Here is a 72,089-nt window from a genome sequence, read left to right on the forward strand (position 1 = left end):
ATATATTTAATATAGTTTTCACTTTAATTATCCACCAGGCATAATTTAAACTAGTTTCATATCCCCTATGCCTTCTTTTTTCTAACATTAAAAACCCAACTCCATATCTTGCATTCTTTCACACAGAAAAATTATTCCAGGTCTGTATCATTTTCATTGGTCTTTTCTGATTTTCCAATTCTGCAGTATTTTTATGAAGTGCAGTAACCTAGACTATACATAACAGTCTGCTTGTAGATTTATAGAAAATGATTTTGTATTGGCAGTTTTATTTCTGACTCTTTCTCAAGGATGCATCCTTGATTAATGATTTCATTAACATATCTATCACAACTTTAACTTTGATTTAGAATCCATAAACCATTAGATTACAAGTTATGGATTAAGTCCAGACAAGTAGTAGCAGAGGGATATAGAAATATCTAGCTCTCTGTTGCCCTCCAGTGATCATCCTGATTTTTACAGCTCAGATCCTAAAAAACATCTTAAAAAACATTATAAGATAATTCAACAATAATTACTATACATTGATGGGTGATGCGTTCCAAGACCACTTGTGAAAAATGAATTTCCATGAAGTAGAGGAAAGATTTCTTTTTAATGTATTTAATGAGTATTTGAACTTTTAAAACCCACCCTTTGCATTAAACAGTCATTCTATAAGGTTTCTCAGCTGGAACTACATGTGATATCCTACCAGTTTCTTTAATAGAGTACAGTAGTACTGTAGAAGAATTTTATGATTTTTTAATGGATTTTAATTTTTGTATGGATTTAATGCATTTAAGCCCCCTTTGAAACCCCGTGAAATAGCGAATCCGCGAAAGATGAGCCGTGAAGTAGCGAGGGATTACTGTATATGAGGGAGGGGGGAGAGAGAGAGGGAGGGAGGGAGGGGGGAGAGAAAGAGAGAGATAATTTTTACCATTGACAAAAAGTTCCACCAATCTTTAATGATGATGTTCATCCATTGTGTTCAAAGAGGACTTTGACATTTAATGGTTTGTGGGCTGTGTTTAGATCCTTACAAGAATCAAACTGCAGACTCTCTGAGTAAGTAACGGTTCTTTTTATTAGAGCAGAAGGTAACGGTTCACAGAATGGAAACAAGACAACAACAACATGGCCGTGCCTGGCAGCTATATATACCCCGGGCTGCCAGGCTCAGCCAACCAATCACCTTGTAGTATTTTCCGGCCCAAGGAATATGGGACGGGTACAAGGCCTAACTGTCCTCTGGACACAACAGGCTGTATGTAATGTGTCTGGAGATGGCTGGAAAGGCCTATATGGGCATGAAATGTTGCCACATGTTGGGCAGACATGTGTGGACACCATTATCGCAGCATTTGCAGCTCTGGCTTTGCAGAGTACTCGTTTCTTTTCTGCTATGAATGTTCTTCTGGCCTTAGATGTCTGGCAGCCTTGGTGGATCAGCATGCGCCATGTTGGTCGATCTTGTGCCAGGGATTCCCAGGAGGTGGTGTTGATATCGAGGGACTTGGAGGAGGCTTTCAACATGTCTTTGAATTGCTTCCTTTGTCCCCCATGCAATCGCTTTCCTTTAGACAGCTCACCATAGAGGAGCTGTTTAGGGATGCAATGGTCTGGCATCCTAGCAACATGGCCTGCCCAATGTGTCTGGGCTTTCATTCGCAGGGTGGTAATTGATGGCAGGCCTGTTCTGGAGAGGACCTCAATATCAGGCACCTTATCCAGCCACCGGCTTCTCAGAATTCTATGGAGGCAGGTCATGTGGAAGTGGTTCAATTGCCTAGCATGTCTCCTGTATACAACAGGGTAGTTAGCACTACTGCTCGGTAGACTTTGAGCTTTGTAGCAGGGCTTATCCCACATCGGTTCCACACATTAGTCATTGGTCTTCCCAAATGCAGAGCTTGCCTTGGCAATTCTGCAGTTGACGTCAATGTCGATGGTCACTGCATGGGAGAAGGTGCTGCCAAGGTATGTAAATTGGTCCACCAGTTGTAGCTTTTGTTCCTTTACTGTGGTGGTGGGCTCTTGTCATTTGGTTTTCGGAGCTCGCTGATGCATCACTTCGCTCTCCTTTATGTTGATAAGGAGACCAACGTTGTCGCATGCTGCCGCAAAATTAACCACACTGGCTTAATAAGCAGCAATTGTCACCATAATATCATCTTATATCTGTGACTGTGTTTGGGCTGAATAGTAAATGTGCAATTCAAGATAATTTTGCATTAAACATGTGGTGGGGACTTTTAAAGCAAGATGCTGCTGTGCATTGTAGTTAAAACTTTCTCAAATGTTTAGCAATTTCATTGCACTAAGCAATGAATGAAAACAGATGGGTAGAACAAAACGTAAAATTAAAGCAGGCATTTTTACAGATGTTAGCATTACTGAGAAGTGAGACTATGATTAGTTCATTACAGTGAGCAGTGGGAAATTGCAATAGGCTGTCAGAGATACTCTCCTCTAAAAGAGGAACCTTATTATCATGGATATGTGAGTGGAGTGACATAAAATAGTGTGATATAGCAACACAAACTTTAATCATCGGCAGAAGCAATGCTTTATAATACAATTGTGGGCCTTCTGTTTCAAAAGTTTTATAAGTGAGCTTTAAATTTAGACTTCTTTATTTCTCTTTCATTCATGCTCTTATGTTCCTCCTATTGTCCTCGTGTTCCTTAAGATCAGTTTCTGTCCCCACAGGCCAGAGGAATTATTGGTTTCTTTTCATATTTATCCTTAAATTCTGTACACACACACACACAGAGCGCTTTGTCTTCTTATATGAAAAATGGGAAAAATGGAAAAAAACAGTAATCACATTCTTTCCCTGAAGGCACAGAAACAGACAATAAAGCAATTAACAGAGTCTATTCAAGGAGCAATTAAAAGGCTGCTCATCACTGGTTGAACTGGCAAGTAGGAAATTTTAATTAACCCTGGAAATGACCTTTGTTGAATGGGACTTACTTCTGAGTGAGCCTTAGAGAAGACCCTTGGTCAATGGGAAGGTCATTGCTGTATAATAACGTCAAATGCTGGCTGAATATGCCTTCTACTGTAAGACCAATTCTTTAGCAACCCTAAAGCATTCTAGACTGGAGGAAATAAGCTTAGAAGCCAGCTCTATTTAACAAAAAAAAAAATCTAAATCACCAATGCCTACATTAAATTGTATCTATAAAGACAGAAACACTGGCTGAATGAGAAAATTGCCAATTTTAAAATACAGTGGTACCTCTTCTTACGAACTTAATTTGTTCCGTGACCAGGTTCGTAAGTAGAAAAGTTTGTAAGAAGAGACAATTTTTCCCGTAGGAATCAATGTAAAAGCAAACAATGCATGCAAACGCATCCCAAAATTCACCCCTTTTGCCTTATTACTGCCGGCATTCAGATTCTTGTTCGGGGGCGGGTGGAGGAGGCGCGGGGGGGGGGGGGAGAGACAGCGGAGGCTGCCAGGAAGGAGCCTCATAGATGGATTAACTCGTGCGTCTCCCTCCCGTCCCAAATGGCAGCCCTCCCATGGCGGCAGCGGCATTCGGTGGGCTACCCAGTGTTTTTACCCAGACTGTACAGGGACGGGGCTGGAGAGGAGAGGAGTCATGGGAGGCTGTGGTTTGAGTTGGGGCCCCTTCAGGTTTCCGAATTAGACTGTTGAATCATTGTCCTCATCCTTAAAAGCCAGGTAGCCTGTCCAGGTCTGGCTGGGCCACCCAGATGTTTAAAAGAGGAGTGATTTGAAATGCCAGGGTGGGAAGAGGGCTGCTGTTTAGGACAGGGAGGGAGAGAAGAAGAGAAAGATCCAAGGACCTTTACTCGGGAGCAAGCGGACGGAGGCATTGTCCACTGGAGAAATGTGCAGAAGGTGCCTCTGTTCTGCTCGCAACTAGAAGTGTCCTGAAGGGAAACTACTGGCAGCGGTGCGAGTGGGCAGCCCAGAATCCAGGCCCATTTTGGGGGGGGGGGCTCTGACATGGGAGACACTGCAATGGGACGCTCTGCACCACACCGACTGTGAGGGACTTCCATTCCCTCCCCAAGACTTTCTCCTGTGACTGTCCTGGGGGAACTTTCAGCTGCTCTTGGGGCTTTTTTTGACAGCAGCTGGATATTTGAGGAGGGGGCTCAGGACGCTAAGTGGGAAGACAAACCCTCATTCTTTCTGTCTCCTCCTCCTTCTTCTCCCCTCTTGCTCACGCGCGCCCTCTTCGGAGAGGGGCGGCATACAAATCTAAATAATAATAATAATAATAATAATAATAATAATAATAATAATAATAATAATATATTGACAAAATTGAACGGGTCCAAAGACGGGCTACAAGAATGGTGAAAGATCTTAAGCATAAACCGTATCAGGAAAGACTTAATGAACTCAATCTGTATAGTCTGGAAGACAGAAGGAAAAGGGGGGACATGATCGAAACATTTAAATATGTTAAAGGGTTAAATAGGGTTCAGGAGGGAAGTGTTTTTAACAGGAAAGTGAACACAAGAACAAGGGGACACAATCTGAAGTTAGTTGGGGGAAAGATCAAAGGCAACATGAGAAAATATTATTTTACTGAAAGAGTAGTAGATCCTTGGAACAAACTTCCAGCAGACGTGGTTGGTAAATCCACAGTAACCGAATTTAAACATGCCTGGGATAAGCATATATCCATCCTAAGATAAAACACAGAAAATAGTATAAGAGCAGACTAGATGGACCATGAGGTCTTTTTCTGCCGTCAGTCTTCTATGTTTCTATGTTTCTAATAATAATAATAATCATCATCATCATCATCATCATCATCATCATCATCATCATCATCCCCGGCAGCTGCGCTCCCTGATCAAGAAGCCTTTTCACCTTTTTTGGCCTCTAGTTTGTTCCATATAGAGCAGGATCAATAGGAGGAGGAGGGCACACATCTCTCCTCCTCACTTCTGCTTCTCCTTCTACCGCTCCTTCCAATTAAGACAGTTCTCGAGCCTGTGGGGGGAGGGGGGAGTTAAAGCCCACTGCTTTGGGCACCTGGAAGGGACTCCCCCAGAGGAAGTGGGTGCCAGGCACAGAGTGCGATCCAGGGAGCCTTGTCTGAGGCCAAATCTCCGGTCCTTGTCACGGCTGGGATTCCTCTCTGCCTGCCGCCACCACCGAAAACACTTTCAAGGAGGGTAGAAGCCCTGCCGGCTGACAAGCCGCCAGGCAGCTTCCCGCGCATGTTAATCTACCTATGAGGCTCCTTCCTGGCAGCCTCCGCTGTCTCTCCCCACCCCATGCCTCCTCCACCCGCCCCTGAACAAGGATCCGAATGCCAGCAGTAATGAGTCAAAAGGGGGTGAGTTTTGGGATGCGTTTGCATGCATTATTCACTTTTAAATTGATTCCTATGGGAAAAATTGTCTCTTCTTACAAACTTTTCTACTCACGAACCTGGTCACGGAACGAATTAAGTCCATAAGAAGAGCTACCAATGTACTTTGGAAAGGAACAGCCGAAAGGAATTCAGATAATAAAAACATATTTCTAAGTGGTCTCAGAGAAGAAAATCAAAAAGAATAGAAAAAAATAATGCAAGAACACAAAAATCAGAGAGAACGCAAGAAAAACCAGAAAAAAACTGGGAGAAAAATCACTCAGCACAATATTACTCAACCTTGACAACAATTTTAAATAATTTCTCCATTACATCAGTGCAGGATCTCTTCAAAAACATCGAGTGAATAAACGGTAGGCTTTTTAAAATTATTTTTTAAATTTTCTGCTACTGCATATGTGTGCATGCATCAATGAAGCATGGCCACATGGCAGCTGAGGAAGCAAATCCGCGGCAAGGCAAGTTAGAACCCACCCCTGCTGTGCTAGAATATGTATTCTATTGGCTACTGTCAAATTGCCGTGGGGCTAGGCAGGGGTCATAGCTGAGGTTGTCTGAGATAAGTTTGGTTGAACTTTACTGGGTGATGCAATGTCCTTAGGAAACTTTCAAATGCAGTGAGCCCTGCTGCTAGATGGGTTGAGAGATAATCCTTTTATGTCCTGGAGGGTCATGTCTTAATCCCATCACCCTGGAGCTGAAGGTATAATTGTCTTGTAGATAGACTGGCCCAGTCTTGCTCAATGGGCACCAAATATCTGAAGGGAGGGCGGAGAGCTGCAGGGAGCTGCTCTTTGTCTTAAAAATATGTTTCTCCTTTTCTCATCCAGGGAAATACAATATTCCACCTTTTTAATATTTCCTAGAATATTTCATTCTTCTAGGAGGGGGGTGGCTGCTAACTTTCTATACTGTATAAATAAAAATACATTCTTTTTTAAAAATAAACCATACCAGTTTATTGATATTAACAAACAAACAAACGTCTTTTTCCCAGTTCAGAACTGAACCAGATGGATTTTTCTCTCAACACTTATAAATAAAAGGTTGCTGGTGAAAATCCCAATAGGAAATTGTTGTTTTAAAAAATTGTTTTTAGCTTCTTCCTCTTCTATTTGCTTTATTTCCCCCCTATTCCCACTAATTTTCCAGTCGACTGAAGTACAAGGCTGTCAAGCAGCCTAAAATTTATATGGTCTAATTTAAAAGCAGGGCATGAAAATCTTCCATTTTTGGTGCTTTAAGCCTGTAAATATAAATTTAATTCAACGTTGATTGTTTTTCTGTGACATATTTCTCTGTGTAAATGTGAGAAAGAGATAGAGAGAGATATATCTGCCTGAATCAACCCAGTGCAGGATAAAGGGTATGGAACTCATTGAAGGCTATGGAGCATAAGCTACCATGCTCATCCCAAGCAGGTTGGTAAACAGATGTTTTCCCATTTCTTAGTCTATATAGCTGAAAGAAAGTGACTGACTCAAAGTTGGCTTGATTTCACTACACAGATGGGAAGGACAGAAAACAGGGGAATGAGCGGTCAGGTGTTGTATTTGAACAAGACTGTGCACTGCTGCAGCCCAGAGATTGGGAAAGATATCTCTGGGACCGCCTTCTGCTGCACGAATCCCAGCGACCAGTTAGGTCCCACAGAGTGGGCCTTCTCCGAGTCCCGTCAACTAAACAGTGTCATTTGGCGGGACCCCGGGGAAGAGCCTTCTCTGTGGCGGCCCTGGCCCTCTGGAACCAACTCCCCCTGGAGATTAGAATTGACTCCACCCTCCTCGCCTTTTGTAAGCTTCTTAAAACCCACCTTTGCCATCAGGCATGGGGGAACTGAGATACTCTTTCCCCCTAGGCCTTTACAATTTATGCATGGTATGTTTGTATGTATGTTTGGTTTTTATAATAATGGGTTTTTTTTAGTTGTTTTAATATTGGATTGTTGCATGCTGTTTTTTATCACTGTTGGGCATACAAATCTAATAAACAAATAAACAAATAAACAAATAAACAAATAAACAAATAAACAAATAAACAAATAAACAAATAAACAAATAAACAAATAAACAAATAAACAAATAAACAAATAAACAAATAAACAAATAAACAAACAAACAAACAAACAAACAAACAAACAAATAAACAAATAAATAAACAAATAAACAAATAAACCTAAACTTAGATTAAAAAATGTAAGAGAATGAGCCAGTTCAAATCACTGCAAGCAAAACAAACTCTGAGGATCCAGATTGCTGGGGTAATATGCTGATTTTGTAAATCATTTAGAGAGGGCTGTAAATCAACTGTAAAGCTGTATATAAGTCTAAGTCTTAGTGCTATTGCTATTATAAAATAAAACAGAGTTCTATATGAAAAGAAATGACAAATGAAAAGACACGTTTTTAAAAATGTTGCATATCTTTTTTCTTTTTTTTACATAATGTGCTCAACACTTTAATCACCTTTTCAGATTCAAAGAGGCATTTCTTCTAGGCCTGATGCTTTCTAATTTGGCAACTAACTTATTGCCTGTTGTGCTTTACTTTTTGCAGGTCTAAGCTGCATTGTCTGAGGCTATAACTTTATAAGGCTAGAAACTGATAGTTGGGGAATCAGCTGACATTTCTAGATGGACAGGAACAACCACCTGATAGCCAGATTCTAAACTCCTGTTAGAGTTATCAGACATTTTTGAGATATATACAAGGGATAAATATTAGATATAGAACTCTTCATGAGATTCTTACCCAATTACTTTACCTTATAAATTGGGGGCAATATGCTGATTCTGTAAACCACTTAGAGAGGGCCGTAAAGGGGTACATAAGTCTAAATGCTATTGCTATTATAAACATATATTTGAATTTTGAGAAAGTATAATCAAAATCAAGATGAACAACTGAAACAAAGCAGCTGCAAATAATCTAGCTGGGAATTCTTTGTAAGTTTCAGAAAAAGGACTGGATAGATGCTTGGAAAGAAATTAAGAGTAAATTTGAGTCATAATTTTTCCCATTTTGTTTCCATTATTAATTTTATTAATTGTGTAAACCATGATATTCCCTATCATCCTCCATGGAAGTGAAAATTGCACTTTGAAGAAGCAGAATAAAAAGGCTATTGATGTTTTTTAATCACTTAAATATGAGTCAGCAGTGTGCAGCAGCAGGCAAAAAAGCCAATGCAGTCCTAGGTTGCGTGAACATACGGATAGAATTAAGATGACATGAAACATTGATGCCACTTTATAAAGCCAGAATACTGCATCAGGTTTTGGTCACCATAATATAAAAAAGACAGAGACTGTACAAAGAGTGCAGAAAAGAGGAACAAAGAAGATTGAGGGACTGGAGACTAAATCATATGAAGAATTGTTGTAGTTTAGTGAAAAGAAGGACTAGGGATATCATAGCAGTGTTCCAATATTTGAGGGGCTACCACAAAGAAGAAGAGGTGAACCTATTTTCCGAAGCACCAGAAGGTAAAACAGGAAAAAAATGGATGAAAACTAATCAAAGAGAGAAACAACTTAGAATTAATAATACATTTCATAACAGTGAGAACAATCAACCAATAGAATGGCTTGCTTTCAGAAGTTTGTTTAACTATCTATAGTATTCTCAGGAGAGTCTTCTTCAACACCAAAGTTCAGAATAAGAGTTGGAAGAGATCTTAGAGGTCTTCTAGTCCAACCCCCTGCTTAAATAGGAGAATACCATTTCAGACAAATGGCTGTCCAATCTCTTTTTGAAAAACCGTCAGTGATGGAGCACTCACAACTTCTGAAGGCAAACCATTCCATATATTAATTGTTCTGTCAGGAAATTTCTTCTTAGTTCTAGGTTAGTTCTCTCCTTAGTTTCCATCCATTGATTCTTGTCCTATGTTCAGGTGCTTGGCAGAATAGGTTGACCTCTTCTTTGTGGCAGCTCTTTAGATATTGGAACATTGCTATCATGTCAGTTACCCCTAGTCCTTTTCACTAGACTAGAGTCAGTTCCTGCAAAAGTTTTCATGTGTTTTAGCCTCCAGCCTTCTCATTAGCCTGCTACCGCACAAATCCCAGCGACCGATAAGGTCCCACAGAGTTGGCCTTCTCCGGGTCCCGTCGACTAAACAATGTCGTTTGGCGGGCCCCAGGGGAAGAGCCTTCTCTGGGGCGGCCCCGGCCCTCTGGAACCAACTCCCCCTGGAGATTAGAACTGCCCCCACCCTCCCTGTCTTTCGTAAACTACTCAAGACTCATTTATACTGCCAGGCATGGGGGAGTTGAGATAGCTCTTCCCCCTAGGCCATTACAAGTTATGCAAGGTATGTTTGTGTGTATGTTTGGTTTTATAATAGGGGTTTGTAGTTGTTTTTTATTATTGGATTGTACATGTTGTGTTTATTATTGTTGTTAGCTGCCCCGAGTCTACGGAGAGGGGCGGCATACAAATCCAATAAATTATTATTATTATTATTATTATTATTATTATTATTATTATTATTATTATTATTATTATTATATCTGCTTCTAACTGTGAATGCAGCATATATTGCAGAAACTTACATTCAGACCTAAGATGTGGATTTTCTAATCTCAAAATGAAACCATTTTTTCTTCTTCTGTCCACCAGGTTTTATTTATTACAGCCTGGTGGTACCTCTCTAGAAACCTTGCCTGCTGTTTCATTACTTTTGATTTATTCTAATATAGTAAAACTCTCTTGTGGCTTTTAAAACTTGTGCCAGAAATATGTACAGTCTTCCTTTCAAGAGTTTAATTTATGCATTTATGTTATTATAGAGATCCGAGTCACGACAAAGGTTTTTTTTTTAACCTTTAAAGAAAATGTTCTAGCAACTATGCAAGTTATAAAAAGAATGCGATTTCTTCCACGCGTTTAAAAGTTCCCTGTTGTTCCAGTTCACACCCGCCCTCTTCTCCTTTAAAAAGAAAGGGGGCAACTTCCCAACCTCCCCCCCTCCCCCCCCCCCCGCCGATCCTGGGTAAAACTTTTCTCAGAGGAACACCCTCTATTAGGTACCGATACTGTACTGGGGTGGGGGGAGGGGGACAAGTATGGGCAATCGTGCCCTTAAGAAAGAAGGCGCCCTAAGGCTTCTTAATCGCGATTGGCCAAGCAAGCTTCCTTAAAAAGACAAATGTCGCGGTGACGTCACATTTGCCTTCGGCTACGCCGGCACTGCTCAGCCAATCACGATTAAGGAGAGGCAAACGGTGGTTGCGATTCAAATTGAACGGCGGGTGGGTGGCGAAGCCGTTTCTTGCTGGAGTGGATGCAGCGCCCTAATCCGGTGGGATCCCAAACGGCCTTTTCCCCCTCACGCGCCTCCTGGTAAGTTAAAAGGGGGGGGGTGGGGCAGTTGAAAGCGGCGCGGAAGACCGGCTGGATTTCAGGCAGCGTTTGGGAATAAGTGTCTAGAAAACTTTTCGTTTTTTTCAACGGGCTGCCTTTGTTAACGGGCGCTGCAATTTCCCGGGAGTTCCCCGGCTCCATGAAGGGCAAGAAGGCTGGGGTTGCTTTTATGACCGTCCTGAATCTTGACGAGTGACGACCTTTATTTTTTAAAAAAATAAATTGCACGGGCTTCCCTCATCCAAACAGGGTATGGCGGTTTTACCGACATCGAAACCGTCAGTCTTGCACAAGTTTTCTTGTTCAGAAGGGGAGAGATTTACGAAACGGCGTAACGGACGACGAACCAAATACAAATCCAAAATTGGCAGAAATTTTATTTTTTTATTGTTTTTTTATTGCTTTTCATTTTTAAGCATCACAAAAATTTAACCCAGTTCTACACCCGTTGAGGTCGTTACTACTTATTATGCCTTGTACAATATTGTTTATTATTATTATTATTATTATTTTATTATTATTATTATATTTTATTATTATTATTATTATTATTATTATTAATTAGATTTGTATGCTGCCCCTCTCCGAAGACTCATATACATTTGTTTCATATGTTTACAAAGTTCCATATTTTTGTCACTTCACATTGTTTCACAATTCTTTTTCTTCCTCTTAGTCCAATTATGCCATCTATTCTATATTTACCATTGACAGAAATTTTAATCTATTGCAATAATCCTTTTTTTTTGCAAGATTCCTTGGAATATGCGGATTGCAATCTGTTTGAGGTGGGAGAGCAGGGGAGTATAGAAATTGTTCCAGTGAGGTTTATTCTCAGGAATACGATCTGAGAGAGAAGAATACAGAAATAATAGGTTTGGGAAGAGATGGAGGGAGTTGAAGGCGAAGGAGGCACGAGGGAGTGAGTCATTTTAAAATAAAAAGCAGGGGCCATTTAGGTATGCAAAGGCAGCAGCACTGAAAGAGCAAAGGACCAAAGCAAGCTTTCAGAGGACTTCAAAGGTAGGAGTAATGACCTTAGATTAAGGAGTAAACAAAAACCCAGGAAGGAATTTAATCTGGTCTGCTCAGGATGGGAGGTGATTATTTATTTATTTCTTCAATTTCTATGCCACCCAACTCCCCAGGGAGTCTAGGCGGCTCACAGGAAAAATATAAAACATCAATAACGTTACAAAACCTCTAAAAACAGTTTAAAAACACTTTACAATATACAAGCAGTTGAACCTCTGTATACTATTCATGGCAGGATCTCGCTGGTTACCATCATAGGATCAATGGCCCAAGTCTGTCAGAAAAGCCAGGTCTTTACCACTTTCTGGAAGGCCAGTAGGCTGGGGTAGGCTGGATCTCAGGATGCAACTGGTTCCAACATGTCCATATAGAACATGTTGCAATAATCTAACCATGAGGTGACAAGGACATGAGTGACTGAGAAGAGCCTCCTGATCCAAGTAGGGTTGCAATTCCCCCTAGTTATAGCTGTCAAATATTGGTCTAATCTTAGCTGTGAATCTAGGAGGACACCCAAATTGCAAATCTGTTCTAAGGAGGGCAGTTTCTCTCCCCCCCCCCCCCCCCGAACCAAGGATGGACAGTCAATATAGTCTTTCAGAGGCAATACTCGCAGCCACCCGGTCTTGTCAGAGTTAAGTCTGAGCCTGTTAACTCCCATCGAGACCCTCATAGCCTCCAGGCGTCAGCACATCATATCCACTGCTTCACTGAACTGACACAGTGTGGAGATAAATAACTGGGTGTCATCAGCATATTGCTGATACCTCACCCTGTGTCGTTGGATGATCTCACCCAGTGGTTTCATGTAGGAGAGAAGTCCGAACCCTGAGGCAATCTGCAAAAGAGGTGTCTAGGGTCAAACTCTGTCCTCTATCAACACCGACTGCAACTAGCCAGAGAGGTGGGAGGACAACCACCATAATACAGTACCTCCAACTCCCTTAGTAGTTGCTGAAGGGTACCATGGTCAAGAGTATTGAAAGCAGCTGAGAGGTCAAGTAGCACCTAGATGGAGGAATAACCCCCATCTCCGGCTCGCCTGAGATCATTAGAGTGACCAAAGCAGTTTCTGTGCTGTAGCCAGGTATAAAGCTAACTGAAAAGGGTCCAGTTATGTCAGTTGACTTTGGATAGGAAAATGGGAAAGAACATTGGTCATTTGGACTATCATTAAGTGTTGCACATTATGATTCTTGACAAACTTTTCTTTTATGTACACTGACAGCATATGCACCAATGACAAATTCCTTGTGTGTCCAATTACACTTGGCCAATAAAATTCTATTCTATTCATTAGCTGAAAAAACATGAAACTGATGTTGGACATGGTGAATTCCTCCTTTTTGGGGGGTATTAATGACTGATTTGGTTGATACAGTATATAGAAGGAGGGCTTAAGGAAAGGTGATTTTGTTCTTGGATTTAATGGTGAAATATTTAAACAAATATATCGGGCCGTAAAGAGATTTGGGGATGAATGGAAGCTGAATGTTCTTTCATTGGAGCTACAGGTATCTAGGTGCTGATGTAGGACCTCTAAAGTGATTAAATTAATGGATATGAGAGAGAATATACAGGATACAAAACACATCCTTAAGGAATGCCAGTGGAAGAAAAAAAAAGCAAAAGCTTCCCTCCACCCAATATTAAATAATTTGGTAGGAAAGCATTGTAGCAAGCAGTTGAATGTGTCAGCTGGTACTGAAAGTGGCAGTGCTGAAAACATTGAGGTCATTGTATTTTTGAGGATGATGTAATCATTTAGATAAGTACAGTTTCATTGGACTATAGAAGCCAGAATCAAATTTTGAAGGGGAGGTCAAAAGAGGTGCTAGGGAAACAAAACTAAGGGGTACATTTAAAGAGCTCAGAGGCAAAGGTGAAAGGGAAAATTGGGCAGTGATTTAAATGGGCTTTGTTTGTTTATTGTCCCTTCAAGTCAGATTTGACTCCTGATGAATACCTGGACAAGTCCTTGCAGGTTTTTTGGAAGTGGTTTGCCATTTCCACCTTAGCGTTGAGAGAGTGACTGACCTAAAGTTATGCACCTGGTGTTGTATTTAAGGCAAAACTAGAGCTCTAGCCTGATGCTTTAATGAGTACCCTAATCTGACTTGTACTTTAAATGTATAGTACAGTCATTCTGAAACAGTGGCATGATTAAATACATTAGAATAATTGATAGCCAATTATTATGTTGGAGGATGATAATACTGTAATTTGTTGTGAGCCACCTCAGGTCTTCAGAGAGGGGCAGCATAGAAATCCAATAAATAAATAAATAAACAAACAAACAAACAGAATAAAACCTGGGAGGTAAAATCAGTGAAATGCTAGTAATCAGTTTATCTAATGTAAGTTTTGATGCTTCTTGTTCCTATTCCTTTTCTGATCAATAACAATAATAACTCCTTCACTTCCCTCTTACACCAAATCCTGTGGCCTAAGGACAGCAATCTTGCAATTATTACTTTCAGTATCTGATAACACCTACTTTTCTGTGTTTTTAGAAAATACATTCTTTTAAGCCCTTATCTAGTATAAGTTCTTGAGGCTACGGGAATGTAGGAATTGAAAATCATGTTTTGCCTTTGTTTCTTTATAACTGTAAAACCATGGGACATTATAATTTTAAATTTGTGATTCTCTAAATAAGCATTTAATAATAATGGATATTTCAATTAATCCCAAAACCACTATTAATTTAATCTGCTAAGAGGTACAGGCACAATAGTTCTTGTCCTCTCACCAACAGCTTTATTTCTCACAAAATGGAAGACAGAACAAGGGGGTTTGCTTATCCTGAAGTGATTCTCATCAAGGTGAGGTAATTGGTAGAAGAAATGATTAGTATCTTGGGCAAAAGATTACCTTTTTAATTTTAATAGAATGTTACTTTTAAATCTGTTATATTTATGAAGGACCTAAGATGAGCCAAACCTACCGTATATAGTGGATTTCAGAAAATACGATTTTGATAAGCTCTGAATGGTTTGAAATCCTGGAGAAGAAAAGTATTCAGGAAGAAAAAGAAGAAATCTTTGAAAAAAAATATTGAATACATAGTCACGTTTTTTAAGAAGAAAAAAGTAGGAATGATCTATAAACATACAGTGGTACCTCTACTTACAAACGTCATTCGTTCTGTGACCAGTTCTTCAGGTTCTTAAGTAGAAAAGTTTGTAAGAAGCAATTTTTCCCATAGGAATCAATGTAAAAGCAAATAATGCGTGCGATTGGGGAAACCACAGGGAGGGTGCTTCCTCCCAGAGACCCCACAGAGGCTTCTCCCCATCTTTTCCAGCCCTGTTTCCTCCCAGGCGATTCCTATAGAGGCCCCACGGAGGCTTCTCCCTGCCTTTTTGGAGGCTCGGATTTGTAAGTGGAAAATGGTTCTTGAGAAGAGGCAAAAAAATATCGAACACCCGGTTGTTATCTAGAAAAATTTGTAAGTAGAGGTGTTCTTAGGTAGAGGTACCACTGTACTAAGAACCAATTTGGTGTAGTGGTTAAAGCTTCTGGCTAGAAACCATGACCCCCTGAGTTTGAATCACATCTAAGATACAAAGCCAGCTGGATGACATTGGACAATCACTATCAATCCTAAGAATGAGGCAGTGGTAAACCATTTTTGAAAAACTTTGCCAAGAAAACTGCTGGTCTGAACGAATTCCAAGTCTTCAGGACCAAGAGACAATATGTCCTTATTTTCAAGAAGGCAAAGAATGAGAATCTGGGAAACAGCAAAGTTGCTAGCTTGATATTCATATTGAGTAGGATCCTTGAACAGATAATCAACGCTACATTAGTCAGCACTTGAATAGGTGATTTACAGGAGCCAGCATGGCTTTATCACAGATTGTGCGACAGGCTAACTTTACCACTTTATAGATCAGGTGACATGTAGACATAATGTATCTGGACTTTGGCTACTTATCAGGTTGTTTGTACCTCTACTTACGAACTTAATTCGTTCTGTGACCAGGTTCTTAAGTAGGAAGGTTTGTAAGAAGTAATTTTTCCCATAGGAATCAATGTAAAAGCAAATAATGAGTGTGATTGGGGAAATCACAGGGAGGGTGGAGGCCTTGTTTCCTCCCAGGAGATTCCTAGAAAGGCCTCATGGAGGCTTCTCCTCGCCTTTCCTGGCCCTGTTTCTTCCCAGGAGATTCCTAGAGAGGCCCCATGGAGGCTTCTCCCTGCCTTTTCCGGTTACAGTTTCGGAGCCTCTTGTTCTAAGTAGAAAATTGTTCTTGACAAGAGGCAAGAAAATCTTGAACACCCGGTTCTTATCTAGAAAAGTTTGTAAGTAGAGGCGTTCTTAGGTAGAGGTACCATTGTATAGGTTAGGTAGCACAGTTGGCTAAGAAACCACACTCAAAGTGCTTGTAATGGCAATCATTCTGGGTAGGAAAAACGAAAAGCAAAAGCAAGGAATGGGACTTGGCTTGGCAGTACAGTGGTTCATGTTTCCTCATTAGAGATGTAGTAAATCCTGCAGTGAGTAGGAAATTGAATTACATTGCTCCCAGCTATGATTTGAAGACCAAGATAAAGCATGATCTTATTTATGATCTTTAGGTAATTTATATTTAGTGTATCTATTTTTTAAAAAAATCCCATGCTGATTTTATGTCCAGTAGATATAAATATTGAGGGAAAGTACTTGTTTAAAAATGTATATAAATATAATTTCAATCTGAATTCTTGGCAGCCATACTAAAAGACAATTATTGACTACCGTGGTTCTCCTTCTCCAGCAAGGAGGCTCTTTAACAAAGCACAGAAAACCTTAAGTTACATTGAGAGTTCCATCACTTCTTAAGTGGAAATGAAACAGACATATCAGGAAATGCCCTCTGTCTAATACAGGGGCCCCAACCCCCAGACCATGGACCACACATGCAGGTTGCAGGCAGCATGCAAAAACCATAGTTGAAAACCTCCACGGAACCAATCCCGGGTGCTTAAAAAGTTGCGGGCCTCTGGTCTAATATATTCAAAGAGTTCTTATTTTTTCAACATGTTTTTAAAAGGACAAAAAAGTAGGTAGAAACTTGCATGCACTATTTATTTCCCCCCCCCCCAAAAAAAATAAAGAATGGCATAATTTATCATGGATTTCTTCTTGCTGACTTACTATGGTATTGCTCTGCAATTGTGATTTAACCCCGCTGTTCTATTCGGGTCGTATGTGACCCGAAGCCAAGTTTGAGTCCCTGTAAAAAATTTTCCCTGCATATCTGAAACTAGAAATATCATGACTTTTCATCATTTCAGGGGTTCTCTCTATGAGAATTTTTTTCGGGGGTGGGTGGGGGGGTTTCTTTTTTGCTGAAAAAACCCCCCTCCCTAATCTTATGTTCCCGGGTCACCCTGACCCGGACCGAAAACTCTTCATTTGAAGTGCTTATGTTTGGTCAATTTGAAAACTTTTTTCACTTGGAAAGTAGTCTGAACATTTCTGCACACAATGATATGAAAATTGAAATGAAAAAAGTAATTCTTATTGGTTTATTTTGCTGATAGAATGCATGCCCCCCCCCCGGTTTTTGTGAAAGGTTTTTCAATTTATGGATAGTTTTGCTTGCAAAATGCATTCTATTTTACTAATGTTGGTGTGGGATTGGTAGCTTGAACATTTCTGAATATAAGAAAAATATAAAGGAACTGAAAAAAATGATTCTTACTGGTTTTTTAAAATCAGAAATAAGGCCTCCCCCTCCCCTCGGCTGCTTGCAACCATTCTCACTTTATTTTTTTATGCTCCAAATCCGAAATATTCTTTAAAATCTTAGGCATTCATTTACTCAATTTAACAATGCTGATCATCAAAAAAATATTTTTGGGGTGGTGGCTAATTGTTTTCTGGGCAAAAAAAAATCATCACTTCGAGTCTGTTTCTGTTCGTATATGACCGGACCAAAAATAATTTTTTTAGGTACTTGAATTTGATCTTTTTGAAAACCTTTTCAACTGGAAAACTAGTTTGAACATTTATGAACATAATGATATGAAAATTGAACTGGAAAAATTGAGACATATTTTTATTTTGATCAAAAAGCCCCTCCCCCCATCCTTTCTGAATTTTGTGTCAATTTATATTTTTTAAGGCTACAAATCCCTAAGGAATTTCCCCCCAAAAGGTTTGATATACTAAATTGAACAATCCTGAACATAAGAAAAATATAAATGAACTGAAAAAAATGGTTCTTATTGGTTTATCTTTGCCACAAAAGGGCCAAAGCCCCCCCCCCCCCTCGGCCTTGCTGTGTGCCACTATTGTCACTTTTTATACATATTTGGCTAGAAATATTTGGAATATCCTTTTGAAAATCAACCACATTGTAGCCAGAGAACTAATTTTATGAAAGAAATCCATTTTACTAAAAAAAAGTATGTAAGTTTGAAATTAACAGCATAATTTTTATATAAATTGAAATAATTGAACACGGGGGGAGGCATACTTTTATGTGCAAAATAAACCAATATGCATCAATTTTTCTAGTTCAATTTTCATATCATTATGTTCAGAAATGTTCAAGTTACAAATCCCATACCAACTTTAGTAAAATAGAATGCATTTTGCTAGCAAAACTATCCATAAAGTGAAGACTATTTCACAGAAACGGGGGTGGAGTGGGGGCATGCATTATATCAGCAAAATAAACCAATAAGATTTACTTTTTTCATTTCAATTTTCATATCATTGTGTGCAGGAATGTTCAAGCTACCAATCCCACACCAGCTTTAGTAAAATAGAATGCATTTTGCAAGCAAAACTATCCATAAATTGAAAAAAAATTCACAAAAACGGGGGAGGCACATTTATGTGCAAAATAAACCAATAAGGATTAATTTTTCCAGTTCAATTTTCATTCCATTGTGTGGAGAAATGTTCAAACTTGTTTCCAGGTGAAAAAAGTTTTCAAATTGACCAAACATAACCACTTCAAATGAAGGGTTTTCGGTCTGGGTCGTATGTGACCCGGGAACAGAAGATTAGGGAGTTTTTTCGAACAAAACAGTAGGGTTAAATATACTCTGTTTCCCCCCCAAAATAAGACATCCCCTGATAATAATATCAATTGAGCTTTTGAGTGCATGGCAATAAGGCCAAGTGCTTATTTCAGGGTTCATAAAAAATAAGACAGGTTCTTATTTTCAGGGAAATAAAAATCAAAGCATAATAGATATTTACCCTGGAATAGCTTTCAAAAAGTAGATAACCTGTACTGTAGTTTACTTAGATTTTATTTAAATTAAGGCATTAAAATTTAATATTCTCAACAACTGCATAATGTGTTATGGTTGTCCATTCACCTATTTCAGCAAAAATCAACTTATTTTCTACAGACTATTGGGGTACTTTTAGTTTTACTATCTATAGAATTGTTTGTATATTGTTATAAACTAAGATAATACTGATTTTGACCTACTTAAAACAAATTATTTGGCTGAAAACTTGAGTAAACGTAACTAACTACATGTCATTTTCTCTAATAGGTTATGATCGTCTTATAAGAAAGATACGTGGAGGAATAGAAGCATTTTAATAGTGTATTTGTTAGTCTAATTTTTGTTTGATTGGAATGAAAACTATTATTTAGAAAATGCTGCTATTAGTAGAATAATTGGAATTATTATGCAGCATTGGGGTTTTTTTTAATTAAATGTTTAAAGTGCTGAATTAATGTAACTAAGCCAGGTTTGTGTAGGCACTAGATTAGAAACAGGAATACCAGGAGTACTGGTTCCTTCATAGGCACAAAAGCCAGCTAGGGGGTTTTGAGCCACATTCTGAGTCCTAGAAGGAGATCATGGCAAGACACTTTAACTGTACTGTATTTCTTTTTATCTTGAGTTTTTAATCTACTTTGTTACTATTTTTTATTCTTTTTCTGCATGTTGTATACTTTTCTTTATCCCAAAGCAAATAAAATCTTGGACATGCTTCTACATATGCCTAATTAATTCTACTAATTTAGCTAAGTGTCAAGCAGTGAAAATTTGCAGAAAGATATTAGGAAGCTGCAATGCTTACTGCAGAAAGATATTAGGAAGCTGCAATACTGACTTATGGTATGTTCATGTTGCATAAAATGCGAAATCACTAGCTTAAATTCTAACAAAGGTTGTGTGCATTTTATATGACCAGATTCTAATTTGAGCTCAGAATTGTTTGTGACCTCACAAAACATCTGAATCTCAGCATTCCTAAAGATGTTTCTCATTTGGAAGATAGCGACTGAAATATTTTTTTCAGTTTGAGAGGTTAGCTTTGACTTGTAAGACAACTAGTTGTCACTGCTTTTGTGTGTTTGAATATTGTGGGGGTTTTTTCTTTAGCTCTAAGACAAATGGATACAGTATATTAATGAGAGATACAAATTTACAATGGGCATACATTTGCACTTATCATATGAAACTACCTATCATTTTTCTGTCATCTGCTTTGAAAGGTTTGAATTTGAACTATTTGAAACATATTCAGAAGATGGTTAGATTTAAGAATATTTAAAGAAGAGCTGGATTAGACGAGAGTGGATTAGAGCAGAGGTCCCCAACCTTTATGGCTTCATGACCTGGAAAGGGGGGGGGGATGGTTTTGTATGAGTGATGGGTGCATGCAAGTGCACACAGCTCCATTTGCACAAATGGGCATGCATACATGCCACTCAAGGGGGCTTTGCATGTGAGCACCTATAGCTTACTCAAGTGGACCTGCATAAACACATACACACCAGAGATGGGTTCAGACTGGTCATATAGAACTGGTAGTAACTTGGCCTAGGTTGCTGGAATCGACAGCGACCTAGACCTGCCAGGCCCCAAGCCGGTTCTCTTGGTGCTGCCATCTTGGTTTTTTCTTCTGCTCATTCCCAGATTTATTTTAGCACTGCACACCCACGTAGTGTGCTCCTGAACGAACCGGGAGTGAAGAAAACCAGAATCAAAGCTATTTATTAAACTGTATAAATTGCTAATGATTTGAGGTACCAAAAGAAATAGCTCAATTGTTTTTTTGCTTCACACTTCCCAAATTATATACTTTCATGGCCAATTTAGTTCACGTGTAAGCAGAATTTTGATTCATTGAGTTTTTTCTAATCTTGCAATATTTATATATCTTCAGATTTAATATTAATGGACATACAACCTGACTATATTGGTTATTAAAGTAGCTGTCATTCATGCAGAGTAACAGTTTTGACTCCTTGGGCTGCTACAAATATTCAAAATTCTTCATACTTTCCAGCTCTCATTATTTTTACGCAATCTCCATCAAGGTTTATAGATCATATGTAATATCTAGTAGTATATATCTTCCCATTAAAGAAATATCTATTTTTAACTACATGGGAATTTTTGAAGCAATATATTTTTTCATTTGGCAGGAAGTGTTCAGGTTTTATGTTGTCATTTAAAAGGCTGCAACTAGTTATGCAAACAGGTATGTTTTAAATTAATATTTTAGAAGGGAACGGTTAAATATACTTTTCTTTAAATTATTTGCCTTGTTTTGATATACGTAGTCTTTTCCACCCTGATACTCATTGAATATATAGCTTGCTTATTTTCTAGCAGCGGTGGGCTACAAGCCAGAATGCTAAATTGCGCTCGCCACCGCAGCTTACCATCCGCGACGGCGAGCACAATTTAGCATTCCGGCTTGTAGCCCACTGCTGTTTTCTAGCCAATATAACAAACTAATAGTTGCAGGAACTGAAGTCCAGAACTCTGAAGGGCAATAGAGTAGAATATATTTGCAGGTTGGAAAACATTAATGGTAATGATTCTGATTGGTAGCTGTGATGGAGAGAAAACATGTTTTAGTGGTGAGAAAAATAAAGGTCAAAAGAAAAAAAGTACACAGAAAATAATGGCAATGGAATGGATCAAGACAATTTGTGGCCGTTAAAGCTGGCCTATGTTTGAGGAATTATAATTATTAAATGTATGTATGTAGCCTGACTCCAAACTACTGATAACTAAGACAATACTTCTATAAAGTTTAGTGACACTGTAATTTAGTGATTAATAACGCTGAACAATATTATTTATTAATGCAGTATTTGTGTTAAGCCTCTAGGACATATTTCTGCTAAGCTCCCTCATTATGGTAGGTCAGAGGGAGGTTTTCCTAGAGGGATGAGTGAAGAATGCCAGAAATGCGCCAAGAGCATAGACTTCTCAGCAAGGTCACCCAAGGTGTGAAAATCATCCCAATTCTCCAGCTAAAATAAGAAAGTATCTCTGTTGGGATGTATGGAGATGATGGATGCAGATTATCACTTCATTGTCAGTAACAAAAGCATCATTTCATACTATGCAGGAGAATGCAATGGTATACCATTTCTTTATGTACCAATTTTATCAAGAAAATCACATGGCTGCACAATAAAAAAATCATGTCAGATATCATGTCAGATAAGCAGGAGAACATCAACCAATTTCCATGAGATGTTGAACCTGCACCTTTCAAGGAGAACCTCAGGGATTGATTTGAAATCTTGAACTTCATGGATAGGAAATAAGAGCAACTGTTAAAGGAAATATAACAGCTTGTTAAAGATAAATATGAAAAAAGATTGCTGAAGTTTAAGAAACAGAAGGAAGTACAGTAAACTAGATGTCAGAACGGATAGTAGAAATTGTCTAGAAGAAAAGCCAAAAAAGGCAAAAGATCTCAGGAAATTTCAAAAAGCTGTTAGAAACAAGTGACATTACAATGATATCTGTGAAGACATCAGAAATGAAGTTGACTCTTCCACAAGATCTCTGGGAATGCTATGTGCAGAACAGAAAGCCACAGCTCAGATAGAACATGGTCAAAAAGACTGATTCCAGTTTGGCAAAATAAAAACACAAGTCTATATATTATTCTTTTATTTATTCAACCTGTATACAGTATACAGGGTGCGTTCCAAAAGTAATGCAATTTTTTTTAAAGTAATTTATTGAACAGCCACTGCACAGAGTTTGCACAAATTACTTAAAATTCTTCAAAGTACTGTCCTTGGGTCTCTACAAATTTTTTTCCAGTGATTCTGCCATGACCGGTACGCACTCTGGAAGGCGTCTTCGGGGATCTCTCGCAAGGTCTTTGTCATGGCTGATTGGATCTCTTCTGTGGACGAAAAACGGGTTCCTTTCAGGGCTGCCTTAATCCGAGGGAACAAAAAGAAGTCTGCTGGGGTGACGTCATGGGGGGGGGAGCATTGGCACCTGGTGTTTGGTCAGGAACTCACGGACTCTAGCGCGTTGTGGCAAGGCACATTGTCGTGATGGAGTTGCCAGGTAGCAGAGATGTCTTTTCTCATTCTGATGACTCTCTTTCGGAGTCTTTCCAGCACATCCACATAGTAGGCAGTGTTTACTGTCTGTCCTTATGGACCACTCCTTTATTGTCGAAAAAGACAATGAGCATTGTTTTCATTTTTGATTTGCTCATTCTTGCCTTTTTGGACTTGGGGGACTGGTCGATGTGCCACTCAGAGCTTTGGCATTTCGTTTCTGGGTCGTGTAAAAAAACCCTGGTTTCATCACCAGTGATGACATTGTCCAAATAACCAGGTTCAATTTCTATACGTTGCAAAAGTTCACTTGACATTTCCACTTGGTTGGTCTTTTGGTCATCTGACAACATCATGGGCATGAGCTTGGCGCACACTTTCCTCATCGCTAAATCTTCAGTAACAATGCGAAACACAACAGTAGACGACAAGTTCAGTTCATTGGCAACCATCTTGATACTCAATCGACGGTCAGAGTCCAACAATTGTCGAACACAAGCCACATTGTTGTCAGTTTTGCTGGTTGACGGCTGCCCAGAGCGTTGTTCGTCGTGAACCTCTTCCCAACCCTCCTTAAAGGCGTTTAACCACCTCGAAACTTGTGAGTAGGACAGAACAGAGTCCCCGTAAGCCTCACAAATAATTTTGTTAGTCTCTTCAAGAGATTTTTTCAGTTTAGCACAAAACTTAATCGTGTAACGTTGCTCGATTGTCGATTCTATTTTCTTTTGTGACACAGTCGGCATGCAGAGGTTTACAATAACTGACGTCCTGCTGCTTCCACAGCTTGGAGAGCACTGAGACCGGTTTCGCGGCAAAGCTTAGCGTCACTCCCACCTACTCCAAGTGCTTCAGTTCCACTCCAATCAATAGGAGTGGCGCGGAAAATTCAATTGCATTACTTTTGGAACGCACCTTGTATATACAGGATCAGAAGAAGATGAGTATGATTTTAAAATTGGAGAAATATCAATCCACTTGCATTATGCTTATGACACTAATACTTGAAAATGCAAATGATAGACAGGCTCTCTGTCTCTGGTGATTCTCAGTCACCCAGGTTATGGCTGCTCCAAAGGTGCTTTTTCAAGAGGCCATTGGACTTCCTTGTTTTTCTTTGAAAATGTTTCACTTTTCACCCAAGAAGCTTCTTCATCTCTGAAGCTTTTTGGATGAGAAGCGAAACATCTTCAAGAAAAACAAAAAAGTCCAATAGCCTCTTGGAAAAGCACCTTTGGAACATTCACAAGCTCTGGTAATGAAAATCATGGAGGACAGTGAAAAAGAGATTGGTATTTGTGAGAAATATAGGTAGTTCTCAGCTAATCACAATTATTGGGGCTGAAATTGCCATTGCTAAGTGATGAGGTCATAAATTACTGTAAATTTAGTTGAGAACATCATATGCTTGCTGTTTGCAACCTTGTTCCAGCTTCCTCGTGGTCTTTGCTTGTCAGAATTTGGCAAATAATGTTGCAAATGGTGACTCCATGATTACAAGGTCACCAGAACTCCGATGAACGGTCATATCTTGCCACATACCTACCAGAGACCAATAAGAGCTCACAGAGTTGGCCTCCTCTGGGTCCCATCGACTAAGCAATGTAGGTTGGCAGGACCATGGGGGAGGGCCTTCTCTGTGGCTGCCCGGGCTCAACTACCGCCCGATGTCCGTACTGCTCCCACCCTGCTGGCCTTTTGTAAAGCCACGAAGACCTGGCTTTGCTGGCAGGCCTGAGGGCCATAAATTTACATCTTTGATGGCCAACTTTATGAATGGTGTGCATGTATATGATTGTGACTATCCTTTTTAAAATAACTTTTTAATTGGGTTTTAGTTTTAGATAATGCTTTTAGTCTTAGATAATATTTGGCTTCTTTTTATCGCTTTGTCTCTATTTATATTGTATTTTTATTGTTGTTGTAAGACACCCTGTGTCCTTCGGGATTGGGTGGCATAGAAGTCGAATAAATAAATCCCTTTTCAGCACCAGTGCAGAATCTTGTGGAATATTGTTGATGAGTGATCATTAACCAAGGACCGTTTCTATGAAGAAGACCAAACTAATGACAACAATTCAGCAAGCAATAAAGATATTGATATGATACTTTCTGAGTTTTAGGATCAACAGCCAACATCTAATGGTCTAGACTCCAGGCAGTCAAGAAATTTGATGCAGGCTAGTTTTAATATGGTAAAATATTTGTTTTTCCATTGATCAGGGTCATTTTTTCTTATAAAATAAGCACCCAAGGAATGCTTTATTCCTTCTTCAGACAGAATCCACAAGACTTTGTAATATGCGATTGTATATTTGTGCTATTTTCTCTGAGTAGAATAGATGGCAACAGTCTTTCCTAATTTGCTTTCCCCACAAAGAGGAAAACACCTTTTTTCTTTTGGCCCTCTTATACTTTAATATATTAGTATTTATGTTTTGATATGGTTAAGGTACATATATTTATTCTGTTAATAAATTACTTTGTGAAGCTGGCTGAAGTGACTAGCTCTTGAAACTCAATTGGAATCAGTTATGTGTAACATTTAGTTTTTGAAGTTTAATAGCTTTAACTAGAGCACAGACAGAAATATTTCAGTTTCCAACTGATCCATGCAAACATTGTAGACAAAATATAAGCTAATAAACATCTCTACAGGAAATTGTGTGACCTCATTACTTTATATATAATTTGATTTGGAATAATTTTGCATACCTGCATTGTAGTATATTGTATACTATTTCATTAGTAGTGGCAAATATGCAAAACAGATAACATTTAATCTCTTTTATTTTCAGCAGGTTAAACCAGATGTTCTTTGGGAAGACACAGCTTTTAATTCTGAACCTCATACACTACAGAATTTAAGAATAAGGTATTACAGGTATTAATAATATCCATGTATTTGTATACCTCTACAAACTATTCTAATCTTACACTAATGTTTATTTAAAAACAAATGCTAGCCAAAATGCCATAAAGAAATATAACTTAGTTCTTGTCAGACTCCTCAGCAAGTTCAGCTGGAATAAATAACTAGTCACAAAAGAATATAAATATTTCTGATTATGTAGGAGAGATGAAAAGCCATTACAAAAGTATTTCACTGCTGTACTCTTTGACTATAACCAGTGTTATATTCTTGAAAAACTCTCCTGCTAGCTTTATGTAAGGTTACAAGTGACTTGGTTTTGGAAGAACAGACAAAAAAAATCATTTATTATTCCTTTAAAAAGGAATCATTTATTTTAAGGGGGGGGGGGGTGATACAAAGATATACTATCCATAAGTGACAAAGAAGCTTCAAATGTTACATCATTAATGCTCAGTAAATTATTAATGAAAAAATAAACATGAAAACTGGGACTAACTACTGGGTATGGAAGAGTTGCATATCTGTAGTTGGCATCATGAGCTATTCAAAAGAGAATTGGAAAGTCCTTCAATTTGATGACAAGGCCAATAATATCTAATTTGGGAACAAGCTAATCCTGACAAATGTAAACACCTGTCCTAGAGACTTCCGTGTTTTTAAAGATCCTCCATAGTCTCTACCTTTTCATTTGATCAGTTTCAATGAATAGAGGGCTATCTTGGTGAATGCTGTATCACATTTTTGTTTGTTTGTTTACCAGACTTATCACGAATGTGACTCAATGCAGCACTGAATGATTAAAAACAAACTTTAAAAACATTAAACAATTAAAACAACCACAGGTAAGTACCTTCAAGACCTTACGTTCAATGTAGTAATTTCTTGGACTCTCTGCTTAAATGGGATCCCCAAACCTGCTGGCAAAACCACAATTTCTGGAATATCAGGGTTGCAGCCAATCTTACCTTAGAAGGATGAGGAATCATGGCGCTGCAATGGTTAGAATGCAGTACTGCAGCCTTAATTCTGTCCACAGCCAGGAGTTTGATCCTAACCACTCAAGATTGACTTAGCCTTCTATTGTTCCGAGTTCCATAACATCAAGACCAGATTGTTGGGAGCAATATGCTGATATTGTAAACCACTATAAAGTGCTATAAAGCATTATGGAGTAGTATATGAGTAGTCCATGATTCAAGACCTCAGTTTAAGAACTGAGCCCCAAATTTCTGTTGTTAACTAAGATAGTTACCGTAAGTGAATCACTGAAGTTGTTAGTAATATGGTTGTTAAGTGAATCTGGCTTCCTCGTTGACTTTGCTTCCCAGAAGGTTGCAAAAAATTGATCGGGTGACTTCAGGACACTGCACACACCGTAAATATGAGTCAGTTACCCAGCATATGAATTTTGGTCATGTGACTATGGAGATGCTGTAGTCATCATAAGTGTGAAAACTGGTCATAAATGACTTTTTTCCAGTGCCATTGTAACTTTGAACTGTCATTAAAGAGCTGTTTTAAGTCGAGGATTATCTATATAAGTCTGAGCTATTGGGTGGATACCACAATAGAGACAGCTCATCTCCTGAATGTTGTCAGATGGAATTCCTTAGCACACAGGACCCATAATATACCCTTTCTTATGGACCTGATGGGACAAGTAGATGTTTTCTGGGGAAGGCAATCCCTCAAATAACTGCCCTTTGCCATGTACGACTTTAAGAGTTAAAATTAAGGGCTTGAATTGAAATCTCCCACACAAAAAGCTTTGCGAGCAGTTTTTAAAATGGGAATGTTAAAAGTTGTTTGTTTTATGTTTTAAAACCTTTTTTGTTCAAAAAAGTAATGGGAAAAAATCAGCTAATTTTTTAATTAGCTGAAGTAGTGAGGTTTTATGCCTAGATGTTTCCAGAAGCAGGGGCAATATTTTCTCCATTACATGAAAATGAAATTATATTTTCCCTGGATTGTAGTGATAACAAATATTAATAGCAATATATGAATTTGTAAGACGTGTAATGATTCAGGTTGGTTTCAGACTTTTACATTAAAATGTTTATTAAAAGGTGATTCTTACAGTGGTATGAATTTATAGATTTTAATTTAGATTTTAAACAGGTTGATACCCAGATTCATTATAAGCAACATATAGTATTGTTAAAATATTTTGTGTCCATTCTATTTTAAACTGAATTTATTTTTCCAAGGTCTGAGCTCATTATCCAGCCTTGGAGGGGGAGAATTCAATCTCACATAACTCATTCAGATTTATGAGAGATCATTGGATTGTACCTAGATCGTAATTTCCAGCTACTGTACAGAACAATTGACATTATTTTTTGTGGGCTGGTAGCCTTTTCCATTGCCTATTTCAAACTGTAAATCCTACATTGCTTATATAATTTCATGAATCTCTTTGTGCACAGTTTTGAAATACAGTGATCCCCCGCTCGTTGCGAGGGTTCCGTTCCAGGACCCCCCGCAACGAGCGGGTTTTCGCGAAGTAGCGCTGCGGAAGTAAAAACACCATCTGCGCATGTGCAGATGGTGTTTTTAACTTCCGCAGCGCTAGCGAGGAGCCGAAGATTGGGGGCGGCGCGGCTGTTTTAAAATGTCGCCGCCGACATGGGGGCTCGCTAGCACCCCCCCGAACCCCCAACCCAGGTTTGGGGGGGTGCTAGCAAGCCCCCCGTGTCGGCGGCGACGTTTTAAAACACCCGCGCGGCTTTCCAATGAGTCCCGAAGACAAACGCGGAAGTTTGACGTTTGTCTTCGGGACTCATTGGAAAGCTCCGATCGTTTTAAAACAGGCGCGCCGTTCTCCGCTGACTCCTGGCGAACTTCCCCGCTTTAGGAGTCAGCGGAGAACGGCGCGCCTGCTTTAAAACGATCGGAGCCGGCCGGCTCCGATCGTTTTAAAACAGGCGCGCCGTTCTCCGCTGACTCCTGGTGAACTTCCCCGCTTTAGGAGTCAGCGGAGAACGGCGCGCCTGCTTTAAAACGATTGGAGCCGGCCGGCGCCGATCGTTTTAAAACAGGCGCGCCGTTCTCCGCTGACTCCTGGCGAACTTCCCGGGCGAAGGGCGGGCGAGCGGGTGCTGGGGGGGGGGGCTTCGCCCTCCCGCCAGCAAGAGGGGGAAGACCCAGGGAAGCCGCCCAGCAGCTGATCTGCCCGGCGCCATCTACGCATGCGTGCCCATAGAAAAAAAGGGCACGCATGCGCAGATGATGTTTTGACTTCCGGGTTCAAAAATCGCAAATTACCCTGTTCGCAATGGTCGGGGACGCAATAACCGGGGTACCACTGTATACTGTTCATAATTTTTGCAAGATTTTTAATATTAGTTTGAAAGAAAACATAAGTATGTAGTTTGGCATCTCAGTCATCAAAACTTTATACATGTAAAGAAGTGACTGTTCAATCACTGGCTGAGTTATTCATATTATAATTTGCTATAAACCCATAGCATGATTATACTTGACTTTGAGATCTGAAATCATTGAGAAGGATGGCTGTGTCTGACAGTAAAAGAAGATAAAAGTAAACTTATCTCCAAATTATTTCAGTTTCATGTGACAAAGATGGAAACGACAATTCTGAATTTACGGAATTTCTTTGACCAGCTCATGTGCCAAGCAGAAATTCTAAATGACAACAGTGAATACAGTAAGTCGTCACTTCTTATGGATGTTATGAAGGTGAATCATGTTAGTCACTTGCAAATGTTGCAGACATAGAAATAAATATATTTAAGGGTTCCTTCCTGCTCTGTAATTTTCTTGAAAGATAGATGAGAATTTTTCCAAATTTCTCATATCATTAGTGATGGGCTACCAAAATTTTTACTACCACACTGTGGGCATGGCTTATGTATTTTCTTTCAACATCTTTCAGTGCAAATTGAGTGCTCTGGGGTAGAGCTCCATTTTCGCTACGCCACTGTGTTCCTCCTACTTCGGGCAGTAGCCCACCCTTACATATCACCCAACAAATGTCTATAAAGTAACTCAGGAAGCATGGTTAATTTGTTGGATGTCTTATGTATAAAAACTGATCTGCATAACAACTAGTGGGTTTGTACACTGTAGTTTCTAGGCAACAGTGTGGACCATGTAGTTAAAATTTGGTTCTAGTAGTTACACTATGTTATTTTAGCTATTGTCTCAGGAAATCAGATTACCTTGCTATATATTGCTGCACAAATGTTCAATTGAAGTTTATGTGGTGTTAGACACAATACAATGTCTGTAATAATGTGTTGGAAGGGTTAAGAAGAAAATACTGCTGAATGGAAAAATTATCCAATGCTTTATGACAATCACTTACCAGGATAGAAAGTTTACATCCACATCAGGCAGTGTTGAGCAACTAAAAAATTAGAGTTCCTCCTGCTTTGCATCAATATTTATATAATTATCCATCAAGTTGAAAATCCAAATATCTATAATACTAGTCAGTATCAATGAAGCATATTCATTAAACCTTGTTGACTGTCTTCATAATATAATCATTGATTGTAATATTATCAGTTCAGTTTTGCTATAACTGCAGTTTTGTTTGTATGACAGTTATCTGTTCATATTCTATACATTGCTATAATAAGGTTATTGTTTCTTATCACATGATGTAACTGATCATGCTTAACATGGAAGTATACTGAATACCTGAACCTTGAATTGGATTACAGTGGAACCCCGACATAAGAGCTGCTCTACTTAAGAGCAACTCGAGATAAGAGCTGGGAGGGGAGAGATATTTTTGTTCTACTTACAAGCCCAAATTCGAGATACAAGCCCCAAGGAGCTGTCTCCTGAAGCCAAACGCTAACTTCCGTGTTCGGCTTCAGGAGACAGCTGCGAAGCGGCGCGCGTGTTTTAAAAGGTTGCAGCCGGCCTGGGGGGCTCGGGGGGGTGCTTGCAGCTTTCTTTATTGCTCTTTTTCTTTCTCTCTTTTACCTTCCCTTCCTCTATTTCTTCTTTTCTTTCTCCTTCCCACCTTCTTCCCTCCCTCCCTCCCTTCACTCATTCCTCTCTTACTCTCCCCTTTCATAAGTTTCCTTGCTTCCTTCCTCTGTTCCTGTCCCTTCCCTCTTTCCTTCCTTCCTTCCCACCCTCCGTCCATTCATTCACCCATTCCTCTCTTGATCGCTTAAAGCCGGTCCCTGGTGCAAAAAGGGTTGGGGACCTCTGTCCTACAGGATTGGGTGGCAGAGAAGTTGAACATATGTAAATTTAAAAGTTTAAGAAAGTTTACAAGTTAAGTGAAAGAAACTTCATTATTCATTTATATGTACATGTACATTTCTTCATTAAAAACATGTCTTTCTGCATAATTTAGACTAACTTTGTGAGTTTTTTGAGGGCTGGAACCAATTAAAATTATTTACATTAATTCCTATGGGGAAAAGTCGTTCGAGATAAGAGCTGCTCGACTTAAGAGCCCAGGTCCGGAACGAATTGAACTCGTATCTCGAGGTACCACTGTATAGGGAGAAATGTGTTGACTGTATTCATGTTTAATAAATTCTACTGTCTTCAGTTGGGTTTACTGTCAGGAAAGCTTTACTTTTAGAGATAACTCTTTCTGCATTGTGTTCTGAATAATTGGGGTTCTTGGGGTTTTTGTTTTTAGCACCTTGGCATTATCTATTTATATCAGTGGTTCTCAACTTTTCTTCCACACGGACCCCCACCCCCGGGATCTGCCGACAACAGGTTGAGAATCACTGATTTGGATGATTATCAAATTGAAAGAATATTTTAGGAAGAAATAGGAAAAAAATATTTTTTAAAAATTAAATGGATTAAAACTTCACTTTTCACAGAATTTATCCAACTGGCCAAGAATTTCGAAGAGTTTAGGAAAAAATGGCAGAAAATGGATCACGAGATGGCTAGATACAAAGATTTACTGATGAAAACAGAAACTGAGCGAAGTGCTCTTGATGTGAAACTTAAACATGCACGCAACCAAGTAGACGTGGAAATCAAAAGAAGACAGCGTGCTGAAGCAGATTGTGAAAAGTTGGTATGTGTAACATTTTTGAGCTTTTTCAAAAAGTAGCATCAGATTTAGAAGAGAAATGTAACAGCTTTGATAAATATCCTTCCCTTTATATGTAACAATAGATCTAAACCTTTTTTTTCTAGAGGGTAAAATAATACTGTAGTATGAATGTGGGCTTCTTATATGGCTGATAAACCTATAATCTCTTGGTTTGATAGACCTTAGTAGTATACTTAGTTTTATTTTTAAAAAATTCTGCAGCACATTAAAATAAGAATTATTTGTGTTGTGGTTGGCTCTGGGCCAGCTCCTGCTCCAAGGACTGGGGGTTGATGTGGGAGAATCCTCACATTATCAGAGGCCAGTTTTACTGCCAACAGCTTCCGACAGCGAAGCGACTGTGGGAAGATTCAAGTGAAGTAGGATCAACTGAGGAGGTAATTACAGGCAGCCCATTAGCTAATTACCCCATTAATGAACCATCATCATAGTTAGGTTCAGATGAGGAGGCATTAATAGATGTTCGCAGACACAGATTGATGTCAAGGAAGGAACAACTGCGCAAGTATTATAAGAAATAAGGGAGAACAGCTGTGGCTGAGGCAATTAGGCTAATGGGGCTGCTGATAAATTGGCAACGTTGTTGCCTCTTGGCGTGGGAGTTTATCTGTTTTGAAAGAAAGAGACTTGTGGTTTTGCTTCAGAAATTTACAAAGACTTTTGTGAACGGCTTCAGGATTTACAAGGACTTTGTGGAACAATTCACAGTTAAGTTTAAGCGAGAGGACTCTTGAAGGAGGGGGTGGCTGTGACGTCTTCACAGCTGCTTTTTATCTGCTTTGCTTTTGTTTTATATTGTTCACAGCATTCAAGGCTTGCTGTGTGTGGGAGAGCATTTTGGCTGCTTAAAAGTGCGTTTTGGACAGTATTTTACTTTTCATAAACCAGCTTTGTTTACTATACAAATGTGTGTGTTTGAATTTCTCCTTTGGACTTAATTGGGGGCTTGTAACGTGAAGCCCGGCATAACAATTTGTATTCTGAGGGTATGTCCCATGATCATCAAGTCTCTAATGCTCTTTTTCCTCAAAGTCCTTGCTTTACAAGGTCAGTTCCGTGTAGTGCAGCAACTTCCATGGTCTGGGCAATCTGGCAGATCTTTGTTGGGCAGCGACCTGGGCATCTCTCAGTTAATACACTACACTACAAAATCAATTTGTACGCATTGGATGGAGGGTGCTGCAGAGGGTCCACATGGTGTCACATTGAATCAGACTTGGACTATGCCCCCACCCCACCCCGGAGACTTTTCTTTTTGGTCTGTTCCATCCTGAATGTTGGCTCCACACACGATGGAGAAGGGATATTGGTCTTATTTGATACACCTCTTCTCATCAGTTGGAGCCAGCAATCAGCCCCACCCTTCAGGGCTCCATTCCTGCATGCTCCTCGTTTGTTGGACTGGCTTGGAGGTTTCTTCCGTTGGCCTGAATTTTTGCATGGCGGTCTCCACATGATTGGCGAGTTCTAGATGGGAAGCTTACCTATTGTTGACTGTCCAGTTGGTACCCACATCGAACGAATCTGCTTTGGATTTGTCAAAGCTGGGTCGTAGGAGGGCGGATCCGGCAAAAAATAATAGACTTTGTCCTCATTCTGAGAGGACGAGGGCAACCAATTCTGAATGCTGACTGCACCCGATAAGAAGAGGCATATTAGGTAAGACCAACTGTCCTTTTATGAAAGGGGACCTTTTGCTCAAGGTAAGGTAAGGAAGCTGTTTGAAAGCTTAACAATGATGAATGGATCCTCCTGCATTTATTTGTTAGATCCCTCCTATCTAATATGAATCGTAGTTTTGAAGTGGCATTTATAAGTTTATTCCACAGATAAAATAGCCGCAATTACCCATTGCAAAAGGCATCTTTTCTCTTTTGTGGGACTAAAATGGTCTATGCTGTTGTGATTAGTCAATAGAATTGGTAAGATACCAGCAAATTGCTTTATAGCTGAAAGAAATCTATTTGGAGTATATGAGCTTTTTATACTGGTTAGCAATTGGCTCCAACACAATCCCTTGGCTGTTTTAATCTCATGCTATAACTTGAGAGATCAGTTTAAGTGCCTTGCCATAGGGATTAGTATGCTAGCGGCATAGTTGTGTTTCTCAGAAGGTTTTGCATAATATGCGTTTTCTATGCTATAAGTGTAATATAAAGCTACTTTTAATGTTTCTCAATTTGTAGGAACAACAGATTCAGCTGATCAAAGAACTTCTCATGTGTGATTCAACGGGCAGCATACAACTCAGCGAAGAACAGAAATCAGCACTGGCCTTTTTAAGCAGGCCTAAGGTGTCCCTTGGTTGTAACAAAAGGTACCCTGTTCATGGTTTACTTCAGGTGGATCAGATTATAATAATATAATGGCTAACATCTTCCCAATCTGTTGAATTATTTTCTTAAATGTCAGAAGTAAAAAAAAATCAACCCTATTTTAACAGAAGATTCACTATTATACAATATACACTATTATACAAGATTCACTATTATACAATATAAGATTCACTATTTTGTCTTCCAAAAGTGGGTGAAAATGTGTGTCTTATAGTCTGAATATTGCTGAAACCCCACCTACCTACCAACCAAGCAACCGTTTTTTGGTCTCTGCACACACCTTTTTGGGGTCCATTTTTTAGGATTTTTTTGGGGGGGGGATTTTGCAATTTTCTTTGGCCCATTTTCAAGGCTTCCCACCCTTTTGGGAGGTGGGGGGGTTGAAGGGGAGGGTTGGCCTGTTTTTGAGGCTTTTTGGGGGCCATTTTTTTGAGAGAAAAAAATTAGCTAGATGAGGTAAAGAGCTTACTAATAGCAATAAAATAATAATAATAATACTAATAATAATAATAATAATAATTGGGTGAAAGCCAAATACAATCCCAGTTTTATTTAATGAATTTCATCCAAGAGATTCTCTTTATCAATATGTTAAGTTTATAAGAATTGAATAGAATAGGACCAAATTGGTTGACAAAACTCAAAAACATTTGAATTAGAAAAATGCAAGAGCTGCAGAGAAAAATATCCATTTGCTACAGAAAAGGTAGCAATAGCTCAGATGACTGTCCCATTGTTAGTTGCCTCCTGTTTCCTTCCTGTTCATAAAACACATATTTTGAAAGGATTGGAAATAATTTCAGAAGCAGTGTGCTACATTCTTAATCTTGTTTTTCCTGGAAAATAGGGTTTTCAGAATTCCAACTTGTATCTTAGGAAATATGTAATTTTATATACAGGCACGGTGAATCCATTATTCCATACCTCTGGGTATGTTTACAGTTAATCAAAATGTACTCCTATTCTATAAATATATGAATATATGGGGGTTTTATAGTTTTCCTCTAATAGGCTTTTGGTAGTATTAAGGCAAATTTAGAGAATTAGAGGGCACAAAGTATATAGTAAACACAGTAAATGTTTTATTGTGAAGAAAACTCCCATTGAGTTAGGCAGTGTCATAAAGGACATATTTAGTGTTGACTCACTGAAACCACTAAAATATAATACTTAGGATGAGCTGTTCAGGAACTTTAAAAATGAATATGTGACTTTTAGTATTTTTTAATATTTAGTATTACTATAGTAAGTTTTTACATCAATACAGTATACTAAATCCCAATCCCAATTTAGTACAAATACTAAGTTACTTTAACTGTTATTGTAAGTTTGGAATTGATGAGTCACTACGAAATGCTTGCATCTACCACCGTTCGTCTTTTAACTGCATTGTTTAAATTGTTAAAAGGGGGGATTAACTTTTTAAAATTCTGAATATGTTATAACATTCTTTTCAAACTCTGCTAACTTATCAAGTACTAAATTAATATCTATGATAAGGTGAGGTTTAAACATTTGTGTGATTTTTTTGTTTTAGGCTGTCAACAATAGATGAATCTGGTTCAAATTTATCCGACATCAGTTTTGACAAAACTGACGATTCATTGGTAATGTAACCATTATCTGAATTCATTTCTTGTACTGCTTTAACAATATATTTTTTTAAAAAAAATGATCCTTTGTGTCTATTATTATGGGTGAATATTCAAAGTTAGGCAATAAAATAATGGACAGATTGAAAATTCATGTTTGCCATCTGTTTGATACTAAAGAAGTTGTTTTTCTTATATCTAGGATTGGGATTCCACAATGGTAAAAACTGTTAGATTGAAAAAAAGACAAAAAAGGGTATGTATGGGTTTTTAAAAATGTATCTGTATCATCTGATGCAAACAGCGGATTTCATTTATTATTGAAATTTACATGTGATTGGGGGTATTTATTTATTTTATTTATTTTATTAATTGGATTTATATGCCATCCCTCTCCGAGGACTCGGGGCAGCTTACAACATATAAAGAAACAATATAGCATTCTAAATCCAATTAATTTAATTTAATAATCTAAAAAAATCTAAAACCAATTAAAACTCTCATTCCTATTCAATCAACTAGCTCACAATACATTTGTCAGCCGGGGGCAGTGTCTAGTGGCGCCAAGCCCGGCAGCATAAATGAGTCTTCAGACTCTTGTGGAAGGGGAATTGGGGGGGCAGTACGAATTTCTGGGTGGAGCTGAGTCCAGAGGGCTGGGGCAGAGAAGACTCCTCCCATAGGTCCCACCAAACGACATTTCTAGTTGACAGGACCTGGAGAAGGCCGACTGTGGGACCTAACCGGTCACGGACTCATGCAAAAGAAGGCAGTCCCACAAGTATTCTGGTCCTATGTCATGTAGGGCTTTGCAGGTCATAACCAACATGCCTATTATGCAAATGTTTTCAGCTTGGATACATTTGAATCATTTCAATGCACACAATTCTTATTTTTTCATTAGAGTTATACTCTTTAGTCTGAAACTTTTTTTTACACTCACAGAATATCCAACAGCCAAGCATTATGTTGAGAACCATTTAATTTCCATTTGCTTGTGTACTAAGTAGGAAAAGTCTGGCAAATGTATTTAAGAAAATCTGATGTAACAGAATAACAGTTGGAAAGGAACTTGGAAATCTAGTTCAACCCTAGCTCAAGCAGGAAATGATACCATTTCAGATTCTTTTTTAAAGGATCCAGCTTCTTTTTTTTTTAAAAAAACCATCCTTGTTGAACGTTGATGTGGAAATTACCATCAGTTTTACTTTCAGTTAATATACAGCTGAACTCTGGAAATACATTTAATATATACTTGAGATAATTTACCACCCTTCCCATTTAATTTGCCTTACTTTCATCTGTAGGTAAGGTAGGCAAAAAGTGTGTTGTCTTTGCATGTTCCGAGTAGGAAATGATAATTTAGATAATTAATCACTTCATTTTCTGCTTTGAATCTTTATAAATATAGAATTTAATATTTCTCTAGAATTTTCACTTCACGCAAGAATGCTGTTATGCTTTCACTCAGAGACTTACAAATGTTTCCTTTACAGCGCTCTTCTAGACAGTTTATTGAAGGCCCACCTGGTCCTTTAAAGAAAACTCGTTCCATTGGCTCTACAGTAGATCAGGTATGTGCTTTTACAAAGACTATTTGACTCATTTAAGAAGTAGGTCTCTGATCTCCAAATGGCACATATTTATGTATAGAGGGGAGTGTTCATTTATATTCATTGTTCTATAGTTTTTTACTCGCCGCAGATTCATCAGCAATTTGTATCGAGTATACAACTGTCGGGAATCTGTTGTAGAGTATGGGATTTATTGGTAGTATGTGGAAATTTCTTTTTTTCTCATTTGAAACCAGAGTTTTAAGTTTGCCGCAGATTGCACTATTAAAACATACACATATCCAGAGAGAGCGCTTCTTGCTTATGTTTCCTTTATGCTTCTTGCAAATATTTTATTTCAGGGAAATGAATCCATAGTTGCAAAAACAACTCTCACAGTTCCTAATGATGGCGGCCCAATTGAAGCAATTGCCACTATTGAGACAATACCTTACTCTGTTGGAAACCAGAGAAAGGCAGGTAAATGTATCTGTGTGAAATTTAGAGTATTATGATTTCTTCATTGTCAGAGTTTTTAATGTGTTTTCCGGTAACAATGCAGATGCTGATCGAAATGAAAATAAGGGGCTTTTGACACTGTTCATCTGAAATACTATTGAAATTGGTTACGTAGGATCGTATTTTCTTTCCACGTCTAACACTACGTACTTTAAATTTTCAATCCCTTCCTTCATTGGATTTTATATAACAGGGAAAGAAGAAACCTGCCAGAGAAAAATGTATTCATTCTGTTAAATCCACCCCACGCAATCAGTTCTTTAAGAAGGTTTAAAATATCCTTTAAGACTGAGCTCTTGTGCTGAGGAAAGGATCTAAAAGTAACCATTTGCTTCCCCCCCCCCAAAAAAATGAAGTATTACTTATTGTAATAGTGTTGAGGAAAGTGAGCAATAGCTTTATCTGGATAACAACACAGGTATTAGTTTAAACTGGGGGTACCTGCTGTCAGTTTAATCCTGTATCAAAAACTGGTTTTTCAAATTGTCTCTTTGTCCACCCAAGCCATCCTACAACCTTGGAACAGTGAGTCAAGCCTGGGAAGCAGGAGGATTGAAAACAAATCCGAAACAGATGGATCTAGCACTCCTGGAAGTACTGGGATGAGACTACACGAATTTGTATCCAAAACGGTGAGTGAAGAGACCTCTCAGTTTTGGGACCAATTCAAAGCTCAAATTATTTTGGGTCTAAGATCAAATTTTATATATATATATATATAAATAGTTGCATAGAGTTTAAATAATGATGCTGCCAAGAACACAAATGCCTAGGTCCGTGATGGTGAACCTGTGGCACGTGAAGCCATATCAGTGGGCACGCGAGACTTTGCCCTGTGTGAGCTCCAGCGCGCATGCATGCGCTGGCCAGCTGATTTTCAGGCTTCAGTAAGGCTGTGTGCATGCAGTGGGGGGCAATGCGGGGGGGTGAGCATGTGTGTGGGGAGAGAAGGGGTGTAGGCAAGTGTACATCTGCTAGCACACCAACAAACCCCCTTTTGGCATGCCAACCAAAAAGGTTCACCACCACTGGCTAGGTCATGTAATATAGCAACCTTGCTGAATAAGAAGCTGGTTAAAGAGCAGTACTGTGGCTGCTAGCATTTGCTTTTGCTACTCATAACTGGAATTTTAACAGTTCAGGATTAGTTATGATTAAATTTGTGTTTTAGAGAGTGGGTCAGGATAAACTGATACACCCCCATGCATGCACATGAACTGATACACCCCCACCCCCCCACACAGAGCCAATAATTAAACAAATTAGGGCTTGTATTTAGGATACTGTGATCTACATTAAAGAAGCAGCATAATCATATATACAAGTAAAATTATTTACAAAACCAATATGTTTTGCTAGGTTTATAAAGAATAGAACAATAATTAGACTAAAAGAAATCAAGGCTTAACTTTTTTCTCAACCTCATGTTTCTTTCTGTTCTTATATCAGTTACTGACACTGGAATGTCTGTAAGTTTTCTCCTGGATGCCTTTTCTCGCAAATGTCTGTACTCAGCATCTGAATCTCACTATACAACACAGTCCATCTTCCTGGTCTTTCCACACTCTGCTAGAAAAATTGCTTTTGTCCTAGAATTGGCATCTGTAAACTTGGCAGGCCAGGTCACTCCTCTGCTGAGCTGTCCATAAACCACTTGATGTGCTTTCCAGCAGCATGTCTTGCAGCATCTGAAATGTAACCCCACCCCCTTTTTCCACTTTCCCTTTTTACAATGCTTTATATCTAAGACATGTATACACCACTTTACAGGTGCATTATGCCATATTCCTCTTTTCTGCCTACATGTTCTTGGTCTTATGGGGGCATCTGCCTTTCCTAAAAAGAAAAATACATGATCTTTGTAGAGACTCAGTTATCTTCCTCCATTCAACTGGTACAGATAGATAATTCAAATAAAATAAACATGTATATATTGATGTCTTCACATGAATGTATCTTAGTGGCTAGTTGTATGTACTTGTCTGTGTCTATTTATTGAACTCAGTATATTTCATTGCTTATTCTCAATCAAGTTAGCTTATACATATTCTGTCTCTAGGTTATTAAACCTGAGTCATGTGTTCCCTGTGGGAAGCGGATAAAGTTTGGGAAAATGTCCCTGAAATGCAGAGACTGTCGGGTAGTCACACATGTAGAATGCCGAGATCGCTGCCCCTTGCCTTGCACCTCTACCGTAGCAGGAACCCCTCTCAAAATTGGACAGGTATGCTTCTAAATAAAATATCTTAGTGGCTGATTATTGGACCTAAAAATAATAATACTGAAGATTTGAATAGGTGAAAGAGTGTTAGTTTGCTGTGAAAATGTTTTTGACATAAACATCAGCCATGTTTCAAGTTTTCTGGTAAATAAAGCTACTGTTGATACAGCCACCAGCTCTTGTTATACTGGAATTTAAAGAAGCTCTTTAGGAACCGAGACACTGCTGCTCTTTTTCTTTTCTTTTTTTTTTCTTTCTTTCTTTTTTTTTTCCAATTTAAAAAAAACCAGCATTGTGTATGCGTGTGCATTATCTACATTGGTATCTAGAAATTAATCTGAGGAAAACAAGAAAAGAAACTAGAGCCTGATATTTTGGAAAGGAACCGTTTACTTATATCTTAGAATTTATTGCTCATGTCTAAGATTTTACATAAGCATATTATGTTCTAAATATAATCTAAGCAGGGAAGAAGTAATATGTAACATGCTTTAAAAAACCTTGTACTGTCACTGTTATTGTTGTACTACTAACATTTATACACTTTTACAGTATTGAGTTACTGAAGATTTCAATGCCGTGCTTTTTCTTTTCGTATTAGTGGTGGGCTACAAGCCGGAACGCTAAATTGCGGTCGCCGCCGTGGCTTATACGTTTTTGCAGGACCAGCATGATTTTGCTGCTGCACCTGTGAAGGTAGCAAAAATGTGCACCGAGCGGCAGGTAAAACCTCACTGAAATACGGGCGCAATTTTGGTACCTCCACAGGTGCAGCAACAAAATTGCTCTGGTCCCGCAAGAACTTACGAGCCGTGGCAGTGAGCACAATTTAGCGTTCTTGCCCATCACTGGGTATGGTACTTTCATTTACTTTATGGATAGAATCTTAACATTTAAGCTGTAGAATCTGGCACCTGGTCACACAATTTAAACGAGTTCCTTGTCTCTTGTTTTCTTCCTATGCAATTACATGATGTATTTCTTAAAAATAACAATAACTCTTGTTATTTCCCATTTCCCATACTTGTTTCTTTCTCTCTTTTTAGGGATTTCTGGGGGATTTTGTATCTGTGACGACTCCAATGATCCCCTCCATTGTAGTTCACTGTGTAAATGAGATTGAGAGACGAGGCTTGAATGAGGTAAAGTAAACTTTAAAGGTATAAATCTTATGGAATTGTTTAGAATGGAGAAAATGCATAGGCTTTCTGCTAAGACCTTCTACATAAGGGGTGTAAAACTGGCAACCCACAGGCTGGATGCATCATATGCAGGCCACACCCCAAAGAGAAATCCATTGCGATATGTCACATGACGGCAATGTGACGTCGCGAGTTTGACACCCGTGTTCTATATCCACCAAGATGTAGCTCAGCAGTCCCCAAACTACAGCCCGCGTGATCCATCTGCATCCTGTACTCCTGGCCACTGTTCCCTCTAGCCTATGCGATCGCATGGCCATGCAGGCAAAAAACAAACTCTGCGCAGGTTTTTCAAACCCCGCGCGGTAGAGACGGCGCCGTTTCTCCAGCCCGACAGCTGATCTGTCAGCCGGGAGAAACCCCTGTGGGCTCTGAGCCCCACCCGGGTTCTCCGGCTGTGTCCGGGGACCACGCCGGCCCACTCCTGCTGATATTCTTCCCGCTGCGGAGAAGAAACAGGAAGCAAACACACATACACCCCAGGAAACAAGAAGCAAAGGTTGGATGGCCTCGCCATCTACGCACAGAAGCAGCGCCCTGGGGAAAAAGCTGCAGGCGTAGACTTGTGCCTACACTGGAGCTGTCGCCTTGCCTTCTCTCCACATTTCCTGTCTCATTTTTTCAGCAGAGAGAGAGATAGAGATGCACCCCCTCAAGTTCATTCATCCTGCCTGCTTAGACTTTTTAATATTGGAATTGTTCGTTGAAACAATAAGTGATCACATTACATGGGTGTCAGCTATGTGTTAAATTGAAAAAGCTTTCTCACAGGATATTTTATGGGGATAAAAAAACCCACCTTCATAAAAAACCACCTTATTTGGAGTCCTCTCATTTTTCAAGAATTCTCTCATATTTTTTAGACATTGGCTTAAACGTTAAGTGTACTTTAAACACAGATTGATAATTTGGGCATTCGCGGCGGAGCCTCTCCCAGCCCCCACCCCTCAAGGTGCATGGCGAGGCACAGAGGTTTTTGTGAGAGAGGGAAAAGAGAGAGAGAAACAGAAAAGGGAAATAGAGGGAGGGAAAGAGAAATGGAGAGGAAGGAAGGAAGGAGAAATGGAGGGAACAAGGAAGGAAGGAAGAATGAAATGAATGGAGGGAAAGAGGAAGGAAGGGCTGTTTTTTGGGGGGTGGGTGTTTCTCTTAACATACATTCAAACAACACAGTGTACCATCTAATTTTCCACAAATAAAATGCGGTGTTTTGTTAGTAATTCCTATCAATCATCAAAAAAGTTGCAAAAGTTTTTTTCTAATTTTGTCATCCAGTTACATTCATTTTCTTTTAATTAAATTCCCTCCTTAATGTTCCTTCAATAAGTACAGCACCAATTATATTTCTCACTTATTAACCATTATGCCAAAGTGCTTCCTTCTTTCTTGATACATTTTTCTATAAGCCAAGAAAACCTTGTACAGCCAATCAGATGTTAACAAAAGAAAATTAAAAACAAAACATAAACATATATGAATTTCAGATCCCCCCCCTCTAAATAGTACATTCCCATTTTGTTTTTTACTCTAAAATAAGGTATGTGCAGTGTGCATAGGGACTTGTTCATAGGGTTTTTTTTATAGTCCGGCCCTCCAACAGTCCTGAGGTCAGTGAACTGGCCCCGTGTAAAAAGTTTAGGGGCCCCTGATGTAGCTGCTTTCAGAATTTCTGGCGTGGTGATTATGGAAGTCAAATGCTAGCATGTGTTACATTAAAGCTGGAAGGGATTTCAGAGAAACAAGTTTGGGATCTTACTTTAAAAATCTTTGTTTTAACAGACGGGCCTCTACCGAATTTCGGGCTGTGACCGCACAGTGAAAGATTTGAAGGAGAAATTCCTTAGAGGGAAAACTGTACCTCTGCTTAGCAAAGTGGAAGATATTCATGCTATATGTGGGCTTCTTAAAGATTTTCTCCGCAATCTTAAGGAGCCTCTTCTTACTTTCCGTCTCAATAAGGACTTTATGGAAGCAGCAGGTATGAGTAATATAACATGTTTGAGTATAAATGTTGAATATACTTTTCTCCATTAGGCAAGCTAAAATGCTGACTCTTATCCTTTTAATATGTTTTTATCTATGATATAAAAATATTTGTATCCTGCATTTATTATTTTTATAAATAGCTCAAGTATATCCAACATAAACCCTGTTTTCCCCACAACAACAACCCCTTGAGGTGGTTTAGATTGACAAAAGGTGACCAGATTTATAGCACAATATACCTATAGTATAGATGTATAGATTCCCCCACCCAATTTTTTTTAAAGTACTGCGACTTAGTACTGATGTGCTAAAACTTCCTTTGAATTCCTATAAATTGACTTCATTCTATTTTTTATTTTCCACCCTGTCTGTTTGAAAATAAGTTTTCTGTTTTTGTTAATGTAACAAAAGATCCCAAGATTAAGAGTATAATTATGCATTAAAACAGAGGTCTCCAACCCGCACGCTGTAGCTCACTACCAGGTCATGCCTGTTAGAAACTGCACCGCACTAGCAATGGGCAAGCACATGCGCGCAGCTCCACTTGCACAAGCAGCAGGCAAACGTACACGTAAAGCTACACTTATGCAAGGAGAGGGCACTCATGTACAAAGCTGTACACATGTGCCTTAGACACACACACACACACTGTGCACCAGGCTGGGCCACCAAAGTGTAAAGGTTGAATACCACTGCATTAAAGTCCCTTTTTTATTGTTTTCTATTACTCAACTTAATACTTTCATTTAAAAATTTTAGTACCTCAATTCTTTATTTCAACAATGTTTATTTTCAAAGAAAGCCATAGGAGTTAATAAGCCATAGAAGTTATTTGATTGGGAAACACCTTGGAAGTAAAATGCTATGTAATCTTCCAAACTAGTCTACAGACTAGTCTAGTCTTCATTAACTCCCCAACACAATTTGCAAACACAGATTAGAGGGAGACACTGTTTCCTATGAATTTTTGATCAAAAACTTTTCTTGCCCCAGAAATGATGTGGAGAGTTATATCATTCGTGTTTAACAATTTACTATTCTTCTCTCTCTCCTCCTTCCTTTCCTGCTAAACATTTTACTAAGACTTGAGCTGTGCATCACACATCACAGAGTGATTTCTTTGGGATTAATTTAATGGTTGCTTGAATCTAGCCAATTGCAGTTTATTCAGTAAATAAGAATTGAGCAAACAGTAGCTTAGTATGAGATATGAAAATACCTATAGGTTGAGAAAGGGCTAATATGTTGCCATTTTAAATGAATTCCTCTCTCTAACATGGAAACCAAAGTCTTAGAAACCTAAGCAGTTATAATTTAAATTCATTATTTTCTCCATTGTAATAAGTTGAAAGAGATAATAGAAATACCATTTTATGTTTCCATTTAAAGAAATTATAGATGAAGACAACAGTGTAGCAGCCATATATCAAACTATTGGAGACCTACCACAGGCCAATAGGGAAACTCTGGCGTTCCTCATGATTCACCTGCAGAGGTAAGTTCAGTTGTATTGCGAATTCTTGAAGAGGTGATAAAAAAAGATAGTATAATTCTGTTCATCTTGTGACATTGGGGTGACAGTGAAAGGAAGAGTTCATAAGACAAAATGTATTGCTCCTCTTTGTACAAATGCTCCTAGATGTCTATTTTTCTCTAGAGTGGCTCAAAGTCCAGATACCAAAATGGATATTTCCAACCTGGCTAGAGTCTTTGGACCTACCATTGTTGGACATGCTATACCAGAACCTGATCCTATGACACTACTCCAGGACACAAAAAAGCAACCTAGGGTAGGTCACAAGTGAGCATAACAGAATGGAAATATTAAATATTTAAAATGATTGAGAATGAAGTCTGTGTTTGTAAATGTTTAGCATTAATTTGAAAAGAATCGAAAGAAAAAATGTTCTTTGTATGTCAATATGAATTTGTAGGTTGTGGAACGGTTGCTCAGTTTGCCTATGGGTTACTGGACCCAGATTATCATGGTAGAACAGGAAAATATTGACCCAGCTCACATCATTGAAAATACCAATGCTTACTCCACACCTGATATGAAAGGTAATTATGCCTTTAAATTGTTAGCTATGATCCAACACATGTGCTAATTGAAACTTGTAATGTGAACAATAGTGCTGTTTTTTCGCACCAAAATATGAATATGGTTGTGATGATATCCAGTTGTGTCATCGGTATATCTTTAAAATTGATCCAGTGGGAGATGTTGCAAAAGTCCTGTCCAAGTGTCCAGAGACAGGCACAGTCCGGCTGGAGAAGCCAAACAGGTCGGAGTGACTGTTAATTTGAAAGCTTCTGTAATATTTGATGGGAATCTGTTCCACAGAAAGAGCAGATTCACAACACAAAGGTTCCTCCCAGACTCACCATTCCTACTGCATTAGTAGGGAGAAGCCGTGACCAGAAGACCCTTCAACTGGTACACCATTTGCAACATTGTACGGAACAGGACTGAGGAGAATCACTCATGTAATTGTCACCTCCCAATAAAATTATTGTAACTACCCACAAAGCCTATCCAGAAACTTCAGCTGGCCCAGAATGCAACAGTCCACATGTTCACAGATCAGTCGCTGTACTGCCACATTGCAATGCTGTGGGAGCTACAGTATATTGGCTGTCATTGTATTTCCAAGCACACTTCTAGGTGCCTACCTTTAAAGTTTCCCTATTTGGTTCATATTCTGATATTTAAGGGACTGTTTTTCCACATAGTGTCTACCCATTCCATCCTGATAGCTAGAGTGTGTTTGCTAAGAGGTTCCTCCTATCAGTACATAGGTGGCAAGAGGGGGCTCAACACTGCACTTCCTTAGAGGCAGTTCCTCTCCTGTGGACAACTTGTCCTTTGACACAAGAATTGCCCCACATGTGTTACAAAAATCAGTAGAAATTTGGCTTTTCTGAAAACTTATGGGGGCTGATTGGAAAGCTACAGGTACAAATGCATGCATGCGAACACAAAAGCACATAGCATGTGAATGTTGTATTTTTTCTTATTTGATGTTATAATTTTGCTGACATTTAAAAATATAGTTTTATTTCATGGTTATTTTAATCTGTAAACTGCCTAAGGTCTATGGGGATTTATGTCATAAGATAAATTGCAGAAATAAATAAATTTGACAGGATTGCCATTCTTAGTGAAAAACCTCTAATTGTTTCCTTTCACATAAATCTTATTCTCTGCTCCTGTTGTATGTAATCTTCAACATATGGAGTGTATCTACTGATTTTCTGTGTCTGCTACTTCAGTCTGCATAAATCGAGTTTCGGTATTCATATTCGGGGATTTTGCTTGCAGATTAATTGTATGTTTGCGTAATTTGCACTTAAGCTTACTTTTTGAGCAAAGGCTAAAAAGTTGGCAAGAATTAAATTCAGATTGTGATATTATTTGAGAAAGAAGATAGTAAGTCATTCTCATTGTGATTTTTCATCACTTATGATGCATTGGGCTGAAGCTATTTCAAACATTGTTGCATTGGCATCCTTCAGGCTCAAAGACTATGGTAATCTGCTCTGGATTCCCCAGAACATGAAGCCTGAAACATTGTCGCTTAAGAATATTAACTATAATTGTTCTTATCACATAGCGAGCCTGTTGGGACCACCCATTACCCCAGAACAGCAATTGGTAAAAACTCCTTCAAGCAGCTCACTGTCTCAGAAGGTCAAATCTACATTTAGTAAAACCACTCCCAAGTAAGTTTAATTATTTATTTGGTCTAATTAGCAAAATATCAAGTCATATCCTTATTGAGGTCACAGACCAGAATAAATTAGCAAAGTATGTGGTTCTCCCCCCCCCCCCCCCATCCTTTCTTAGTGTTTTGGAACTACAGTGATCCCTCGATTTTCGCGATCTCGATCTTCGCGAAACGCTATATCGCGATTTTTCCCACCCGATGACGTCACTCTCTTCCTTCCTTTCTCATCTTTCTTTCTCTCTCTCTTTCTCTATCTTGCTTCTTCCTCTCTCACACTCTCTTCCTCCCTCTCTCATCTCTTTCTTTCCTTCTCTCTCTTTCTCTATCTCTCCCGCTCTTGCTGGCGGGCGGGCGAGCGGGGGCATCAGCGAGGAGCCAGGGTTTCCCCTTTGCGTGGGCGGCGGGGAAACCCGGATCTTCGTCTGCTCGCTGCTGCTGCGGCCGCCCATCAGCTGATCTGCTCGGCGGCAGCAGCGAGGAGCCGAATCGGGCTTTCCCCTTTGCGTGGGCGGTGGGGAAACCCCGATGTTCGTCTGCTTGCTGCTGCTGCAGCAGCAGCGAGCAGACGAAGATCTGGGTTTCCCCGCCGCCCACGCAAAGGGGAAAGCCCGATTCGGCTCCTCGCTGCTGCCGCCGAGCAGATCAGCTGCTGGGCGGCCGCAGCAGCAGCGAGCAGACGAAGATCCGGGTTTCCCCGCCGCCCACGCAAAGGGGAAAGCCCGATTCGGCTCCTCGCTGCTGCCGCCGAGCAGATCAGCTGCTGGGCGGCCGCAGCAGCAGCGAGCAGACGAAGATCCGGGTTTCCCCGCCGCCCACGCAAAGGGGAAAGCCCGATTCGGCTCCTCGCTGCTGCCGCCGAGCAGATCAGCTGCTGGGCGGCCGCAGCAGCAGCGAGCAGACGAAGATCTGGGTTTCCCCGCCGCCCACGCAAAGGGGAAAGCCCGATTCGGCTCCTCGCTGCTGCCGCCGAGCAGATCAGCTGCTGGGCGGCCGCAGCAGCAGCGAGCAGACGAAGATCCGGGTTTCCCCACCGCCCACGCAAAGGGGGAAGCCCGATTCGGCTCCTCGCTGCTGCCGCCGAGCAGATCAGCTGCTGTGCGGCCGCAGCAGCAGCGAGCAGATGAAGATCCGGGTTTCCCCGCCGCCCACGCAAACTCCACCATCTGCGCATGCACGGCCATGGAAAAAGGGCGCGCATGCGCAGATGGTGTTTTTACTTCCGCAACCCTGCATCGCGAAAAATCGATTATCGCGAGGGGTCTTGGAACGGAACCCTCGCGATAATCGAGGGATCACTGTATACATAGTTTGTATAGCTGATCACCAATTTGTGAGTAATATCTGAATTTTTTTGTGGGGGGAGGATTCTGATTCTAAATATATGGTTTGGAGAACTGGGGAATGAAAATTGGTGAGAATATTTAGGATATAAGAGAATATGAGGAATAATTGATACATATCCAGATGGAAAAATACTCCAAATGAGCAATGCACTAGTTGTGAATACTTCCCCAAAAATCAGCTCAAATGGTTGCAGTTTTTAATTTGAAATATAAGTCTGTCTTATCAGTTTACCTGTGAATTGCAGGCTCCTTACGTGGACTTTTATGGGGTTGTGGTTTTTCTTGAATGTGTTATATAAATACAACACAGAATAGCCCAATTGCCTCCGCTGTACAACTGCTTCTGGACTATATGTGGAAGCCAGAGGGAAGGTTATTTGCATTAGTTTCAGGGAATTTGAGTTGTATGTTTTTTGTATGTCGAGGAAAGTGGAAATAAGGATCAGTGTTCAATAGATATTATTGAAATACATAGAGAATTTCATTTCAAGAGTAAAATATTATTTTCCTATCAACAAATGCTAAAACATACAGGTATTGGTCATTATTGCATACTGAAAACTCACGATGAATGTTTCCACTTATTTCCTAGATTTTCAAGCAAAAGCAAATCTGCGACAACTCTTGGAAGGCAAGGGAGGTTTTTTGCTTCTCCAATGCTGAAATGAAATAACCTGCTGTTCTGATTATCTGCTTGGAGTGCAATTATAAAGACCAGCAATAAAATCTCACGTTGTTGCTTCACTTTCTAACAATATGTAATAACTTCAGTAATATATATCTGCTTTTTATCTTTTCTTAAATTTTTATTGAATTTTATTCAGTCTAAGATGTCTAGTCATATCACATTTATGGTAGGGCGGGTATAACTGGTATAATCCATTCATTGTGTAAGTAGGGAAATTGCAAATTTGCTTGTTTTTGAAACTAAGTCTCTATCTGAGAAGCTGCCACCATCATTGGAAAGGAATGTAGTTTGAAAAGCAAATGGCTTTCTTTATTTCACAAGCTTTGGATAAAATAAGTGCTGATCCTTTACAAAGGTATCTAGTTGAAACTATGAATTCAAAATGTGGTCATGTGAAAAACCGAAACCCAGTGATCTATTAGTGCATGTACACATTGTATACGATATTTCTTTTATATCAAAGGAGGACATAATAAATATGATAACTAATTGAGTAAATCAGATAATAGTATGTTGTCACTTTAACTCCACTCTCACCTACTTAGATTATTTGAATTATATATATTTGTTAAAATCATGTCCTTAGCATTGGGAAGACTGTTAAAGTTACAGTCATAGGAATGTGAACTTATTTTTGAATATACATCTACAAAGCTTTCTGATAAAAGAAATTCTTATAAGGGCTGTCATTAAATAGATGTTGAATGTAATATCTATTGATAGATGTATAGGATAAATCTGTCCATTTGACTTTTCAATTATTCTCTATTGTATGTTAAAATCCACACTCTTTTTAAGAGCATGTTACTTTGCAGCATCAAAAAACAGCATAAATAAAGTGACATAGATTTGAACCAGGAAATTGGTAAATTTGGATAATCTTCCCAAACAAGTAAAGAGTGGGTACAAGAAAATTTATTGCACAACTTCTCTTCTCTGTGACTCCATTCTATACATATTTCAGATTGAGGCATTTTTTGCCATAGTAAATGCTGTTGCTATCAGGAGTCTCTACAATTGGAATGTGGACACGGGTTTCAAAATTTTCCCAAGTATCTGGAAAGGGGAGGGCTTTTTAAAAAAACATTACTTGCAAAAACACTTTTTGTTGCCAAATTTATTTAGGGATAGTTGGGAATTTCCAGTACTTGGTTCCAGATAACTTTGGACAGGCAAGGGGGAAATGACCAAGGACCATTCTCTCAAAACTGTGTAAAAATTATGAGGAAAGATTATTATAGGGTTTTATCTTTGAGGATAATCTCAGTATATTGGGTATCCAGAAAATTCTATTGACTCTAATGGGTTACCTGTGTCTACTACCTTACTTAAATGAGATTTTGATATAATGTTAAGACAATTTAGTTCCTAGGCAATGTACATAAAACCTTAATTCCTTTGAAAGAGCACAGCTTGGTAGTGAATCTGGAAAAGAATATGTTAAGAACTGCATTTGGATATAGTTCTGGACATTAGCCAAGTCAAGATTTTTCTGAATATGAAGATTGTGCAGGTTGGTGTCTTCCATTTTTGACATAGAGCTGATGTGTATAAAGGATTTTGCATGCCTTCAATATATAATGAGATAACAAGGTTATGAGGATCAAGTAAAGAAACCAAAGAGTTTTGAAAGGAATGGCAGTGATTTGTTATAAGGCTCATCCATTCATTACTTAGAAAGTTAATTGGATTTCATTTTTGGGGTTTCCCCTTTGAACTCTCCTTGCACTTAATCTATTTTTTTGTGGCTGGGAGAGTATGATGAAAACATGCAAGTTGGGAATGCAACCACCACAGGGGCATCAAAGCATATTCAGAGGTTGCAGCTTCAGCAACTTTTGAGAGGAATTATTTTAATAGAAAAGATTTGTAGAAATGTGATTTGGAACTCAGTGCCATATCTTTACTAAACATTATAAAACCAATAAAAGTACAAATGAGTTTTCCAGGGGTAATGTAGTCAGCAATTTTAGAAGTCTTCCTGAGGGAATATTGCTGTGTTATATCCTTAGGTAAATAATTGTACTACTCCATTTGTAATCCAACTACTACTATCCAAGAATGTTTTCTTACATCTTATTTCCAGGGCAGCATCCCACCTGAACTGGTAGATTTGATTTCTGCTTCTTAAGTAAAGTTTGTATTTACGTTAACTTTTATTCTATAATATTTGATCCATTTTAACTGAACAATAGTATTTTAATTTTTATTTTTAGCTGATTTTGTGTTAACAAAACTCAATAAACATTATATTTTTGCATTTAAGCTACTAATATACATTTTGAAGAGTAGGTCGGAATGTTCACATGTATTCAATACCTCACTCCATGCATGAAATTTTTGAGCTATCAACATATCTATTAGTTATTGGCACTCATCCAGCATTCAGTTAGCTTTCTAATTAGAATGCTGTATTTTATGGTAATCTGATCAGGTGTGTACTAACATCAAAATAAATTGTTATGTACAGCACTCCCATTATGTGTTAGTAAGATTATCTAGTTCTTTAAAAATTAATCAAGTTAAGTATGGTGACATGTGTCTTTCTCCATTATGTGAGGGTAAAAACACAGGAATTCTTGTTAAGATCTTATTTGCAGAACTTTTCTCCCTTCAGAATCAGGGCAGTGAAGATCACCCCACCCCCAAACTTTTTATTCATACTTGTTTTGCTTTTGGAAAGCGTGTCTGATACTCACATCTGAAGACGTTCTGGTATCTAGTATACATAAAAGACTATATAAGAACCTGGCATGATCCTATCAAAGTTGGGTGCACAAACAAGACTAGCTAGAATCTTCTGCAATTTGCAAGGGTATCCAGAAATACCCTGGATTCAGTCATGATTGGTAAAGCAACTCTTAATTAATAAGACTATGGCTTTATCAAAAAATGAAAAAGGCAGGATTTACAAGCTTGACTTAAACAAAAGAGAATAAAGACTTATATGAAATGAGAAGAAACTGAATTGTTCCATAGTAACTAAGGTGTTATCTGCTAATAACCTCATTCTAGCAAGGAACAGTCCTTGTTTCTTTCTACAAAAGCTCAATATACTGGCTATGATCTTTTTGTAAATGCACTGGATTATTGGGATTAACACTTTAGGCAACCAGAAAGTGACCAAAGCCTTCCAGCTACTTTATGTAATTGAACCTAAAAGGCCAGCACAGCCTTCTAATCTCAGATTAGTGTTTTATACCAAACATATGTCTATTTCAGGCAGTGAGAGAAATCCTGATTGTAGTGCTGATTGGCAACCAGTCTGCATGCAGAAACATTTTTGAAAAGCTATGCATTGGAAGTAGATGCCTCAAGGAGGTTTTGTCGTTCCTTGTACATGGCCGCTCCGAGTCTTAGGAGATGGGCAGCATACAAATCTAATTAATAATAATAATAATGGCAATCCATTTTTCCTATATAATACTGCAGGTTGTAGATTTTTCAATGTATATTTGGGTCAGAATGAACCACTGCATACCAAATAATTTACAGAATTAGCTGTTTTGTGTCCAGTATTTCATCCCCTAATACCATTATTTGTTTTAATTCTTTTGAAAATGTGGGTGCGCTATGTAGCATTTTTTGGCAAACATAGATATAGAAATGTAATTCAGCTCTCTATTTTTCTGGACTTGCTCAATTCTCTTGTCATTTAATTGTTCAGTCTTTTCCCTAGCGGGTTACTGCCCTCTGTTCTATTATATATGCTTGTATGCTGATTATAATGTTATTGCTGATATTGTTCCTTAAAATCATTTTTATAATTCCTGTTCTGCTCCATTTCTTTAATGGAAATGTGGATTCCTTTTTTTCTAACTTATTTTCTTTTCATTTTTTTGTGACATAATTTTGTTACTGAGGGAGGTGGCTTCCTGGACTACTACTTTACCCCTAACATATTATATGCATTCTGTTACAGCTTCTATTGGCAGCTTTCGGACATCCTAAAACAAATTCTGGAAAATTTTTATCCTTTCTGTTTTTTCTTTAATCTCTTCCACTATGCCCTTGCAAGTATTCTTTTTGTTTACTATATAGTGTTTATAACTGAAAAGTCATCTTAGGAGACTGGAACTTCGGAAAGTCCTAAGTATTTTTCCACTTTCAAGATTATTTTCATCCATAAAACTGTTTAGATTATCTTGGATAAAATATCAATAATATACTGTATTGATCTACATGGCAAACCATATTCTAGGATCCATTTGATTTATTGCTGATTCAATGGAATTGTTTTCCTACTTTTATGAGATATTTTCTCATCATTGTTAAGTGAACTAGCTACTTTACCCATCTTTGTGGTACAGAAGCCAGGAAAAATAAGCTGTTAACTTCTCACTAAGGTTTGTTGAATTTTCAGCTGTGCAATGAAATAATTTACTTTCTTCCTAGATTCTGATTCTCTTGGTATTTTTTCATGCTCATGGTCAAGTTTATAATTTGTTAAATGTTTTTAATAATAATCAAGATAATGGTTTTAATAATTTATTGTTTTTAGCTTTGTTCCATATTGGCCAGAGCCACTGGCAATATAAATTAGATAGGTAGGCAAGTACATAAATAAATAAATGTGTAATAGGTATGGTTGCTTCCTAAAGATTATAAAATATTATTGAATGAAGTTCTATCCAGAAGGCCAAATGGCAACTAGAAAAAACAGTTAAAAGTCAACAATAGTTCATCCCATTTCCTAAAAGCCATAAACCCAAATTCTAATTGCTGCTTTCACTAGAATATATTTTTATAATCATCTTACATTTGGTTTTTATTATTTAACCTGGTTTTTATATTGTTGGTTTCCAAAGTCTTTACAACTTCAATATTATCAATATAGAGAAAATGTTTGAATTGTGTTCATCTTTTGATTTCTTTGCCCTGCTGCTGTCTGTACCTCTATGTATTTTCAAAGAGATGCAAGAGACACTAAATGAACTTTGGGAATATCACAGATAATATGAAAAGGTGGTTAATTATTTTATACTCTGAAATATGTCAACTTTATATTTCTTTAAAAGGGGAAAAGTGATAACTCTTTATAGAGGAAAATAGCAATTTTAAGGATTTATTTCTTTGAGAATCAATCCTTCCCCTGAGTTTATTCATTGCTTTATGTTATCCAAAAGATACCTGTGATGCCTCTGATGCCTAATCTCTTAAATATAACATCACACCAAAAGAAAATGAGTTGTCATATCTGTTAACACCTCTGTTGCACTATTATGGTGTTTTAGATTAATTACTGTTTAAAGCTGTAAATACAGACTTGTTATATATAAACACAATTCCCAAAAGTTCAGCTTTAAACATCTGCTAATACAACACAAGGATTTCACACAATATGTCAAGCCAGTCAGTTAATTTCTAAAGAGAACGAAAGAACACAGAAAAAGACCCTGATAAGGTTTTTATTTCAGGGTTATGATACTGATAATGGGAACAGCATGGTGGAGAATAAGGTTGCTTGATCCTCTGCTGTGCATTGACTTTCTAGCTAAATCCAGCACTTTGATGTGAGTCCATGCAATATATACACAATCCAAGTAAACTGTTCAGTACCCACAATCTACTTCACCAAGCTGTTTCCAAATTGCTTCTTACTATTGTATTTTGCATTGTCTAGGAAAGGAAGGTACAGCATAGAAACATTTATTATACCCGTCTTTAATGATCTATAGGAAGATGGAGACTCAGAACAGCAGAGAAAACTGGGCATCCTTTTTCAAATAGCTTAACTGTTTTATTTAAAAAATGGTTCCTTTTGGAAACTGCCATTATGATTTCTTTCAGTAATAATAATAATAATAATTTATTGGATTTGTATGCCGCCCCTCTCCGTAGACTTGGGGCGGCTACCAACAATGATAAAAACAGCATGTGACAATCCAATAATAAAACAACTAAAAACCCTTATTATGAAACCAAACATACACACAGACATACCATGCATAACTTGTAATGGCCTAGGGGGAAGGAATATCTCAACTCCCCCATGCCTGGCGGCAGTATAAATGAGTCTAGAGTAGTTTACGAAAGACAGGGAGGGTGGGGGCAATTCTAATCTCCGGGGGGAGTTGGTTCCTTTTCTATTGTTGAGCAAACAATAGAAAAGATATTTTCTGATGTAGATATTAGCCATGAAAAAATATGTCTGTTTAAAAAATCAACATCTATCAAATGCAAACTAATAAGACAGTTATTTTATTAGGCATAATTTATTCTGTACCCTTCTAATAAAAATGTGGTTTTATTGATGAGAAGAAAGCATCTGCACAAAGTATTCAAACTGCCAATACTGGATTTCTTAAACAGACAATTTGATTTTACACTAACATCTTTCTTGCAAATGTAACTGAACTCCTATCTCAAAAAATGAAATGTGTTTCATTTTGGCTTAGGGTTTTGTGTGATGAATCCAACCAGTTGTGATTTATTCAACAACAAATCAGGACATAGGCATGATGTGTGAATACAATCAATAACAAAATATAACTGGAAAGCTTATTATTGTACTACTACTATATTTTAATGGAATCATGTCATAAATTAAACAGCATGGGGGAACCATAGCAGGAGCTACAGTTGTAGTTCTGAAGAGAAAATATTAGTTACAAGTAACTGAAATGTGAGAAACATTAATTACCTCATTTCAAAGGCAATATTTTGAATTCATACTGAAGCATCCAAATAGCAAACAACATTGTTCAGTGGTCATTCCAAATAGATCCCTCGGCAACAATCTTGTCAGGTGCCAAAAACGGATCATCCCTTTAGTAATCACCAAAGGCATCAATACATGCTACATGGGAGAAAGCAATGGGACAACTGTGCTTTACCAAGAAACCACATAGGAAGAATTAATGACATGTGCAAACTATTGCACAATAGTGTTCATTTTGCATAGCAAAACAATGCTTAGGATCATCCAACAAAGCTCTGTGGAAAAGTAAATGCCAAATGTTTAAGCTGCCCGAGGAGAAAGAATTACTGTGTTACAGCCTAGATAACTCAAAGCAGAGGTTGGTGTGTTTTTCATTAATGATAGAAAGTTAGGTCAAGCTATGGACCTATCTTAGGAAAATGGGAATCCCAGAGCATGTTAACTGTTCACACTTGAAACCTAATACACTGGACAGAAATCCATAGGCCAGACAATAATAGACTGGCTCCAGGTTGGCAAAATAGTAAGACAACTATGGAGACAGGTAGTCCTCGACTTACAACACTTCATTTAGTGACACTTGGAAGTTACAACAACACTGGAAAAAGTGACAGGACATTTTTTCACACGTATGCCCTTTGTAGCATTTCTATGGTCACATGATCAGATTTTGGGCGCTTGGCAACTGGCTCATACTTTGGATTGTTGCAATGTCCCAAAGTCATGTGAGCCCCTTTTCCGACCTTTTGGCAAGCAAACTCAATGGAGAAGCCAGATTCACTTAACAACTGCATTGCTAACTTAACAACTGCGTTGCTAACTTAACAACTGCGTTGCTAACTTAACAACTGCAGTGATTTACTTCATTGTGGCAACAAAGGTGGTAAAATGGGGCAAAACTCACTAAAATGTTTAACAGAAATTTGGGGCTCAATTGTGGTTGAAAGTCAAGCATACTACAGTATCATTATTTACATTACCTATATATTGAATATGCACATGTTGGATCAGAAGATAAATGTGGTGTTAAAATAGGAGGAAGATGGTCTAATAACCTGTGCTGTACTGAGAATACTGCTCTGGTAACTGAAAATGCAAATAATCTAAAAGTTCTAGTGAAAATGAAGGACCACAGTAAAAATTGAAACTCGGTTTAAGTATGGAGAAGACCAAACTAATTAGAACAGTTTCATCAACCAGTTCAAAATTGATAATAAAGATACTGAAATGGTGGATCGTTTCCACCTGGCCCAACTGTAAAGAAACAGCAATTAAGAAATAGGCCACCAACTGATGGTAGAGTAGCAACGAAACCCCTAGAAAAAAATGGATGCTATGATATGTCTGCTTACATAGATCAAAATGGTGAAGATAACAAGTTTTCTTTGACAATCAATGGGCAGAAAATTACTTTGAAGAAGCAGAATAGAAAGTATTCTAAGTATGATAAATGGACCCTGATCATTTATGAAGTCTGGATTTGTTCAATGATCCATTTGTTTCCTGGCTGAATCATGGTCTTCTCAAGAGTCTTCTCTAACACCAAGTGCCAATACCTGTACACTTTATACTGGTATTGACACTGGGTGTTAGAGAAGACTTGAGAAGACCAAGGTTCAGCCAGCAAACAAATGGATCATTTAACAAATCCAGACTTCATAAATAACCAGGGTTCGTTTATCATACTGTGAACACATTATGCAAAGCTTTAACTCTCTGAAAAATTATAATGTTGGGAGAGTTGGGCGGGGGGAATGTCCAGTAACAAGGAGGATGGACTCAAGTACAGTAGTGAAGGATGCAACATTGGAAGATATGAAGGACCAAATTGGAAACAACATCCTGAAAAAAAAAATATCTGGTTGCTAAGAATCACTGCCAAGATGAAGGTACACATAATCATCAATATTTAAGTGGAGAAAACTCCTTTCCTCATTAGTAATCTTATCAGTTGCAAGGGAAGAAAAATAGGGAATCTCTTCGTCTCCTGCTTGCAAGTATCCCAGAGACATCTGGTTGGCCTCTGCTGAGCATTTAGGTCTTAGCCTGTTCAAAACAAAGCTGTGCTTATCAATGCTGTACTTCATTATTCTTCAGTTTGTTTTGCAGCATCTGGCCTGGAAATGCTCAAAAAAATAAAGGGAACACTTAAACAGCACAATATAACTCCAATAAATCAAACTTCTGTGAAATCAAACTCCACTTAGGAAGCAACACCGATTGACAATTTCATTTTGTTGTCAGCACATTCAACTTTGTACAGAACAAAGTATTCAGTGAGACTATTTTATTCAGATCTAGGATGTGTTATTTGAGTGTTCCCTTTATTTTTTTGAGCAGAATATATTACCCAATCTGCCTCAAAAGCAATTCTGCCTTCTTTTTTTTGGCAACTCTTTCCTACTTTTTTATTGCCCTGCCCCAATACCATACATAAAATTGCACTTGCAGAACCTTAAATCTGTACATCAGATGTAATAGACATGATCTCCAAAACCTATTTCTTAAAACTGTTAGCCTTTAAGGTGTTAAAAACTTTTAACAGTGGGAAGGGATCTTTCAGGTCATTTAGTCCAACCCCTACCCAAGCGGGAGACCCTACATCTGCTTCTACCTAGGATCACTCACAACCTCCTGATTGTAAGGCAACAGCTCCACCTCTTAAGCCACAGCAGCTGACTTAGGTCAACAAGACCACTGCTCTGGGGATTCTTTTAACTTTGGTTGTGTTAAGAACTAGACCCAATTAGATCTGTCAATACTTTTAAAGCATTTATGCACCATTGCAGTATATGCATGCATGTTTGCTGTGATCGGTACATGAAATGCAGGAAAAGAGCAATCAAAAGGTAGAGCCAGAAGATAAGGAAAGGAAACAATCTGATTCAAGCTGAATCATTTGCTTTTTTAAAAAAAATCAAAACTAAACCAAACTCTCTTTACTTCTTTTACTCAAAAGTAAAATAAAAACTGTTGGAGGTTAGTTTGGGTGGGCGTTGGGAAGGTGTTTGACAAGATGTTTTGAAAATATACAAGAGATGATCACAAAATCTGAGCAGTAGAGGATGGCTTCATGGCCTACAGGGGATGTTCTGATGCTGCTCTTCATCACGTCACTAAAAATGTACAAATGTGAGAAAGTTTATGGCATGCTTATGGATATTCAGAACTGATCTAAGGAAGAAGAGTAGCCAATCTTGTCCAACTGTCAATGTAAGTCATGGTCTTAAGCAGCAGGCCTGGAGAATGTCACACAATCAGAATTGGATACATAAGTTCCATTAGATCCTTTTCAAGGGTATAAAAGATCCAGCCCAATGAGATTCCTGATTTTGGAAGAAGAACGCTGGAAAGACTGCAAATTGTATTCCTCTCACCATGTTATCCATTTTTGTGGGTATTCAGAGATGAATAAGCCAGTTGGATAAAGATTCTGTTAAAATTAAACAAATCTGCTCAGAACATCTTTAGCAAAAATGCTTTGCCTAGGTTTTCATTTTGTTATTTCTTGCTTTGTGTTTAATAAAAGGCTGTAGTTTCTTATTCTTATAAGTCACTACACCAGGCAGAGACGTATGTGCTGAAAACACCTCTGAAATTCAAAGCAGCTGATAAAAATGGAAGTATTTAGTGAGAGTGTCTTCCTAAAATACAATTGACTCTAGATCACATTTTCTCTAAGCCCCTCAAAGGAGCCAAAATCCCAGCTCTGCTGACAATGTATTCTGCGAATAGTCTTCAACTGGGAATAAAGCTCTCCTATGCTCTGGTCTGATTCCCATAGATTCTTCCACTACTTACTTTCAATACAGTATATTTCTGGCCATAAATATGTTACTTTACATGGATATCTGGGCTTGTGGACTGAAACATACTTAAAGCAGTCAATGGGTTAGTAATCCTAGCTGTGGCTAAAAGCACAACAGAAACCACCATGTGCTGAGCTGAAGTAAATAGGCAAAAAGAGAACTTCCCTTTGGTGTGTAATAAAATCAAGAATGAAAGAGCAGAATTTGCGTGACTGAATGCTGAAGTGTTATAGAGCTGTAGTACATGAGGTTGTTTTGTCATAGAAAGAATAGAGGTGGACTGAATCACAGATCAACTATATGGAGAAAGAATGACGGGTTGAAAGAAAGATGAAAGTCATGGCTGAATGGAGTTAATAATAATCACCAAAAGAGGGAAGTTTGAAGGAAAAAAAGCATTAAAAAGGAGAAAACATTCACAAGAAGTATCTTATACGACAGAGTAAGTCCTGTGAATCTGTGAAGTCATTGTGACTTCTAATTATGTTGTATTTACTAATACAGATTGAAGTGAACTGTTTTGTGAAAGTTTAGACCAAGTCAATTTTAGTCTTTCAAGATAACAGTTCTTAAGTTTGAGATGATTGGCAGTTATGGATACCAATGTTTATTAAATATACTGGGCTTTTTAAGTACACAAAAATACAAATCCCAATAATTACTATATACATATTCCACATAAGAAAACTACATATAAAAATTAAAAACATACAATTAATAATTAATTTGTGACCCTTAACAACTTGCTAAATTATAACTCCCAGAATCCTTCATTGTTAGCCATATTGCTGAATGCTGGAAGCTGACCAATAGCTTTCAGAATCCTGCATATTTCCTGTTTCTGTCCATTTGGGGGTAAGAAAATATCAAATACTACATACAACAAATAAGGGATGTTAGTTTGGTGTATGGCCTAAGGAATGCCAAACAGAGCTGGATTTCAGTCCTTGCTCTGTCTTGATCTTTATGTATGCAATATCATGTCAAGTGAGAGCGTGCAATTTGCCCTATATTTCTTAACTTGCAGACAGTTATTGCTAAGTAAACACTTTGTGTTCATTACAACAGGTCATGCTAATTGAGTTAATGGATGTTGGACTCCAAGGATATTGATCTGGAAGATGGCAAGCTCACTGTTGCTACCATAAAGAACAGTAAATAAGAGCCTAATCCAGTGTTGGCAAAACCTATCAGCATCAAGTGCTGAAACGGGAGCACGCACATTTTAAATTTCAAATTTATAATAATAATGTTTTATAAAATTTATGAAAACTTTATAACCTGCCAGAGACCACTCTTTCTGGGAGGGGAGGGATGCCACTTTCTGGAGTGCTTGCAGATTATTCCATATCCTCTCCTTGCTTAGAGAGGAATTCTGATCCACTTACTGATCATGAAGTGTTGTACCACATGATTCTTGACAAATGTATCTTTTTCTTTTACGTACGCTGAGAGCATATGCACCAAAGACAAATTCCTTGTGTGTCCAATCACACTTGGCCAATAAAATTCTATTCTATTCTATCTCTTTCTGCCGCAGTTGTTGGCTCCACTGTCAGCAGAACTGTTTTACAATTGCTTCCCAGGTGTGGGAAACACTTTGTGTTCTATATGGTCTTTTAAAATATTGAGACGTCACTTCCCCACCCTAGAACATGAATCGGCAACCTTAAACACTCAAAGAGCCACAAAAGTTCTAACCAGAAGCCCCCCATTCAATTCCGGAGCCAGCTGGAAATCTAGTCCCCCCCCCCCAACATAGAATTTCCTCGTAGGGCAGCATCTTTTTTCGTCTACATGTCCTAACCGAAAGCCCTATCAATTGTGAAGCTGACCGGCGAACAGGGAGCTGCAGCAGAGTGATGAAAGAGCCACATGTGGCTCCAGAGCCGCAGGTTGCTGACCCCTGCTCTAGAATACCCTGACATGCCCTAGTGATTTAGTATTTTGGTTGCCTTTTACATTACCTGTCCATTTAGAGATAATGGAGAAAGATCTTTACTTGTCTCAGCATAATTGGTTTGGCAGCCTGAGCTAGGCTTTCATCTTAATAAAGGGCTTGTCTCATCACCTGTTAGGCTGCCACTCTTACATACAAATGTTTCATTTGTGATTTCCCCTGTGTTCCTCACCTTCTCTTTTGCTCAGATCCAAGGGAACTTCTTTTCCTGTCTACTGTAGAGGTTAGGGAATTTCCCGTGACTTGAATGGGGCCAAAGGATCTGGCTGGATTCATTGGACAATTGGGTAATAGACCTAAGGAAATGCAAAGAGGCAAATGAGGCAAGTCATGTAATTTTCACAATATGAAACTCATTTTATTTGGCAGTAAACTTTTCTGCTCCAGCTGTGAAGGAGGATCGTATCGAACACATTTCTATTAGTCCATGGCAGCATGAAATATACATCTGCCGTGATCTAATAAACCATGTAATCTGGAACAGAAAGGTAACCTTTATGCTCGTATATCAAGTGCCTACCATATTCCATATTTTTCTCCCAAGGCTTACATAGTTAGGTTTCCTTCTTTTCACTAAAATGTTTCCAGATATGTTATTTAATATAGCCATTTTTCTTTATGAAATGTTTTTTCTCTCTGCCCATGTACCTACTTTTAGGAATAGTAATTGGACATGCTTTTTCAAAACTACTCAAGAAGTAATCGATGATATATGACTACAGTACATTTTAACATAACATCAGAATTGGTACGATACAATGATAACATAATAACACAGATGGAACGAACCTTGGAGGTCTTCTAATCCAACCCCGACTCAAGCAGGAGACCTTATACCATTACAGACAAATGGCCATCCACTCTTTTCTTAAAAGTCTCCAGTGATGGTGTACCCACATAGAAACATAGAAACATAGAAGACTGACGGCAGAAAAAGACCTCATGATCCATCTAGTCTGCCCTTATACTATTTCCTGTATTTTATCTTAGGATGGATATATGTTTATCCCAGGCATGTTTAAATTCAGTTACTGTGGATTTACCAACCACGACTGCTGGAAGTTTGTTCCAAGGATCTACTACTCTTTCAGTGAAATAATATTTCCTCACGTTGCTTTTGATCTTTCCCCCAACTAACTTCAGATTGTGTCCCCTTGTTCTTGTGTTCACTTTCCTATTAAAAACACTTCCCTCCTGAACCTTATTTAACCCTTTAACATATTTAAATGTTTCGATCATGTCCCCCCTTTTCCTTCTGTCCTCCAGACTATACAGATTGAGTTTATTAAGTCTTTCCTGATACGTTTTATGCTTAAGACCTTCCACCATTCTTGTAGCCCGTCTTTGGACCCGTTCAATTTTGTCAATATCTTTTTGTAGGTGAGGTCTCCAGAACTGAACAGAGTACTGTATTCCAAATGTGGTCTCACCAGCGCTCTATATAAGGGGATCACAATCTCCCTCTTCCTGCTTGTTATACCTCTAGCTATGCAGCCAAGCATCCTACTTGCTTTTCCTACTGCCTGACCACACTGCTCACCCATTTTGAGACTGTCAGAAATCACTACCCCTAAATTCTTCTCTTCTGAAGTTTTTGCTAACACAGAACTGCCAATGCAATACTCAGATTGAGGATTCCTTTTCCCCAAGTGCATTATTTTACATTTGGAAACATTAAACTGCAGTTTCCATTGCTTTGACAATTTATCTAGTAAAGCTAAATCATTTACCATATTACAGACCCCTCCAGGAATATCAACCCACAATTTCTGAAGGCAAGCCTTATACTAATTCTTCTTAAGGAAGAAGAAATATTATTCCAAAAAGAATCATCAAATGCTAAATATAAAGAGGCAAGAGATTATGGAATTATGGAATCAAAATTATTAAATGACAATGGCCTTATCATATAGGGAGAATATTTATAAAATGTTTTACAGACGGCACTTACCTCTGGCAAGATTGGCAAAAATGTTTCCCAATACATCGCCTAAATGTTAGAAATGCAAACAAGTACATACATCATGTGGTGGACGTGCTCAGAAATAAGTAAGTATTGGAAAACAATACAAAAGTGGGTTGAGGAAATAACCAAACAGACTATAGAAATCAAACCAGAAACCTTTCTATCAGGAATAGTTAGAATAAAAATAAATAAAAGCCTCCACTATCTCATACTATATATCATAAGAGCTGCTTGAATCTTGTATGCACATTTCTGGAAAATTGACAAAATCCCTACAAACGCTATGTTAATTACCAAAATACTGGAATCTGCAGAGATGTGTAAAATGACAGTGCAATTACAGCATAGCCGCCCCGTTTTCGGAGAAGGGTGGCATACAAATCTAATAAATAATAAAGAGGTCACAGAATTTTATAGAATTTGGGAGAACTGATATAAATGGTTGAAACACAAAAAAAATCGAAACAATAAATAATATTATTTGTTTATTTATTTATTTATTTATTTATTTATTTATTTATTTATTATTTAGATTTGTATGCCGCCCCTGCTTTCAGGTGCTTTGGAGAATAGATTGACTCTCTTTTATTTCTGGCAGCCCCTCAAATATTGGAACATTGCTATCATATCACCCCAGTCCTTCTTTTCACTAGACTAGACAAACTCAATTTCATTGTAAGAAATTTTCAAATCAAGATTGGAATCAAATCATGCTTGGAACAAACTTCCAGCAGACGTGGTTGGTAAATCCACAATAACTGAATTTAAACATGCCTGGGATAAACATACAGTGGTACCTCAAGATACGAACCCCTCGTCTTACGAACAACTCGTGATACAAACCCGGGGTTCAGAAAAATTTTGCCTCTTCTTACGAACTTTTTTCGAGTTACGAACTGGCTTTCGGAGACAGCTGGGAAGCCGCGCGGCTGTTTTAAAAGGTGACAGCCGGGCGGTGGGGCTTCCCAGCAGCCTCCCGAATGCTGGTTCGTAACTCGAAAAAAGTTCGTAAGAAGAGACAAAATTTTTCTGAACCCTGGGTTCGGTTCGGAAGGTTGCTGGGAAGCCCCCCAGCCCAGCTGTGACCTTTTAAAACAGCCGCGCGGCTTCCCAGCTGTCTCCGAATGCCGAACGCGGAAGTTCGACTTTGGCGTTCGGCTTCGGGAGACAGCTGGGAAGCCGCGCGGCTGTTTTAAAAGGTCACAGCCGCGCTGGGGGGCTTCCCACCACCACCCCGAACCCCGAACCCGGAAGTTCGGCAAAAGTTTGGGGTTCGGGGGGGTGCTGGGAAGCCCCCCAGTGCGGCTGTGACCTTTTAAAACAGCCGCACGGCTTCCCAGCTGTCTCCCGAAGCCGAACGCCAAAGCCGAACTTCCGCGTTCAGCGTTCAGAGACAGCTGGGAAGCCACGCGGCTGTTTTAAAAGGTCACAGCCGCACTGGGGGGCTTCCCAGCACCCCCCAACCCTGAACCCGGAAGTTCGGCAAAAGTTCGGGGTTCGGGGGGGTGCTGGGAAGCCCCCCAGCGCGGCTGTGACATTTTAAAACAGCCGCGCGGCTTCCCAGCCATCTCCCGAAGCCAAACGCCAAACCCAAACTTCCGCATTTGGCGTTTGGAGGCTGCTGGAAAGCCGCGTGGCTGTTTTAAAAGGTGACAGCCGGGCGGCAGCGGTTTTTTTGCAGGGTTTTTTTTTTGGTTGCACAGATTAATTGACTTTACATTGTTTCCTATGGGAAACAATGTTTCGTCTTACGAACCTTTCGTGTTACGAACCTCCCCCTGGAACCAATTAGGTTCGTATCTTGAGGTTCCACTATATATCCATCCTAAGATAAAATACAGGAAATAGTCTGAGGGCAGACTAGCTGGACTATGAGATCTTTTTCTGCCGTCAATCTTCTATGTTTCTATGTTTAAGGAGCAAACCTTTTAGAATAAGAGCAAGGACATTCCTCGTCTTCCTAAATGAAGGTTTCTTGTTTAATTCTTCTTTTATTCTTTCTGGGCCTTTTCACTCTGTAAAATATTATCTACCACTCCTTAATATACAAGCATTCAGTTTGCTGTCTCCACCACTAATCCATTTAGGTATACTAAGTACAGTGATACCTTGTCTTACAAACTTAATTGGTTCCAGGACAAGGTTTGTAAGGTGAAAAGTTTGTAAGACGAAACAATGTTTCCCATAGGAATCAATGTAAAAGCAAATAATGCGTGCAAATCCTTCAGGAAAATCCCAAACTTTAGAAGGGAGGCGAACAGAGGGCAGGGAGGAGCAGCTAAAGGGGGCGGGTGGAAGAAGCAAGGCTAGGCTAAAGGGTGAGTGGGAAGGAAGAAAGGCAAGGGGGGCGCCCCTCCCTTTTCTTTCTTCAAAAGACACCCTTTCAGTGCCTCTGCAAGCACACTGTTCTCCTACTTTTGTTAATGCAAACTCTTTCCCCCTCCAAGCCGCCCCTCCCTTTTCTTTCTTCAAAAAAAGGGGGGAAAAGAAACCCCTTCATCCCAGCAGCAGCGGCTTGGGTTCGTAAGGTGAAAATAGTTCGGAAGAAGAGGCAAAAAAATCTTAAACACCGGGTTCGTATCTCAAAAAGTTTGTTAGAAGAGGCGTTCGTAAGACGAGGTACCACTGTATCTCCTTTGGCTTGCCATTAGATAACAATATCTTGATTTTTACAGTGTAGTAAAGTAAAGTAGTTAGTTAAACTCTCTGATTTTGATGCCTCTGAATATCTGATGTTTCGGAATATCACCAGCCAGTGGGAAAATAATCTGTGAATCACAACACAGATATGATTAGCAGATCATTTTGACAGCTGGCCAAACCCAGGGGCTTAGCCATCTGTCAAAACCATCACATTTGCCAGATAGTTGATTCACTGAGTGGGTGGACTGTCGAGTAATGTACAGTGATGCCTCTACTTAAGAACTTAATTTGTTCTGTGACCAGGTTCTTAAGTAGAAAAGTTTGTAAGTAGAAGCAGCGTGTGGGAGACAGTGCGAGGGAATCACCACAGTGAAGTGGTTTATTCCCTTTCCAAGCGCCCAGAGAAAGGAAAATGCTCCGTTCGCTCTGGACTGCCAAAGCCTCCTTAAGCGCCACCGGAAGGCTCCTCTGGAAGCCCAGAAAAGCCCAAGATGGCCGGTATTAAAGGGAGAATGGCAGGAAACTAGGTGGGCCTTTGTGCTGCTCTCAAATTTTCTGGAAAATTTTTCCGGGTTTGGGTTCTTAAGTAGAAAATAGTTCTTAAAAAGAGGCAAAAAAAATCTTAAACACCCGGTTCTTATCTAGAAAAGTTCTTAAGTAGAGGTACCACTGTATTCTGAGCAAGGAAGGCATCTTTACAATCACCCATGCCTTGATCATTTAATAGATAATTAGTGATATGTGTTCTACATGGGGCTGCCCTTGAAGACCACTCCAAAACTGCAGTGATGAGGCTCACCAAGCCCATGTAACACTTCTACTCCATGAGCTGCAATGGTTACTGTTCTGTCAGGCTCTCTGGTAGAATCCTCCCAAAAATTCACAGGTACAAATTTCAGACACACACATGTTTGAAAATTCAAAACAATGTTCTTTATAATGAAAATTCACTTAAACTAAGCCCTCTTTTGGTATAGCAAAACTCGTCTCCAAACAAACTGGTAATTTGTATAAGTCCCTTATCAGTTCTGAGATACTTAGCTTGCAGCTGTGAGGCAATTCACAGTCCTTCTTCTTTCACAAAGTGACACACACTTTGCTCTGGTTTAGTTTCAAAGTGGGGGAAAATCAGCACACAAAAGGTCAAAGTCAGTAAAGCAGTCATGAAACACAACGAACAGATAATCCTCCACAATGGCCAAACCCACAGGCTGCTCTTTATAGCAGCCTCACTAATTACCACAGCCCCACCCAACCACAGGTGGCCTCATTTTCTTTGATAATAATCTCTCAGTTGTTGCTGCCTATGCATCGCTCTCTGCATGCGTGGCTGTATCATTCACTCTTGTTCTGAATCCAAGGAGGAGCTAGATAATTGATCTCCTTCTGAGCTGTCTGCCCCACTCTCCTCCTCCCTGTCACTCATGTCTTCTTGGTCAGAGGAGCCTTCATCAGCAAATTCCATCGGGGGGGGGCTAAACAGGCCTGCAGCATGTGGATGTCTCCTCCACATCCACAGTCCTTGGGGCAGGAGTTGGGCCAGAGCTAACCACAACATTAGTCAAGCAATGTCATCCAGCAGCATCTGGGAAATGAGCTTTCTCTTTTGTTCCCCCCACAACAGCAATCCCGGCCTTCTGAGATTCATTTGACCCTAACCCCACCTTAAAATAAACTTGTTTCCCCATAGCTTGGTTAGTGTGTGATCAGGCTCCTTTTAAGTTAGGAGTGATCTTTAATATTTGTCCTTTCACAGCAACAGCTTCCCTTTTCTTCCTTGAAGATTTCCATCTATTTAATTGTGAAGCCATCCAGAGCTGTTCTGGAATCAGATGACCTGGAAATTGCATTGACAAATGAAAGAACGATTCTAATGCAACACCAGACACAGCCTCCCTCCCATTTGCAGAGCAGCTGCCAACATGCCAGCTGTAGTTTTTCTGAGCTGCGGAGCCTCCTGTTTTATCACCCAGGTCACCTCTCCTGCCAAGGAAGCAGTTGTCCAGAAGGCCTGATTTGAAAAGTGGGCTTTGCACCCTTTCCAAAGGGCAAGGTACTGCTCCTCCAGCCATTCATCTCTGTGTGGCAAGCTGCAAGTGAGCTTTGCAGAATGGCAGCTGGTGCTCCTGCCCTGCTTCTTTCAACTGAAGGGGGAAAAGCAAAATGAAAATGTGACGGCGGGTATTGTCCAAGACCATACAGACGCCAGCTTGAAATGGCCACTAGGCGCTGGGTTAACCCAATCACTAGAGGGTCACCTGATTGCAGCTGACAGAATAGTTAGCAAAACACGTCAGAAACTGTCCGTGTTGGCATTACTGTAGGTTACTGCCAGCTTAAGGGGCAAAATGCAAATTTAACATCTTTTATAACTGGAGACAACGGCAGTTTTTTCTTACTCACAGGCTGGGGACAACTTAAAGACGACAACACAAGGCAGTGTTGGAATAAAGAGGTGGTTTGTGGGGAAAGGCTCTTGATTTGTCCTCTTGAATGAAATGTCATTAAAAAAAATAAAAGAGGAAAATCGGTCTTGTCTCATGGTTTGGTTTGGAGAGGCATTTGTGAGTTGGCCAAGGGCCACGTATGAATCGTAGATTGTTGGTGATCGAATGAGGCTGTAACAAAAGAGGTGCTCAAAAGTGGAGGGGATTTTGTGTATCTGCAGGGTGTCCAGCTGTTCTGTCGGGCTCTCTGGTAGAATCCTCCCGAAAATTCACAGGTACAAATTTCAGGCACACACATGTTTGAAAATTCAAAACAATGTTTTTTATAATGAAAATTCACTTAAACTAAGCCCTCTTTTGGTATAGCAAAGAGCACTCATCTCCAAACAAACTGGTAATTTGTACAAGTCCCTTATCAGTTCTGTGATACTTAGCTTGCAGCTATGAGGCAATTCACAGTCCTTCTTCTTTCACAAAGTGAAACACACTTTGCTCTGATTTAGTTTCAAAGCGGGGGGAAATCAGCACACAAAAGGTCAAAGTCAGCAAAGTAGGCACGAAACACAACGATCAAATAATCCTCCACAATGGCCAAACCCACTAATTACCACAGCCCCACCCAACCACAGGTGGCCTCATTTTCTTTGATAATAATCTCTCAGTTGTTGTTGCCTATGCATCGCTCTCCGCATGTGTGGCTGTATCATTAACTCTTGTTCTGAATCCAAGGAGGAGCTAGATAATTGATCTCCTTCTGAGCTGTCTGCCCCACTCTCCTCCTCCCTGTCACTCATGTCTTCTTGGTCAGAGGAGCCTTCATCAGCAGATTCCACCGGGGGCAAAACAGGCCTGCAGCATGTGGATGTCTCCCCCACATCCACAGTCCTTGGGGCAGGAGCTGGGCCAGAGCTAACCACAACATCAGCAAACCTGGAAAACAGGGAAATCAGGGTAATATTGGGGAAATCATGAAAAAAACGGAATAAACCGGGGGGGGGGGACCCAACTGTATTACAATGTTTAAAAATCAGGAAAAAATTATGTAAAAAAACCCGGATCACACTGCCTGGCAGAGTTAATCAAAAATGAGCATAACTGTGGCAACAACTTGCTTCCTCAGCTACCAGTATTTCTCCAGGGCTTATCCGTTTGGTATGACGTCATCTACAACCGTGCCTTAACTAGATCGCAAGTTACAGGGAAATTCAGGGAAATATCAGGGAAATTCAAAATGCTTTCCCCTGGATACCCTGATTCTAAAACTTGACACTTATTGAATCACAGATCTTGTCTTGCATAATGCAAAGAAAGTTCTCCTGTGGGAGAGAGTCAAAAAGGTGTCACAAATGGTCATCATGTGACCCCAATGCATCACTTGGCCTCCTGCTCTGTTCCGGCCAGCAGCAAGCAGAACAAGTGGGCCAACACCCACACAAGGTCTTGATGGAAAGGGTTGTTAGAGCCGCCGGCAGGAGGTGAGGCAGGTGTCGGGGTATGGGTGGCCTGGCTGGGGGGGGGGGGCTGAGGCAAGCAAGTGTGGTGAGCATGGGATAGCTCCACCTCACCTTGCGGCAATGCCAGTAGGGTGCCACGCAGCCTCCTGCCCTGCAGGAAGCAAGTAGAAGAAGTTGGCCTACTGTACAGGAGCGGGAAGAGAGACACATCCCCCCAAAATAAGCCCTAGTGCTTAGTTTGGGGCCCAAAAGAAAATAAGACCCGGCCTTATTTTCAGAAAAACATGGGGTATCACATAAACAATGTACCGTATTTTGGAGTATAAGACGCACCTCCCCCCCCCCTAAAAGAAGATGAAAATTAAAGTGCATCTTATACCCTGAATGTAGCTTTCTTGAAGCTGTATTTTTCTAGCTCTTACCTTGCAGGTTCTTTCCTTGTTACTCTTTGTGAAGAATGCTTTCCAAGCTTTATCTCTTTCCAGGGTTTTTTTCATTGCTCTAACTTGCTCCAAATGTTTCTTTCCAGACCTAACCAGGTGCTAACAATGTTCCACGCTCTTGCAAGCTCTTTCATTGTTACTCTCTCTGAATAAGGCTATTTTTAAAGCCCTAACCAGGGGATAAAATAGTGTGCTGAAGCTGACCAGACTAAGGATACCAGATGAATATTTGGTACACAGATTCTTTTCCCTATTTTCTCCCCAAAAACTAAGGTGTGCCCCCCAACTAACTTCAGACACAATCTGAAGTTAGTTGGGAGAAAGATCAAAAGCAACGTGAGAAAATATTATTTTACTGAAAGAGTAGTAGATCCTTGGAACAAACTTCCAGCAGACGTGGTTGGTAAATCCACAGTAACTGAATTTAAACATGCCTGGGATAAACATATATCCATTGTGAGATAAAATACAGGAAATAGTATAAGGGCAGACTAGATGGGCCATGAGGTCTTTTTCTGCCATCAGTCTTCTGTGTTTCTATGTTATATTTTGAAAAATACCGTAAGTTGCATGAAGAAATAACATTTACTTTATTTTTTATTTTATTGTTATTTCATCATTTATTTCATTTTATTTATTATTTTATTTTGGTAATTTATTTGGAAAATATTTATTTGCCGCCCATCTTGTATGCAACAACCACATGGAAACTGTTTCTTGAAATGCAGAGGGCTACAGTGTCTAGTGCATGTGCTACTACCAAAATGTTCATAAATATCAAATGTTAAATTCTACATTGCTGATTTCGACTTAGCTTGAATTTGAACTTTGACTCAGGTTTCATTTCTAGAAAAATAGGGACATGAAGGAAAGAAGGCTATTTGAAAAAAAGGTAGATGTAGCTTTATTTGATATGGAAGTGATGTGCCGGTGCCTGGAGGCTGTTGGGGCCTGGTTGGGTGTCAACAAACTCAAACTCAACCCAGACAAGACGGAGTGGCTGTAGGTTTTGCCTCCCAAGGACAATTCCATCTGTCCGTCCATCACCCTGGGGGGAGAATCATTGACCCCCTCAGAGAGGGTTCACAACTTGGGCGTCCTCCTCGATCCACAGCTCACATTAGAGAAACATCTTTCAGCTGTGGCGAGGGGGGCGTTTGCCCAGGTTCGCCTGGTGCATCAGTTGCGGCCCTATCTGGACCGGGAGTCACTGCTCAGTCACTCATGCCCTCATCACCTCGAGGCTCGACTACTGTAACGCTCTCTACATGGGGCTACCTTTGAAAAGTGTTCGGAAACTTCAGATCATGCAGAATGCAGCTGCGAGAGCAATCATGGGCTTCCCTAAATATGCCCATGTCACACCAACACTCCGCAGTCTGCATTGGTTGCCGATCAGTTTCCGGTCACAATTCAAAGTGTTGGTTATGACCTATAAAGCCCTTCATGGCACTGGACCAGATTACCTCAGGGACCGCCTTCTGCCGCACGAATCCCAGCGGCCAGTTAGGTCCCATAGAGTGGGTCTTCTCCGG

General features: G+C 39.2%; 1 protein-coding gene across 6 annotated transcripts; it reads left to right on the plus strand.

Annotated features, from left to right (window-relative positions):
* The first annotated feature begins 10,557 nt into the window (after positions 1-10,557).
* RACGAP1 (Rac GTPase activating protein 1) lies at positions 10,558-50,033 on the plus strand. Of its 6 annotated transcripts, none has more exons than XM_070740537.1 (19): positions 10,558-10,705; positions 25,860-25,936; positions 26,697-26,778; positions 29,504-29,603; positions 31,762-31,964; positions 34,190-34,320; positions 35,877-35,946; positions 36,134-36,187; positions 37,428-37,505; positions 37,847-37,964; positions 38,508-38,635; positions 40,063-40,227; positions 41,271-41,366; positions 43,206-43,404; positions 44,802-44,907; positions 45,070-45,202; positions 45,347-45,473; positions 47,027-47,135; positions 49,076-50,033. In XM_070740537.1, the coding sequence occupies exons 4-19, from the start codon at positions 29,519-29,521 to the stop codon at positions 49,149-49,151; spliced, it is 1,878 nt and encodes a 625-aa protein (XP_070596638.1). In that variant the 5' UTR covers positions 10,558-10,705; positions 25,860-25,936; positions 26,697-26,778; positions 29,504-29,518; the 3' UTR covers positions 49,152-50,033. The 6 variants fall into 6 exon arrangements, with proteins under 6 accessions (XP_070596638.1, XP_070596640.1, XP_070596639.1 ...); XM_070740538.1 differs by having other exon boundaries at positions 10,587-10,705; positions 25,860-25,945; XM_070740540.1 differs by having other exon boundaries at positions 10,590-10,705; positions 25,863-25,936.
* The last annotated feature ends 22,056 nt before the right edge of the window (positions 50,034-72,089 follow it).

Source organism: Erythrolamprus reginae, chromosome 2 (genome assembly GCF_031021105.1).
Source record: "Erythrolamprus reginae isolate rEryReg1 chromosome 2, rEryReg1.hap1, whole genome shotgun sequence".
In the NCBI taxonomy this organism is placed as follows: Eukaryota; Metazoa; Chordata; class Lepidosauria; order Squamata; family Dipsadidae; genus Erythrolamprus; species Erythrolamprus reginae.

What these genes read in the sequence shown, in the direction of transcription:
- RACGAP1 (XM_070740537.1), top strand. Translation starts at nt 29,519, where the DNA reads ATGGAAACGACAATTCTGAATTTACGGAATTTCTTTGACCAGCTCATG. An exon ending in ACAAAACTGACGATTCATTG is followed by an intron (nt 35,947 to 36,133) that starts GTAATGTAACCA and finishes TCTTATATCTAG; the next exon opens with GATTGGGATTCCACAATGGT. An exon ending in TTTAGTAAAACCACTCCCAA is followed by an intron (nt 47,136 to 49,075) that starts GTAAGTTTAATT and finishes CTTATTTCCTAG; the next exon opens with ATTTTCAAGCAAAAGCAAAT.